We start from the raw sequence: 72,089 nt of genomic DNA on the forward strand, positions 1-72,089 counted from the left end.
AGTTTTTCCCCATTGAGAATGATATTCCCTTGGGTTTTTCATAGATGGCTTTTATGATATTGAGGTATGTACCCTCTATCCCTATACTCTGAAGAGTTTTGATCAAGAAAGGATGCTGTACTTTGTCAAATGCTTTTTCTGCATCTATTGAGAGGATCATATGATTCTTGTTCTTTCTTTTATTAAAGTATTGTATCACATTGATTGATTTGCAGAGGCTGATCCAACCTTGCAGCCGAGGGATAAAGCCCACTTGATCGTGGTGAATAATCCTATTAATGCACTGTTGGATCCTATTGGCTAATATTTTGTGAGAATTTTAGCATTCATGTTCATCAAAGATATTGGTCTGTAAATCTCCTTTTTGATGGGGTCTTTGGTTTGGGGATCAAGGTAATTGTGGCCTCAAAAAATGAGTTTGGAAGTTTTCCTTCCATTTCTCCTTTTTGGAACAGTTTCAGAAGAATAGGTATTAATTCTTCTTTAAATGTTTGGTAGAATTCCCCGGGGAAGCCATCTGGCCCTGAGCTCTTGTTTGTTGGGAATTTTTTTTTTTTTTAGGTTCACTAAATTTATTTTAAAAATCCTAAAATGTTTCTTACAAAAGAGCATTACATTCTGCACACTGCTCTGAATAGATGCCAGGGACAAATGGACTATTGTTGGGAGATTTTTGATGACTGTTTCAATTTCCTTAGTGGTTATAGGTCTGTTCAGGTTTTCTATTCCTCCAGCTTCAGTTTTCATAGTTGATACATCTCTGGGAATGCATCCATTTCTTCCAGATTATCTAATTTGCTGGCATATAGTTGCTCATAATATGCTCTTATAATTGTTTGTATTTCTTTGGTGTTAGTTGTGATCTCTCCTCTTTCATTCATGATTTTATTTATTTGGGTCATTTCTCTTTTCTTTTTGATAAGTCTGGCCACGGGTTTATCAATCTTGTTAATTCTTTCAAAGAACCAGCTCCTAGTTTTGTTGATCTGTTCTACTGTTCTTTTGGTTTCTATTTCACTGATTTCTGCTCTGATCTTTATTATTTCTCTTCTCTTGCTGGGTTTACGCTTTATTTGCTGTTCTTTCCCAAGCTCCTTTAGGTGTAGGGTTAAGCTGTGTATTGGAGACCTTTCTTGTTTCTTGAGAAAGGCTTGTATTGCTATATACTTTCATCTTAGGACTGCCTTTGCTGCATCCCAAAGATTTTGAATGTTTGTGTTTTCATTTTCATTTTTTTCCATGAATTTCTTTAATTCTTCTTTAATTTTCTGGTTGACCCATTCACTCTTTAGTAGGATGCTTTTAGCTTCCATGTATTTGAGTTTTTTCTGACTTTCTTCTTGTGATTGAGTTCTAGTTTCAAAGCATTGTGATCTGAAAATATGCAGGGAATGATCCCAATCTTTTGGTACCAGTTGAGACCTGATTTGTGACCTAGGATGTGATCTATTCTGGAGAATGTTCCATGGGCACTAGAGAAGAATGTGTATTCCGTTGCTTTGGGATGGAATGTTCCGAATATATCTGTGAAGTCCATTTGGTCCAGTGTGTCTTTTAAAGTCTTTATTCCCTTGTTGATCTTTTGCTTAGATGATCTGTCCATTTCAGTGAGAGGGATGCTAAAATCCCCCATTTTTGTATTGTTGTCGATGTGTTTCTTGCCTTTTGTTATTAATTGGCTTGTATAAATGGCTGCTCCCATGTTAGGGGCATAGATATTTACAACTGTTAGATCTTCTTGTTGGATAGACCCTTTAAGTAAGATATAGTGTCCTTCCTCATTTCTTATTATAGTCTTTGGTTTAAAATCTAATTTGTCTGATATAAAGATTGCCACCCCAGCCTTCTTTTGGTGTCCATTAGCATGGTAAATTGTTTTCCACCTCCTCTTTCAATTTGGGGGTGTCTTTGGGTCTAAAATGAGTCTCTTGCAGACCGCATATTGATGGGTCTTGTTTTTTTTATCCAATCTGAGAGCCTGTGTCTTTTGATTGGGTCATTTAGCCCATTTATATTTTGGGTTGCTATTGAAAGATAGGAATTTAGTGCCATTGTGTTGCCTGTAAGGTGACTGTTACTGTATATTGTCTGTATTCCTTTCTGATCTATGCTGCTTTTACGCTCTCTCTTTGCTTAGAGGACCCCTTTCAATATTTCTTGTAGGGCTGGTTTCGTGTTTGCAAATTCCTTTAGTTTTTTTTGTCCTGGAAGCTTTATATCTCTCCTTCTATTTTCAGTGACAGCCTAGCTGGATATAGTATTCTTGGCTGCATATTTTTCTCGTTTAGTGCTCTAAATATATCATGCCATTCCTTTCTGGCCTGCCAGGTCTCTGTGGATAGGTCTGTTGCCAATCTAATGTTTCTACCATTGTAGGTTACAGATCTCTTCTCCAATGCTGCTTTCAGGATTTTCTCTTTGTCACTGAGACTCGGAAGTTTTACCATTAGATGTCGGGGGGTTGACCTATTTTTATTGATTTTGAGGGGGGTTCTCCGTGCCTCCTGGATTTTGATGCCTATTTCCTTCCCCAAATTAGGGAAGTTCTCTGCTACAATTTTCTCCAATATTCCTTCTGCCCCCTCTCTCTTTCTTCTTCTTCTGGGATCCCAATTATTCTAATATTGTTTCATCTTATGGTGTCACTTATCTCTTGAATTCTGGCCTCGTGATCCAGTAGTTGTTTATCTCTCCTTTTCTCAGCTTCTTTATTTTCCATCATTTGGTCTTCTATATCATTAATTCTGTCTTCTGACTCTTTTATCCTAGCAGTTAGAGCCTCCATTTTTTTATTGCACCTCCTTAATAGCCTTTTTGATTTTGACTTGGTTAGATTTTAGTTCTTTTATTTCTCCAGAAAGGGTTTCTCTAATATCTTCTATGCTTTTTTCAAGCCCAGCTAGTATCTTTAAAATCATCATTCTGAACTCTAGTTCCAACATCTTACTAATGTCCATACTGATTAGGTCCCTGGTAGTCGGTACTGCCTTTTGTTCTTTTTTATGAGGTGATGTTTTTCCATCTTCTCATTTTGTCCAGATGAGAATAGCTGAATGAGAGATCAAAATCCTAACAGGGTAACAATGACCCCAGGGAAATACACACTAAACAAATCAGAAGAGACCTGAAACCAGGAGAAAAGAAAGAAAAGGAAAGAAAAAAGAAAAAGAAAAAGATTAAACAAACAAACAAAAAACAAACAATCACGAAAAAAAACAGAATAGGATCAGATATGTTCAGGCTGGTGCATAGATCAGTGCCACACACTAGATTTGGGGCATATTTTGGTCTGTTAGGAGAAAGTGCTTCCCAAAATTTTAAAGAAAGAAAAACTTATATATGAATACAAATAAGGGTAAATACGATGAAGGGATGGAATATGACTGTAAAGATGAAAATTATGAGATTTTATAAAAAGAATTAATAAGAAGTTTGTTGAATAAAGAAAGAAGAGGATTAAAAAAAAGGGAAAGAATGTGATCAGGCAGGAGACTAGAACAAGGCCATACACTAGAGATTTAGGGTATATTTTGGTCTGGTAAAAGAAATTGTATCCCAAAATTTTAAAGAGAGTACAACTTATATATATACACCAAAAATAAGGTTAACTACTATGAAGGAATTGAATATGACTCTAAAAATGAAAAATAAATATTTTTTAAAAAAAGGATTGATAAGATGTTGGTTGAAAAAGGGAAAAAGAAAAATTCAAAAAAAAAGAGAATTAAAAAAATTAACTTTGAAAGACTAAAGAATCATGGGGAAAAAGCCATGAATTCTATGTGCTGTATTCCCCTAGTGCTGGAGTTCTGCTGTTCTCATTGACCTGACCGGTAAACTTGGTCTTGGCTGGCTGTTCTTGCTGATTTTCTGGCGGTGGGGACTGTTGCCATGATTCCCAAATGTCTTTGCCCCAGGCAGAATTGCCCCACCCTTGCTGAGTCTGGGCTAAGTAATCTGCTTGGGTTTGCTCTCCGGAGCTTTTGTTCCCTGCAAACTTTCCATACAGCTTTGGAGGACAAAATTGAAAATGGCAGCCTCCCAATCTCTGCCCTGGAGGAGCTCAGAACTCATGACTCCACTCCTCAATGAGCCCCCAGAGAAAAGCAGTCAATCACTCCTGTCTTCCCGGTCTCCGGCCTCACTCCATGCTCACCTGGCCTGTGACTGAGCATTTCTATCTCTGGCTCACAACCCCGTGTGGAGTCTCCAAACCCAGCAGATCCCTGCAGTGCACTCCTGTGCTGCTCCTCCTGGGGAAGGAAGGGGAGTCTCCCCGGATCTGCCGCTTGTTGGGTCCCTGCTGGAGGAGCAGAGGCCTGACTGTGCCGCAGATCACAGTTTATGGCAACCCCAAGCTGAGAGCCCACGCCTCAGCTCCGTCTCTGCATCCGGTTTCCCTGCTCCAATACCTGGGAGCTCTGAACACTCAGACACCCCTGGTCTTTCTGGGGTCCTGAGACCACACTGTCCCAGCAAGTGTTCCACCCCCTTCTTAGCCACCAGAGTGACATCCCTCGGCAGAGCCGACTTCTAAAAGTTCTGATTTTGTGCTCTGCTGCTCCTATCACTTGCCAGTAGGGGCTGACAGAAGCCCCCTCCCCTGCCATCTGTCCTCCCAAATATTGCCTCGGATTCACTTCTCTGCACATCCTGCCTTCCAGAAAGTGGTCGCTTTTCTGTTCAGAGAGTTGCTGCTGTTCTTTTCTTCGATCTCCTGTTGAGTTCATAGGTGTTCAGAATGGTTTGATCCTTATCTAGCTGAATTCCTGGGACCAGACAAAATTTAGGTCCCTACTCCTCCGCCATCTTGCTCCTCCCCCAAGGATAAGTTAAGAGTTTAAAATTTAGTAGTGAAGAGAGTAGGTTTGTCACTCCCTCAAAAATAAAAAAAAAAAACACCAACATGAACAATCATCACCAAATGTCTTTATTTCCTAACCTTTATTGTTTTCTTAATGAAAACTTTCTAAGCATACAGGTATTAACTTAGACACTAGTATTTCTACACGTAGCAACACACAAGAGAGGCCATGGTTATTATAAACTTTATAAACCTAACAGTTTGCACACAAACCTACCTAGCAACCCAGATATACCATGTAAAATTTCTATCCTTGATTAAAGGATAAAGCTTTTGCTGAGTGCACATGGATAGATGAAACTCACCTCAATACCAAGCTGAACAGATATCTAAGTTTTAACTAAGTCATAGCATCAAATATATCTCACCAGACTACTTTTTCAGTTTTCAACAGGCACTGGAGACTGTTAACTTCCTGGACATTCACCAGGATCTGGTGTATATTCTGCAAGACATGATCAACAAATATTAAATGCTTCAGCCTTCTTAAATCACAGAGTTTATATTACTATTTTTCCTTTTACTTAAAGGTATTTTATTGAGGTCATTCTTGAACTAAGCTTTGGATAGTTGAGGGAGTTGTTTTGAGGAAGGGAAAGAGAAAAAAATGATTTCATTTGGGGGCATAGCACAAATAAAGTTCATGATGAAGTACAGGGCATGCGCCAAAATCATAGAATAAGCCAGACTGGTGCAAAAACAGACCTGCTGAGGAAAACAGGAAATAAGTTTGGATGCCTTCCAAACGGTTACTCTTCCTCCCTCATGCAAAAGTCCTTGTTCAGCTCCTGTGCAAAAGAGCAACTTTTGATTTTCTTCCTCTTTTCTCCTTTATCTCTTATTCTAGAAACTCTTGGTCATTCAACCTAATCATTGTGGAGTTTGGCTACTGGCTCAAAGTTAGAATAATCATATAAGTTATATTCAAATTAGGAAAATTTGAGAGTGAAAGGGATTTGTACTGATAATTATGTCATGACATAAGTATGGAACAGGTTGTTCTAGGTAAGAGTACATATAGATACTCTATTCATCTTGAGTGTCATCAAAATTGTCCCACCAAATTGGCTTCAACCATTTGTCGTCCATATTCAAACATACACGACAACAGATATACCCTGGGTCTTGCCATCATTCAAAACAGTCTCACACCCAAAACTTTAATCTCCAGAATAATGAAAGCTGCATCTCCTACTCATCTGATATCTTACTCCCATGCCATCTGCTGTCTGAACACAAATGTTGTAATCACTATAACTACTTTCCCTTACTGAAATTCCTTCCTCAAAGTCATATTGTTCTTTGTCCAGCAATAGTAGATCACTCAGAACTTCAACACCTTTTTACCTAACCTCCACTTCCCCTTAAGATATCCACTTTTAAAATACAAACCCTCTATTTTGGCTCATCCCTACCCCTTGGCCTCACTGCTGTAACATAGTTCTAAATATGTTGGATACATTTTCTGGTAATGAGCTCTGGATAAATTGACCTCCTTTTCTCTTTATATTATTTTCTTTTTTTTCTTTATATTATTTTCATTTGCATGCACCCTTGCTCACATATTAGATTTCAAATTCCAGAGCAAGGATATGTAAATGGGGTGTGTGTGTGTGCATGCACGCATGTGTTTGTATTTATATGTGCACATATGTGTGTATATATGTATATATAAACTATATATGTATAAAATATTTATGTGTATGTGTATATTTTTATAAAATTCATAGTTAAGTCCAATGCACAATAGATATTTAATAAATAGATTTACAACTCCTTTAAGCTCATATATTCTTTAAAGCAAGCACTGGATATGCCGAGTAGAAATTGGATAAAGCATGCAAAAGCACCAAACACTAACATTTACTCTCTATTGACTCTTTTATCAGTCCCTAAGCACAGATTATCTAGTCAATCAAATATACATTCCCACTTTTAGCCTTCTAAATCCCAATCCAGAACCTCAACTTCTTTAAATAATCCATTCCATCATTTTGAAACACCTTTTTCTTTGCCTGACCCAGTCTTTAGATTTACTGTTACCATAAACTCAGTGAATTGTAAAGATGATCTAGTAGATTTGTGTGTGTGTGTGTGTGTGTGTGTGTGGTATGTGTAAAAAGGAGAAAGAAGATTGTGATTGCTTGATTTCATTGATCAACAAATAATTGTTTTAGGTATTGAGACTATCTCTATGAATAAGAATATCATTATGACACATTATTTTATCTTTAAAACAATTCTCTGAGAGAGGCACTATAATTTCCTCTGAAACAACAGAGTGATTTTTAGGCTTAAATGGGCTATAAAACTTTATATGTGTTAAGTGAAAGTGATTCCTTTGTAAAAATAAAACATAATTTTAGAATAATTTTAGATTTACAGAAAAGTTGCAGAGTTTGTTCTAATACTTCCTACACCCAGTTGTCTCTTTTATCAACATTTTATATTTGTATGGTACGTTTGTCACAGTTGACGAATCAATAGTGAAACATTAACTAAAGTTCACATTTTATTCAAATTTCTTTGGTTTTTACTTAATGCTCTTTTTGTGGTTGTTGTTCCAAGTTCCCATATATGGATGCGACATCTCATTTAGTTGTCACATCTACTTAAGCTCCTCTCGGCTATGACTATGTCTCCAACTTTCTTTAGTTATGATCACCTTGACAATTTTGAAGAGTATTGATCAGATATTTTGTAAAATATTTCACAATTGAGATCTGTCTGATGTTTTATCATAAGTAGACTCAGGTTGTAGGCTTAAAAAAAAAAGGCAAAGTGCCATTTGTATCACATTACCATCACCACATACTATCAATATGGTTTACACTATTGACATCAACATGGAGCACCTGACTGAGGCAGTGAGTATTTGTCCTGTTCCTCCCCTGTGAAGTTCCCGTCATTCCTCCCCTCCCATCCTGTACTCACCGAAAGGAAGTCACCTTCTACTATACTATACTCCTCATTTCAACTATAGGGAATAGGGCTCCATCCCATGGAGAGGAGGCTACATAAATTATTGGAGTACATAAATTATATACCCAGAGTAGCTACATAAATTATCTGAAGTTCTTGTGGATGGAAGATTTGTATATTATTCCCAATTTATGTATATATTCAATTATTTCATATGAATATGGACACATGGCTATTTATTGTATATTTTGGATTATAATCTAATATTACTTTATTTTGTTGCTCAAATTGTTTTGGCTATTGGGGTCTCTTTCAGTTGCCTCTTGTGTTCCTTTGACATATTTTGGATTTTATTTTGTCTGTTTTGTTTTGTTTTTTGTTTGTTCATTTTAACAGATCGTTCCTTTCTGGAATTTCAAGATGGTTGAGGCTCATATTGTATACTTCCTACCACACTCCAACCCTATTATAATCAATTTCTTAAAAAAAAAAATCCCTGGTTCCTTTTACTGGTACTCATTGCTTATTGGTTGATACTGCTTCTAGGCCTCTTCAACAGACAGAGCAGGGAAGTATAGTGTATATCTATATATGTTTTTATGTTATCTTTTTCTATATTAAGCTAAACATGAATTCATATTTGTGTCTCAAGCTCTAATTTAGTACTGCTTGCTTACTGCTTAATTTTATCCTCCCCTGTTTATAACCTCCCACACCAACAGCGATAAGCAGTGCTTCCAACATCTGTCATCCATTTACTTCATTGTTCTATTCCAGTATACAATGGATAGCAGTGTCATAACTGTTATTCCATATATGATAAAAAACAACTTTATTAAGTAGAGTATAGCACTTAATGTGCATTTTCTTTTGCCTTTAGGCTTAAACAATATTTATTCCTTTTTTCAAGTTTGTATTTAAATTCCAACTAGTTAACATACAGTGTAACATCAGTTTCAGGTGTAGAATTTAGTGATTCATCATTTACATACAACACCCATTCTCATCATAACAAGTGCCCTCCTTAATACCCATCACCCATTTAGCCCATCCCACCACCTCCCCTCCAATAACCCTCAGTTTGTTCTCTATAGTTGAGAGTCTGTTTTCTGGTTTACCTCTCTTCCCCCCCTCCGCCAATGTTCATCTGTTTTGTTTCTTAAATTCCACATATGAGTGATATAATACCCATTCATTTCCAAAGTTACTTGGTTTGGCACCTTTTCTCGCTCCCTCTTCAGTAAGCTTATTTTGTACACTTGTACAGTTAGATTCTTTTTTTCAAAATTTTATTCATTTATTTATTTATTTATTTATTTATTTAGAGAGCAAGAGCGCATGAGCAGGGGTGGGGAGGGGCAGAGGGAGAGGAGAAAGAGAATCCTAAGCAGGCTCCATGCTCAGCTCAGCACAGAGCCTGATGTGGGGCTTGATCTCACCACTGTAAGATCATGACCTAAGCCAAAAACAAGAGTGGGGAGATTAACTGAGCGACCCAGGTGCCCCTGCCTCTTTTATTTATTTATTTTTAATCATATACGTTAGAGTTTACTCTTTGTGGTATGAATTTTAGAAAGTACTAGGTGTCATGTATTCATCATTACAGTTTTTTAAGAATAGTTTCTTTGCTCTAAAATATCCTCTGTGTGCTATCTTTCAACCCATCCCACTTCCCTGAAGTCCTGGCAACCATTGGTCTGTCAAGCAGAATTCACAAATCACAACAGAATTTCAACCATAAACAAAGTTATTTCCCAGTGTAAATCTCTTTTATCAAAAAGTACTGGTTATAAGACAAACTGAAATATGTATGTCTCCACTTATGTTACAAAGTAATATTAAGGAAACGCATTTGATGTGTATGTGCATAAGCATTTTTAAACTTTGTTGGCAGGTAATTATTTTCATTGATTTAATCGCCATTTGAAATGAAAGTCTTCATTTAATCCTAACCTTAGGACACAAGTAATTTCATGTTCAAATTAACCCAAATTTCACCCATTATATTGATCATGTTAGTGTTACTAGCAAATTCAATTGTGTACTATAAAAAGAAGTTGTTTTAATTACAAAGGTTAATGTAGTGAGTGTAAGCATCCTAGATGAAAACCTTCAATTGTTCAGTACAATGTGTGATAGTCTATATTGCTTTTGTGTGCACCCATCTATGTAATTCCTATTCCATCTTTACAGAGAAAATCAGGGTTTCTGCACATGATCAGGAAAATAACTCCTTAAGAATATTTTGATTTAACAGATTTGATTTAACAGTACAGTTCCTTCCACTTCAATAGGTATTGATTAAAAATCTACTGTGATCTCAGAATATCATCAGATCCTGTGTCATCTGGTGATATAAAAGAAGTGTAAAATAATCTAAAGGAAAAACAAAAAATCTGGTTAGGAAAAAGTCATGAACATATCTATTGATCCATCTATCTATATACATATAGTTACATATATTCTTTCTCTTTGTCAATCCATTCCCTATACACTTGCAAATGAGTAACGAAACCATCACATCATTCTCATTCTGAAGATTCTACAATGCTTTCATTACCAATAAGTTAAAGTCTATACACAATAAGCCCATTAAATTTAAAAACTTATCTTCAATTACTCTCAAGTACTAAACTTTTATTTTTACTAAACTGGTCTTCTTGTTGACTATCAAACACTGTGGGTTCCCTTTTTTCTTCTTCTAACACTGCACAAAAAAAATCTCATGCTGTTTCTCTCTTAAAAAAAAAAATAAATAAAATAAATCTTAAAAAAATAAAAATAAATAAATAAGTGCATTAGACAATAATTTTGGAGGATTTCACTGAGGGGACATCAACTTGAACCCAGATAGTTACATATGATTTCATGAGCAGTTCAAACAGTGGCTGGAAATAAAGGATGGATAGAAGAATGGTAGGAATTGACATGTTGCAAACCAACATTTTCATAGCAAATTTTACCTCCTTACTCTCCTGTTTTCATATTTTAATGAGAATTTCAAAAACAAAATTTACTGGTTAAAAATGTGTTTCTTTTCAAAGGTTTTGTGAGGTTAAAGGGTACTGGTGAAATCTATAAAATTTGGAGCTTGATTGGTCTAAAGAAAGGAAAACTGAGCTTTCCTTTGTTTCTTAGAATATTCAGATTAATGTTACTCTTTTCCATTAGCAATAACTACTTATCTTTAAACAAATTTTTAAATTTGTAAATTAATTTTGATATTAAAAGAATAAAACTTTTTTTTTTAAAAGACACAGAGTTAATTAGTATTATAAACCTTTCTGACTGGTATAGAACCTAGATTCAGGTGGCTTGTCAGTGTGCTACCATATCGATGAATCCAATCTCTTCATTCTTATTACTTAGAGACGTAAGTGTTATTTCAACTCTGTGAAGATATATGGATGAAACAAATCATACAAAAAAATGTGATGAAAATGCAGATGCCATTATGGAAGTCTTTGAACCCTTATTCCACTCCTACTTCCAATATCTTAGTCTTATTTTAAACACATTGAGTCAGATAGTAGCTCATAAGATAAAAGTAAGCTTTTACTCTGTACTTTTTGTTGTTCCAATGTTAAACATGCTAAAAATGATGCCATAAAGTAGGTAAAGAATACTCCCATTTTTCTTGGGAATTATCTTGAATTTTAAAAATAAAATATTTATACAATAAAGAAATCGGTGCTATACATATTTTAACTAGGAGCTGGATTTTCAACCATTGAGATAGTGGAGCAAGTGCATGGATAAAAAAAAAATAATATCTCTAAGCACATGTGTACTTTATGACTTTAAAGTGTACTTCATTCAACTATTTTATTTCCTTAAATTTAGTTTTACCGTTTAGTTATTCTTGCAATTTAATTTGCTGCTACCAAGTGGAGAAAGTGTGCCAAAGCTAAGCCAGCGGTCCCCAAACTATGGCTCTTAGGCTTGTTTTTTTTTTTTAAGATTTTATTTATTTATTTGACAGAGAGAGACACAGTGAGAGAGGGAACACATGCAAGGGGGAGTGGGAGAGGGAGAAGCAGGCTTCCCACCGAGCAGGGAGCCGGATGCGGGGCTCCATCCCAGGACCCTGGGATCATGACCTGAGCCGAAGGCAGATGCTTAGTGACTGAGCCACCCAGGCGCCCAGTTTTTTTTTTTTTAAGTATTATTATAACACAACCACTCCCATCTCTTTATGTATTATCTATGGCTGCTTTTGCATTACAATGGCAGAATTGAGCAGTTGTTCCAAAGACAGCATGTCTTACAAATCCTAAATATTTATTACCTAATCCTTTAAAAAAATGCCAACTCAAGGTCCAGGTAGTAAATTTTTTGATTTAAGTTGCAAAATAGCTCTGTTTACTTCTACCACATTCAGTCATAAATTATTATTCCTTTATTTTTGGTTTACGTTAAAAGAATTCTAGGATATTAGTAAGGATACTACTATACTGGCCCCTAAAACAACAAAATTTCTGTATTTTAGATGTTTAATGAATATTGCCCATATTAACAGTGTTGCTGTTTGGAAGTAGACTTTTCTTCTAAGTGTTATGCAAGGAGTCTTTGCATCCTACAGTACCAAGCCTACAAGTCTTGAGTCTTCTGCATCTAAATGTAAAAGAAAAAAAAAAAAAGGTTGGAGAAGGCCCTCCTACTTCTACAAAAACAAAAACATTAAACACACAGCATCACCACAGGAGGAATAAAGACATACATTACTGCAGCTCACATTCCACTGGCAAGAAATAATCTGATGGTTCCACCAAAATGCTGGAGTGCTAGGAAATAAAGTTCCTGAATTGGGAGCCACTTCACAGAAATAATTCTACTGTATGAAAAGGACAGCGTGGATCCTTGGTAGGCTGCTAGCAATCTTTGCTACTCCACGTTTCTTGATGCCAGTTTTGTCAAGTTGATGTCAACCTATGGATACTGTAGCTTTAGTGAACATTTCTATATTGCTTCTTTTCTACATTCTGCTTTTGTAATGGTTATTTTTTAAATCTAACTAATCTTTATGTCACTTTTTTAGAGGTAAGGAAATACAGAGAGAAGGAAAACCAGTTGTATTACATGCCAACCATTGTGTCTGACTATAAGTAATTATTGAAATAGTATCCACCCTGATGTAGGAAAGATGGTAGGGTTCGAAGCCTATGGCCAAGAAAGAATTCTTGAGACGTCTTTGGTGCAAAAAAGTTATTTTATTAAAGCATGGGGACAGGACCCTTGGGCAGAAAGAGCTGCACTGGGGTCATGAGGAGTGGCCCATTATATAATTTCAAGTTGGGAGGGGGTTAGGGATAGCGTTAAGTCTCTAAGGAATTTGGAAGCAAGGTTTCCAGGACCTTGAGGGGGCTAGTTATTGTTGGGAAAAGGTCATTTATTACCACCTAATAAAACCTGAGTCATGAGACCCTTCAGATGTATATCGGTGGGTCATATGCTTGGGGGATGATTGCCAACACATATCTTGGGGGTTTAGAGATAAAGGAAGTTTCCAAAGGAATTTTTATCTGTTGAAGTAGACTTACAGGACCCAGGAGGTTGAGCTAAGATTGCCTTTTGCCCTCAATAAAGTATTAACATACGGGCAGTTGAATCCCTAGAGGAATGTCACTCTTCCTATTTCAAGGACTTGTCAATGGGCTGTAGATAGTAAGGAAATTTAATAGTTTTTCTTCTGCCTTTGTTTCCCACATCATACCCCAATATCGGTCTGCTTTTTGATTTATAGACAATTGGAACTCCTCGTTTGTATCCAAAATATGATAATAACTCCCTCACCGCATTCTGTACCTCTTTGTACACTAATTATATATTTGTTTTATTCTACCTTGCATAATTGTGAGTTTACATGTGCATTTCCCACACTGTCTTAAATTCTAGAAAATGTGCTTATCTGAAAAATTTCCATAGAGTCTACATATTGCCACAGACATAATACGATTAATAGGTTTGTTGAAAAAAAGATTATCATAAAATTTAGACCTACTTTTTCTTCCTTTTGTTTTACATTGTTTTTACAAGGAAGACCAAATAATTAGATATTATGTATATATGTATACATAATACATATAATATATACATCTATACATATTGTATACATAATACATATAATATATACATCTATACATATTATGTATATACTATACATATACTATAGATATACTATACATATTATGTATAGATGTATATTTTATATAATATAACTTTGGTTGGAAGACTAAAGAGTTTTTTTTTTTTAGTGGTTGTTAAAAACAATTTAAGTTTTGTACGTAACCATTGTGACAAGGACAGAAAATAAACATAATCTCTAGTGAAATAGGTTCCCAAAGTAATTTAGAGTCTTAATATGAAATTATTCATAATGTAGGAAGATAATTTTCTGTGATGTTTTTCTACCTAACAATAGAAAAGACTATATCACTTTTTTTTTTAAAGATTTTATTTATTTATTTGAGAGAGAGAGAATGAGAGACAGGGCACAAGAGGGAAGAGGGTCAGAGGGAGAAGCAGACTCCCGGCCGAGCAGGGAGCCTGATATGGGACTCGATCCCGGGACTCCAGGATCATGACCTGAGCCGAAGGCGGTCGCTTAATCAACTGAGCCACCCAGGTGCCCCACTATATCACTTTTTAATTTCCTTTGATCCTATTGATTCTAAAAATACCATATTTTCAGGTATCCTACGATGCTAACACAGGCTAATTGAGTTAACAAATGAAGTAGAAAGATGTTTATTATTCTTGCATAACTAATTTGATTATTTGTAATGTTTTACAATATGGAACTTGGACAAAAAATGTTTTAATGAAAAATTAATGTTCATTTTTTTTCTGGGTTAGGAAGTCCTAACATTCACAATTTCAAATGGAAATTGCAAATATTTATACAAATCAATTCTTTTCTCTTAAGATAATATAATAATCTTCCAAAGCAAATCTCAGTTTATATTTCTTCACTGGTTGATATCCAAGGATTGAAGATTAGGAGAGAATGTTGAAGACTTTCCTTGAACACTCCCTCACTGTCTAGTAAATTATTTTCTGGAATCTCTATAAAAGGTTGAATTAATTTCCATTGGTATACACATCAGAAAACTGTGAATTACCACCCTGTTTTCTGTTTCAATGGATTTTGAAGCGCATGCTGTATCTTTTATTAGGTCGAATACAAAGAAATCTATATATTTATCAAAAGAAATCTGAAAGTAATTTCATATTCAAATCTGTTAAAATTTTACCTATAACAAAGCATATTCAAGTTTATTTTAATCTGAAATAAATGAGTCATATTATTGAGGAGAAAATATATTACAAAATATATCTATGTTAATATATTGGCACTGAATTATTTCTACACCAAGATTTTTATATACATAATGATTAGGAATGTTAGAAAATACTTACAGAAAAAAATTTTTTTTGAGAGAGAGACAGAGTGCACATACCAGTGGGGCAGGGGAAGGAGCAGAGGGAGAAGGAGAAAGAGAATCTTAAGTGGACTCCACGCTCAACACAGAGCCCCACTGGGGGCTGGATCTCACCTCCCTGAGATCATGACCTGAGCCAAACTCAAGAATTAGCCTTTTAACCAACTGAGCAACCCAGGTGCCCCAATTATAGCAAAATTTGAGAGGCAGAATTAGAATCCTGGAAAATATGACACCTTTCCACATATGTGGTTGATAACTGGGACATGAGCGACTTTGTACTAATTGGCAAAATAGAGGGACAGTACTTGCTACACATGCTTGATTTTAGGTAAAATATGTACTACTACATAGCACAGGCAGCGAAATTTTGAAGGCTTTTCTAATCTGTTTGTCATTATCTTTCTGTCCATATTATTTCAGATGACAGGACTGATTATACTGTTTGCCTCACACATTACAAATCTTTTCATGTTTGAATGAATTTTCATTTGTATGATGAGCATCAGCAGGTAAGAGAAAACGTTAAAAAGCATAACAAGTCAATTAATATACTCAAAGAAGAGCCAAAATCATTAATAAAAAAAAGCTTTTTAGGTTAAAAATACTATTGTCAAAATAAGAATAAAATTGGAAGATACATTCCAAAATACGGGATTAAAAAGTGGAGAAGGAAAATATGAAAAAATAAGATAGAAGTCATAGAGAGTAATACAGGATGCTCAAATCTAATTATTGGGTACCGAAAAAAATAATTTAGAGGAAGATTACTAACAAAATAGCAACTGTTTTGAGAACATATACAGAAAAACTAATATGGGTATAATAATAATAATAATAATAATAATAAAAACTAACACTGATTTCAAGAGTAGAAAGAAGACCCAAATCTTCACACTGAAACAGTTCTCTAAGGGCTAATGCAATAAACATAAAAATGCACCATATATCTAGAAACATAATTGTAAATTTTCTTAACACCAAGAATGAACACTCTAGAATTCTTCAAGAGAAGGAAATAAAGTCATCTACAAAAACTGGTTACCAGATATTTTTTAAAAAGTCATCTATATACTCAAGCACAAAGAAAAATAAAAGAACAGAGAAATAGCATCCATGAAATACTGGTCTAATTCTCAGGCAGGTAATTATGCAGCAGTAACAGCAAGTGAGCTACCTAAAGTACCCAGGCAGTTCACTGTGTGGGATGTGGCTGGGGCGGGGAGATAGAGCGAATTGAATTGCCCCATGTCAAAATATGAAAAGAGTATAGAAGCCAAAGTAAAACTAAGGAAAACATGATGGTGAGTTTTCATATCCTAATTATGACTTCAAAGCCTATTTTAATGATAGATATGAAGATAAGAAGGGGATTTTTCAGTAAAATCCAATCATCAAAAAAAGAAGAGTTAATAGATAATTCTTAAGCAAATTAATTTAGAAAGAGAGGTAATAGAAAACTTATTTGGAGTCACAGAGATAAACAGAATAAGAAATAATTAGAATAGTTATTAAAGTCCTTACCTCAGGGAATGGTACAGAGTAAAGAATGGGAAAACGGGAAGGAAGTTGCTTATTTTATTTTGTACTGTACCCTTTGAAACTGTGATTTTTTTTTTTTTTACCATGTGCATATACTGCTTTTATAATTTATTTAGAAATATTTATTTAATTCTTATTATTTGAAAAACAGCAATACAAGTGTGGAGTATACAATAGCAAAAGCAAAAAGACAATATTCTTGTGTGTATATGTGTGTACACACTTAAAATATCATGTTAAGAAATGTGCACAGTCAAAAAATCTCAGATTTTTGAGTACAAAATTAGTATTTATTCCATTAAATAAAAACAATAGTGGACCCAGAGCCTCTTGACTTGCACTGGTCTCCACTGACATTATATGTTATGAAACTGGGGGACCTTTTGAGCACGGGAACAAGCGCACATGAAGAAGTAAAAATAATCTTTCATGTAAAAAGTTTCATGAACTGCAGAGTTATGTACAAGGTTGGCTAATGTCATTGCTCCTTCTTTTGAGCCCCAAACCAAAGGGTTACAAGAATCAGAAATCTGCACACCCATATGTTATTCATGTGTTCGTGGGAAGGGAAATATTCATTCTTTTTCTTGGCAGGCTCTTACTCAGATAAGAATGATCTTAACCATAAGAAATGAAATTATATAGAGAGTAATCTCTACTTTATTGAGAAAAAGAGTATAATGGACTACTTCAGTTTCTGTAGGAAACGATTCTATCGACTTTCTTCTCCACCGATATTAGGAGAATTGAACTTCTATATTTAACTTAGTTTTAATAATAACAGTTTATTTTATTTGATAACGTGAGGATCTAGAAACCATGCCTGGTCTGCTACTTTTCAGTCACAGGTTGAGGGGAGTTTGAGAGAGGTTACTCCTTTGAGAAACGCAGTAAGGTGTGCCATCAATCTTAATGTGGTAAACGGGGTAAGTTTTAAGTGAGTTTATAGTATTTTCAGGTTGCTATTAAAGATCAGTGCATGTTTCTTAATTAGAGTTTAACTAAATAGAGTAATGGAAGTTGTGTCATATGCAGTAACTCACATTGCATTGAGTTCTTTTTTTTTTTAAGATTTTATTTATTTATTTGTCAGAGAGAGAGAGAGCACAAGCAGGGGGAGTGGCAGGCAGAGGGAGAGGGGGAAGCAGGCTCCCCGCTGAGCAGGGAGCTGGATGTGGGACTGGATCCCAGGAACCTGGGATGCTTAAAAGACTGAACCACCCAGGCGTCCCTATCACGTTGAATTTTCTTAACTGGTGAAAATTAAAGACCTCCACTTAGGTTTCTTTAAAAGCAGGCCTGAAAATAACCTTTAAAATTAATTTTAAATCTTAAAAGTGTATGTAGAAAAGTTCAAGATATTAGTTTTAGGAAAGGCATTATCTTCACATTAAGTGGACATGGGATAAGCTCTGGATACCCTTGATATCCAGCTGATTTTCCAATGTATTCTCAAGTCACCTAAAAACTCAAGGTTTTCTGAATCACTCTGAGTTAATGTAAAAATGATCTCCTAAGATACCACAGTGAATTCGAATCCAAATGTAATACAGTCCTTCAGTAAATACTGAATCCAAAAACAAGATAAAACAAAAGAAGTTGTCTCACATTTCCCTCAAACTTTAAGTATTCTGAAAAAAAAGTAGAAAATGAAGTCAAAATGAATGTTCATCTCATCTTTTATTTATTTTATTAGAATGTGACTAATATGAAGATAGATAGAGCTTCACATTTTATCTACAAAATTATAAAATTTCTTTTCACTTCATCTGCAGAAAAGAACACTATCTGGAGCATAGTTCTCTTTTTTATGTTTGCCCCATTCCCTTAACATCTGTAACTTTTCTTTCTGGAGTGATGGGAAAAGATGCAATAATTAACATGGCACAGGCAAGGAAAATATGCTCCTGTTATGACTGTTTTATGCAGTTCCTGTAAATTGGAGTAACAAATGACATCCTCCTTTAGTTGAATCTGAGATAATCAGACAGCATCTGCCTTCTGTTCTCTAACTCCATTTGTAGAAAGGAAATGCTAACTTTAAAATCATGCATCTTTTGAAGTGCTGACTCCTATTCCCTCCAAATCTCCTCTGCTTGTTTCAATGTTCAGTTTTGAGGTATCTTCTCTTGACCACTCAATACTATTAAATCAACACCATTCTTTATTTGATGTTTCTGAATGGAAAGCTGCTTTTTAATATTTTTATCTTTTAAAAGCCTGAACTTTTTGCTTGGTATAGAAATATGTTTTCAGCTACAAAACTGATAGTTAATCTTAAACAAAACAAAACAAACACCAACTGACCTTCCCGTACATCTCTAAAATCATTAATTCCTGTTTCAATCCAGACAATACTTTGCTGCCTGGAAAACAGAGTTGCTGTAACTCATTGTAATTTTTTTTCATCATCTGATATTATGAACCCATCTAGGAACCTGTGGCTCTCCCTCCGTCTCTTTGAGTCAATAATTCTCATCACGGTGTAGAAGGAAGTAGCAGAGGTTGCTCAGTATGGTAAAGCAAAAGGCTGGAATCTCTACCTACACTCTGTAACTGACATTATGTAAGTGTGGTTTTGGTCATTTAGGAGGTATTATTGTGTGTCATTTACAAGGCTAATGAGTTGAATAAGGTGATATTTAGATACCCCATAAGGCTCTAATAACCTACAGTTTGAAGTCATTTTGGAAAACCATTATCCAACCTACTCTAATCCTCTATTATGCACTGATTACATAAGACAAGTCCCATAATATTAATCTTTGAATGCAAAGATTTCCATTCTTCACTGAATAGCTCAACTCATCTAGATAAGATTTCAATACAGTTTTTCTAGTGCTTCAGAGAATATGTAGGTTACATCATAAATAGGGTTTGACATATATAATTTTCAAACATTGGGTTTTTTCTATGGTTCAGTTGCTTTATATATATTTTATGTCTCCTATTCAAATAATTATAGAGAATCTTATAGAAGTAAAACAATCATAGATTTCAAGAAGTTTATAATTTTGAAGGTTGAGTTAGACACAGACATAACTGAAGTATATATTAGTTTTGTATTGCTGTCTAACAAGTTACCAAAACTCATTGGTGTAAAACAAAAAATTATTATCTCACAGCTTTGACTGTACAGGAGTCTGGGTAGGGGTTAGCTGGGTCCTCTGCTCAGGGTCTCACCAGGCTAAAAGCAAGGGGCCAGCTAGGGCTGCAGTCTCATTGGAGGGTCAATGTCCTATTCCAAGCTCATAGATTATTGGTAAAATTCAGTTCCTTCTGACTGTAAGACAGAGATTCTTGTTTTCTTGATGATTGGCAACAGGGAGCCATTCCCACCTACTAAATGCTGTCCATCATTTCTTATGTGTCCCTCTCGAAGGCTGCAAGACTAGCAGGAGAATTTCCCATGATTTAACTGTCCTAAGAAAGGTTCCAGTCTCTTTTAAGGGTTCATCTTATTAGTCAGGTCCACTTAGAATAATATCCCTTTTGATTAACTCAAAATTAACTGAATACATCTAGAAAATCCCTTTGCCATATAAGTGGATAATTATAGGAGTGATGTATTCATCATATTCACTGTTCTTGCTTACAGTCAAGAGCAAGGGAATTACCCAGGGCATGCATATTTGGGGAGGGAGAGAGGATATTAGGGCCCATCTTAGAATTCTGACTACCATAAAGCACAAGTTGGAATAAAATAAGTGTCTAAATAAATAGAAGTTATATTTATAGAAATTGAATTTATACATTCTATATATACATTGAGGAAGAAGTGTAGATGAGAAATAGTGAAGCAAGTCACAAAGCATATATACTTTTCCAGGTGGTAGAGATGTGCAAAGGAAGAAAGAAAATATTTCAATAAAGAGCAAGGCATATACTGTAGTGAAATATGAAAATATGGAGACTGTTCCTACAGGCCAATTTGGCCAATAAAGCTAATAGGAAAGATTTAGGCCAGGGCGCCTGGGTGGCTCAGTTGGTTAAGCAACTGCCTTTGGCTCAGGTCATGATCCTGGAGTCCCAGGATCGAGTCCCACATCAGGCTCCCTGCTCGGCAGGGAGTCTGCCTCTCCTTCTGACCCTCTTCCCTCTTGTGCTATCTCTCATTCGCTCTCTCAAATAAATAAATAAATAAAATTCTTTAAAAAAAACGAAAGATTTAGGCCATTTAGTGAATGACTTTAAACACTGCGCTTGTTTTAGTAGGCAATGAAAAGCTATTAAGTGTTTAAGAGGATCAAACTGAACTACTTGCCCTTTCAGATACATTCTCTGCCCTACATCTATTTGGACCACATTCATGAGATCCCTTGCCTTTAGGCTTCCGGTTGGGTTTGTCTGCTTGGAAGCACTGGCAGGATATCTGGAAGGTGGAAGGAGAGTGAGGTAGGTTGTATTCCTAAATTGTCTTCCTGTGAGGCTGGCTTCCTCCTTTATGACAGGTGGCCTCTCCATATAGCCCCTTGTATCTTTGGGTTCCAATAACCCCTTCCTTCTCTCTCTCTTCTTCAGGTACAATGACAGGAAAAACACTGGATGTGAACCTTTAGGTATGGTATTATCCCTTGTGTTCTTTCTTCACTCATCTAGCACCTTTTAAAATTCTATCAAACTTTCTTCAAATTACCAAACTGAATGTGCCATCTGTTTGCTGCTGGGACTTTACTGAAATGGGGACTATATAACTGAAATTCTTGTGGGAAAATCAATGTGACAGTGATGAATAGATGGTGTAGAGAGGAAAGATACTAAATATGTTTGTCCAGCCAAGAGTAATAATAAAAGGCATGAACTAAGTAGTGAGCATTGAGAATACAGGACAGATGTTGCAAGAAATAATATAGAGATAGACTACATAGTACTTAGCATGTGACTAAAAGTAGGGGATGAAGAAAGTGTATTAAAGGTAGTTCAAGGATAAAACTTGGTAATTAATCGAATTGGCATTCCATTAATGGAAACATCAATGTCAGACTGAGAAATCTATTTGAGGGCTATTAGAAATAAGTTTATTTCAGAACTAGTATACATAAACATGGTAGACATTCAAGTAGAGAAAACAAATCAGTGGTTGGAAAGATGGATTTGGCATTTAAGAGAGTAGTTAAAGCTAAAACTATAGGCTCAAGACCTATATAAAATGTTATAACTGACTTCATAAGCATCATTATGTCTTGAGAAAAATCAAAGGGCAAAGAATGCACATCCAAGGACGAAACCTTAAGGCACCTATTCATAGGGAAATTAGGAGGAAAATTTTCAAAGAGGAAAGTGTCTCTTTTCTTTCTCTTCAGAGACAGAGATTAAAAAGTGTCAGTGATGTGAAAAAAAAGTCAAGAGGTTGCAAGAAAAAAAAATATATGTGGGTTTTTTAAGGAGCAGGAAATGATGGTTGGATTAGTGCCAATCTTAGTACCTGCCTGGCAACACCCCAAATCAACACAGCCTCATCCATAGCCATCACTCCAAAGGTATTGTCATTTATTTTACCATGTGATCATGTCATATAACTCAAGCTTTTTGGACCAGGGAAAAACATCTTATCCAAAGGTAATAAATTCAGACTCTGATTGGTAGTCTATGAGTGCACTTGCATGATACATGATACAATAAACTTGGCCAAAGAAAATCTTGCTTTTAATAAAGTATGTTGAGAAACTCAAGCTGACTGAGCTAGTAAGTGGAAGGTGTAGCTAACAGTGTCTGAGGCATAATAATATTCCAATAACAATAATGGGTCATGTACAAGACAAAACTAAGAAGCAGCAGTAGAAAATAGCAATAAAAGGTAGCAAATTAGCATAGGTACACACATAGGCAAAAATAGGAATCATATCAACAATGTTGGCTGTAGATCAGTGACTCACTGCTGAGGCCAAAAGAAATGCATGCACTCAAGAACTATCTTCCACTCTCTTTGAGGCTTAGCCCACTTAAAATTTATTCTCAGATTTCTCTTAGTTCTGAACACATATCCAATATAAAACTGTATTTGTGCTAGCCTGAGGGTCTATCTGTTTACCTGTTCCTAACAACCAAACAGGCTTATAAAAGAGAGAGACAGAGAAAAAGGGAGAGAGAGAATGCTTAAATACTCTATCTCTGATATTTATATCTATCTCCATAATCATATATATATATATATATATATATATATATATATATATAATAAGTAGAAATGGAAATCAAGAAACTAATTATCAGAAGGACACAGGCAGTGATAGGAATTGCTGGGTCACTGCTTAGGTGAACTAAGTCTTTACACCTCTAGGATGGCAAATTAACAGTTCGCAACTGGTAAAATTTTTAATGAAGCTCTCCTATGCAAAGCAGGGATACTGATAAGTAAGGAACAGAATATACCAAAAATGATCATTACTGTAACAATCTAATAGCCCCTAGAAATAAAACTGAACTGTTTTTAGTCTCTGCTTCCTAAGTGCCATGTTTTGTGCCATCTGAATTCCACCTTACCCTCTAATTAATAAGGTACATATAAATGATCAAGAGCAGCAATTAATTTGCTGATTAGCAACCTATCAATGTCTTCCTGGAAAAAAGATGAACTAGCCAACCAGATGATCACCACCAGGAGATGAAACTAAGAATCAGAGAGTCTGATCCAATCAAAAGGTAGAAATTGATTTTAAAAATATGAGGCACAGGGCACCTGGGTGGCTCAGTTGGTTAAGCGACTGCCTTCGGCTCAGGTCATGATCCTGGAAGCCCAGGATCGAGTCCCACATCGGGCTCCCTGCTCAGCGGGGAGTCTGCTTCTCCCTCTGACCCTCTTCCCTCTCATGCTCTCTGTCTCTCATTCTCTCTCTCAAATAAACAAGATCTTTTTAAAAAAATAAATAAATAAAAATAAAAATATGAGGCATAATTGGAACCAGAGAGATCATGAGTCCTGTTTAATACAAACTGTATGATGAAGCTTGTCATATTAATGTAATGTAATATTAAAATATGCAAAATCCTTCCACTTGTTGAAGTTAAAACTACTATGGAAACAGTATAGTCTTTAAGCTCTAGGTTTAATGAGCCTTAACATCATTGTAATGCCTCTTTTGGGATTTGTTGACAAAAATGTCAGACATCCTAACCACATTCTTCTCTTGTAACTAAATGAGACAAACAAACAAACAATAAAGTAGTTTCTAGTGCAAAATAGTAGAGATAGTTTGAGGAAAATAAGGAGATTGAAAGTGTATGCTGTATTTGAGAAAAAGAAACTCATTAATGACCTTTGAGAGAGCAATTTCCACAGAGAGGTAGGGGAAAAAGAGCAATTTTAAGGGATGAAGACTGAAGGCATAAATGAATAATAAGAGCTGAGAGGAAATGGCTTTAGAAAAATATAAATGAAGATAGCTTTTGAAGAGAAGAGGTTAGGTCAAAGAATCATAGGGCACTGTTGGATCAAGAAAAAGTCCTTCCTGTTACTGTTTTCTGTTATTGCTTTGCCTTGAAGTATTGGGGAAACCAGAGAATATTTTTAAGCAGCAGAGTAAGGTCAGTAATAAGGATTAAGTCATAAAGTCCTAGATAAGTGAGATCTTTTTACTGGTCAAATATTTTCCAGCAGTTATAAAATTAAGTAATGTATTTGCATTATCTGACCTCAAACTCCTTTTCTAAAAATTCTTTTAAAGGTTCTCCAAAAAGGAGAAATATTGAGAAATTATCTGGTTCCTCATTTTGATTAATTCCTCATTTTGATTAATAAAATCATTCAGTGATCCACTGCCCAAATCCAAATGTTTAAATGTATGTGTAATCTTCATTGCCCTCTGAAGTGTGGAGGGTTTCCAAGTTAAATGAAGATAAATAGATGGATAGATAGATATCCAATATAGTGGGTTTATGAAATTCCACCTTAACATTTTACATAAAATTCCTGAGTTCATAATTTTGACAAAAGAAACTGAACAGTCCATCAAAAATTTTGATTTTCTTATTATAAAATCCAGATATTTTAGGGAGGAAAAGGAGATTAAAAACAAATAATCTATAGTCTTTAATTCATCTGTACTGAGTTTGCATGTCAGCCTGACACGTCTCTGTATCTTTGTGTATTTGTATGTGTGATGTATGTTATAATGAAACTGTGAAAGTACTTATTTTCTAAAAATGCTCATAGTATTGAATCTTAGTATCTTAGAGCAAAGCAGAATAATAAAGGAGGTTAGATTGCCTGATTTCTGCATAGTTGCTCCCCTTTCTCTCTTGTTCTACCATTTATGTATTTCCTTCTTTTGCCTACATACAGTGCCCTGCTAACATACAATTTGTTACGTCACAGAGGAAAGCAATCTAAGAAACACATTCATAGTAAGATCATAGGAGTTATTATATAATTTATTACAGGGATATTTGCATTCTAATTAGCAGAGAGTTAGTATTGTCATGCTGGCTAAACATTTTGCTTTTAGATTCAGAAAGAAATGGATTCAAATCCTGGCTCCTTTAGGCACTATGAGCAATTCAGCTAAACCTTTAAAACTCAGTCTCCTGTTAAATGGAAATAATAATGTTCACTACATATAAGTGATATAATGAGAAAATATATGTAAAGTACTTAGCACAGTCTCTGCCAAATAATATATGTTTTATAAATTTGAATTAAGGATATACCTAAAATTGATTGGACACATTCTCAATAAAAAGTATAAAATAAATGATACTAAATAAACCAGTACATTTCTACAGTTTAAGTAACACTTAATACATACCAGGCATTATGTTCAATGAAATAAAGTATTATATGGGCTTATTTTATCTATAAATGTATTTATTTATATATGGGGAACATTCCCATATCCTCTCTGAAAGATAAGGACAAAATGTCACCTTGGGTCAGCACAGCTACTAGGTTTATAGTCACTTGAGTGGCTCCTCTCGGTTGTGCAAGTGAGCAAATATTAGTTTACGAGAACTAAAGCCAGGTAGAAAAGGAGAGAATTTGGGTACCAGTTATACTTATTTTGGAGGTATATGAATGTTGAATGTTTTCATCTCTGTGTTCTTAATAATGCTGTTATTTTTATGGTGACACAGTTGTGCCCGAGTAGAAGTATGGGAAGGACTGATATTGGCAGTGTGCAGGGTAGGTGTAGCATGGAGGCTGAGCTAGGACATGAGAGGGACAGCCCTCAACTCAACAGTGGAAATCTTCCGTGAGGCAGTGGATAGCGTTGTCATCACGGCACCAAGTGGCAGAGGCCAAGGTTTAATAATGTGAATGAATTACACTTGGCATGTGTCTCTGTATGTCTGGTATTTGGAAGCAGGTCTGATATCTTTTGGGCTGAATAAGCCCCAGATATTCTTGGTCAGTGTGGTCAAATGTGAAAAAGGAAGAACTTTGAGGGAAAGGAGCCAGATTTGAAGCTAATATAGACAATTCCAGAAACTGACTATAAGAATTAAGGATGCATAATTGTAGTTATGTTATAAGCTACTAAACCAGATGAGAAATGGAATGCATACAAATGGATACCTGCATGTAATTTAAAAAGAGATACAGTGGAGAAATAGTAATTTTACATAATTTATCAAATACATGCAATAAGTAAATGGCCAATAGGCTCTGTAATCCAGTCACTCTTCTTACAAGCCTGTCATACCAATGCAAACCTCCTGCTTAACAAACTAAATGGTCCTTATCTATGAAACGCCTTGAGCAGTGTGTATATGAAAAATATCACATAGGGGCGCCTGGGTGGCTCAGTCGTTAAGCATCTGCCTTCGGCTCAGGTCATGATCCCAGGGTCCTGGGATCGAGTCCCACATCGGGCTCTCTGCTCCACGGGAAGCCTGCTTCTCCCTCTCCCACTCCCCCTGTTTGTGTTCCCTCTCTCGCTGTCTCTCTCTCTCTCTCAAAATAAATAAATAAAATCTTTAAAAAAAAGAAAAATATCATAGAAACAGTGTAACCATCCAATTATAAAATTGAGATGTTTCATGAGTTAAATGGTTCTTCCTGTGTAAGTGAGGTGACTATATACCTCACTTAGAAACCTCACACATTACCTGAGCCAGAGCATGTTCAAAGCAGGAATTAAGAATCTGGGGAGAGGTGATCTCAAACTTTCCACTTTGGTGGTCTCAAACTTTCCTCCTGCCTTGCAAATATTTGTATCTTTTCAATTAATAAAATTAAATGGTAGGTATATAGATAGATAACATAACACATAAGTACATTATATACACCAGTTTTATAGCTCTTAAGGATAAGAAGTGACCCTTTTCCTAAACTCAAAGTTAAAAAAAAAATAACACTAATTATCACCATTTACAGAGTCTCAGATATGTGTTCAACATTTTGCATACATTATTTAACCTTCAAAAAAATTAAAATGACATTATTTTCATTTTAATTAAGAAAACAGGCAATTAAAATTTAGAAAGATAAAATAAAATTTTAAAGAAATTAGAAAAAAGCCATTCCCAAAGTCCCAAAACTAATTAAAAAGTCAGGCTAGTATTTGAGCCTATCAGGAGCTGATTCAAAATACTACCTCTACACTAGTGAGAGAGGCAGTCAAGTAAAAACTATAAAGGGAAACAACAAATCTTAGAGGGATGTGGAGGCACAGGCAAAAGAAGTTTGAGCCGAAGAATTGACACAAAGGAGATTATTTGGACTGGCTTTGAAGAGTAATAGGAGTTTACTAGGGTAAATAGGGGTAAAGAATGGCCTACCAGACTGACAGAACTTACAAAAATCTATATATTGATGCATGGGAAATGATTAATAATTATTGTGGGGAAAGGTTTTTATTTTTCTTTTTTCCCCCAAATACTCTTCAAATCAGACTGTGAGCTCCTTCTGCCTATAAGCAGGTCTAGAGCAGAGTTTGAGCCTGTTTTCAGAAATTGAGATATTTCTGTGAGTATGCTGGAGGCTCAGTCTATTGCTTTGGCCCTAGGAGGGAAAGGGGTGATGTAATAAACAATACTGGAATGCAAGTTTTTCTGTGCAGTCTATTGCAACCCTGACTCCAAAGCTTTTTTTTAAGTTTTGAAGTTCTTATGTTGTGAAATATCTTGACACTTAGTGTCTATTTTCTTTTTTCAGTCTTCTGTTTGCCTTTTGATGGCAGTTTGGACTCTGCTCAGGGCACTATTTGTGTGCATGCATATATCTCTGTGAATGTGTATGAGTGTGCCTGTGACTTTTACAGAAAAATATAAATCTTCTTTGGGGCAATCATGATCGCAATCAGGAAACTACAGATTCATTAAAGGCCTTAGTTAAAGAAAATGATTATAAAATATATGACCGAGGACCAGTTTCTGCTTAAAAACTTGAATCTTTAAAACACTTGCTCTGTTCCTCAAGTCTGCTGAATTTCTAGACAATGTTGCAGTTTGTAATGACCTGTCATGCTGATTAAATCTGATCACTTTTTTAAGACTCTTAAAACTAAATATATTTGTTCACCATGCCTAAAACCACAACCAGAAAAAAATACAACGGATAGTTTTCCTTAATTATTAAATATTCCAAAGGACACTATTTTTCATTGGGTTCTCTATATTTAGGTGAATTACACTTTGTAATCAGTGATTAGTAAAGATGCAGGGGAGATTCAGATAACTATGAAATCCATATTCTAGAATGAAGAGGATTTTCCCGAGGGTAGCCTGTCCAAACATGTGGGGCAAGTGCCACTATTGGTTTAGAGATGATTTTATGTATTAAAGAGACAGCTTTAAATTACATTGGATCACATTAATGAGAAAATGATTCTCTTTCCAGCTTAGTTTCAATCCTGATTGTATTATGAGGAATGTCCCACTTTGGCACAAAGATATATTTAACAACCCTGACTCTTGCTAATCTCTCTTTTTATAAAAGATAGGTAGGCCCTAGTCTCAGAACCTCCTGCAAGCATATATTTGGTGGGAAGTTAACAGTATTGTGGTGGTTCCATTGTATTTTAAAACCGCTTCTTACTGGCAGATGGTTCTTGTTTTCTATTTACTGTAGTGATAAAAGGTTTAAGTTCACTTAATATCTTTTCAATAAATTTATTTACTAAAAATTTAAGGGAAACCAGAAACTTGTAACTACTCTTTGATATTAAAATCTTGCACACACAGGGTAGGTCTCTTGAGGGGAAAAAAAAGGTTTCAAAATTAAAATGATTTAGGAGGCTCTTTGCTAGGTCACTTCTGATAAACAGGTTAAAGAATGATCATGGTTCATGCAGGATGCTCAACAATAGTGGGTAAAGAAGGTGAAGAATCCCTATGTTCCTTATGAGTTAGCCCAACAATGAACACAGTGATGACCAGGAGGCAAAAAAAAAAAAAAAAAAAAAAAAGATAACAATGTCATGTGGCTTTTTATTTAAATAGAAAACTAGCCAATCATTCTTCCTGGGTTTTCTTTGGAACTTGCCTTTTATTAAGCTGGTAAAAATTCTCCCTGAAGGGTTTTGGAATTGTACCCAATGATAAGATGTTGTAGCTGTTTCTATAAAGTGCCATTTGGCCCTGTCTTACTCTGACAACTGAACTGCCAGTCGAACAAGCAGTGCTATCTGTAGTATACCTTAATAAAATGCTAAGATAAGCAAACCCTTGCTTTGCCCCTCTCATCAGTGTCATCTTTGTAAATGAGAGTGAGGAAGTGTCCAAAGTCATTCCAAAGGACACTAAAGGTCTCTAGAGATAATATGCTTATGGGGGCACCTGGTTGGCTCAGTCGTTGGGCATCTGCCTTCGGCTGGGGTCATGATCCCGGGGTCCTGGGATCAGGCCCCGCGTTGGACTCCCTGCTCGGTGGGGAGTCTGCTTCTCCCTCTCCCACTCCCCCTGCTTGTGTTCCCTCTATTGCTGTCTCTGTCTGTCAAATAAATAAAATTAAATATATATATATATGCTTATAGGATTACCAAATTAAAAAAGTAAAAGGATTTATTTGAAAGGATTATAGGGAGGGAGCATAAAGAAAATAAAGTCAACAAAAACAAAGATATTTAAACTTAAAGTTTTGAAAAATATGGATATAGATTATGCTTTTTCCTGTAAAAATACACTAAAGAATTATACACATTTTCCTAGTGTTTGGCTGAGAGAGCAATTTGCAGAACAGCACTGATGACGGAGTGGAACAACGTGGAATCTGAAATGGATGTGAAATGAGAAAAATAATGTTGAAGAATGACTTGTTTTTCAAGGGCAAATGAATGTATAATATTGAATTAGGGAGAGGGATTAATGAAAAGACGAAAATGAGAAAGTATTGGTTTATACATAGTCCTGGTTTGAGAATAATCTCAGAGGTCCATGCTCACTGCTTTGAGGAAATTGGGCACTTTTACCACTTTTAACTTCTTAAGGGAGTAATTATCTTACATAGCACTAAAAAAAATAAATAAATAAACCTGAAGAAAAATAAGAACATCAGGTAACAGATATATTCAATATTTGTAATAATTTATACACATATTTGTAATGATTTATACACATATTCTTTTTTTATTAGAGGGGTAAAATGTTAAAATCTATATGCTTCCAATGTGACAGATACTTGCATATATTATTTCAAATGGATAACAACTTTAAAACTGGTTTTATAATCTCTACAGATGAAAGAAATAGCACTCATAAGGACTACATAAATGTCTATAATCATATCTACTTCCTTCCCTACTAACAGGTCACAAACAGCTTTATTGTTATATAAGTTCAGACCTATGAGAAGACAAAATATTCACTCAGTGGTTTCAAGTATACTCAAAGGTGTGGCTGGATTTTTACTTGTGGCTATGAAAGAGTAACTGATACCAGACTTACTCTTCCAACAAAAACAATTATTAATAGGTGGCCACCATGTTCCTGGAGAGAGACTGAGGTGCCTGAGCTCCAGCCCAAGGCACCAGGGCAGTGAGAACGTCCACTTCATTAGTCTAGGCCACTTTCTGGGCCACGAGCAAGAAGAAGCTGTAGCCCACTTGAGCTGCCCTCACCCTTACACCTGCAGCAGTAAACAAGATAAAACAACTTCTTAAAGATAAGCCTGAGAGTGTAGGTCTGAAAGTTGGTGTCTCAACCAGGGCCTCTAATGACTTTTCTTATACTCTAGAGTACAGACTATAAGAAAGGGAGATTCTGATGAAGAAGTTGTTCAAGGTGGAGTCAGAAAAGAATGTTCATCAAAAAGAAAACACAGCTAACACTTTGAGGAATAGAAATGGACTGTGCTAAAGAAAAATTATCTAGTGAGTCTGTTTACAATAACCCAAACATCAAAGGAATGTATAGCTGTAGAAAAAGCTTTCATACTTTACCACTCTAGTTATAAGCTTCAGGAAAACTCGTGGAAGTCCTAAGCTTACTGAAGAAATTATGTCACGGTCACATACTTAAGGTTTATAATGTATGAGAAAAAGTGATGCATTTTAAAGATGATAAAAGCCCTACAATAATTTATAAAATTAGACACAATATATTAGGCAACAGTTTCAGGCATTGACCAACAGACAGTCCATGACTGTGCTCCTTGAAAGAAGGAAAACTCATGTGGAGAGTGCCATGATCCTCTTAGGTTTCTGCCTTGGGACACTTTTCTGCCAATGTTCATGAAATGAAGCCTAACAAGGCTGTAGTCTCGCTAAGCAATGAAAATAGATATTGGAGTCACAGTTGCTAATATAGCAGAAATTTGCAAAATAGGGTTTGAAAAGAAAGAATTATATGGGAGAAGTGGAGCCTGTGTGGGGATTCACCACAGGTACTTGACCAAGGTTTGGGCAACTCATACTCAGAGTTCAACTATAAGAGGTATTATAAAGATCACCTGTGACAGAGTTGAAAGATGAATGGGGATAGCAAAGATTATGCAGTGTGGTGAACACTGAATTTATGACCCAGCAAGATTAGAGAAACTTCAGTGAGTCTCTTGGCAAGACCAAATAAAGGACAAACTTTGGGAGTAAATATGACACCATAGAGCAATTGCCACAAGCTAACACTAATATATAAACCAAGTAGGCCAGCCTGCACTAATAGAATAAAATGAAGTTTGACAGAAACAGAAAGATGCACCAGTAATTTCTTATTGGTATACATAAAATGTTCACCAAGTTAGCCTATAAATTAAGTTGCCAATAACTTTGAAATTATTGATCTTGCTGAATATTCTGCAATTCTCTGACTAAAATTAAATTATATAGCAATCAGTAGCGAATCAATAGAGAAAGAGAGGATGGAAATTCTTAAACTATTTGGAAATTAAATAACACACAATCAACCCATTACTCAGGAAATCACAAGGGAAATTAGAAAATATTTCAAACTAAATTATAATAAAAATATGAATGCAAATCTTTGGAGTCCAATAACACAGCAATGTGAGAGAAATTTAGAGCTTTCTAATGTTTATGGTAGGAAAGAATACAAGTTGAAAATAAAGAGATTTCCGGGTGCCTGGGTGGCTCAGTTGGTTAGGCGACTGCCTTCGGCTTGGGTCATGATCCTGGAGTCCCGGGATCGAGTCCCACATCGGGCTCCCTGCTCAGTGGGGAGTCTGCTTCTCCCTCTGACCCTCTTCCCTCTCGTGCTCTCTATCTCTCATCTCTCTTTCTCTGAAATAAATAAATAAAATCTTTAAAAAAGAAAAAAGAAAATAAAGGGATTTCCTTCCTTCATAATAGAAAAAAAAAACAAAAATTAGGGCAAATTAGAAACAAAAAAAGTAAATAGGAGAAATAAGAAAGAGCTGAATTCAGTGATATAAAAACCTAACCTAAGTCAGTTCTTTGAAAACAGTAACAAAATAGCTAAAAAATTAGTGATTTAGCAAAAGTTAGCTCAAAATTTTTAAACAGACTGATCAAGAAAGAAAGAAAAAATCTTTTCACAATCACAAGAATGAATGGATATCACTGCAGATCCCAGACATATTAAAAGACAAAATTACGGACTATTTAAGCAACTTTATGCCAATATATTCAACTCAGATGACACAAAAAGAAATAAAAATCTAAGTTACATCTTATCTATATTTTACATAGGGACTTCACAAAAAATGTACATCAATGACCAAAGGGAAAAGGCAAATTATTATTATTATTTTTAAAGATTTTATTTATTTATTTGTCAGAGAGCAAGAAACAGAGAGAGAGCACAAATAGGAAGAGTGGCAAGCAGAGGGAGAACAGGCTGCCTGCTGAGCAAGGAGCCAGATGTGGGGATCGATCCCAGGACCAAATGACCTGAGCCAAAGGCAAATGCTTAACCGACTGAGCCACCCAGGTGTCCCAAGGGAAAATGCAAATTAAAATAATGAATCACTTAACTTTCTCTCGAATGAGATGGTCAATGTTAAATATTAGTGAGTATGTGGAAAACTGTAATGCATTTTGGGTGGTTTTGTAATCTGGCACATCCAGTTTGGGAAAGAGGTTAGTAGTGTCTTAGTAAGTTAACTACCAATGGTCCAGCAATTCAACTCCTAGTTATTTATTCAAGGTAATGGGAACACACGTTCATGAAATACTTATGTAAGACTGTTTATAACAACTCTAGTCATAGTAGCCCCAAACTAGAAACACTGAAATATCCATCAGTAGGAGATTAGGTAAACAAATTGTGTTGTAATTTTAAAATAATATACCCCTTAGCAATAATATAAGACCACTAATTTCACAAACAACATGGATGAATCCCTAAAACATTATGTTCAGTAAAGGAAGCCAGACACCAAATATTTCACTCAATGAAATGTAAGAAAAGACAAGACTAATCTATGCTGATAGGAATCAAAATACTGGTTGTTTATTGGGAATGGGTATTGACTGGAACGGATAAAGGGAATTTACTGGGAAAATGGAAATGATCTGTTTTGACTGAAGTTAGGAATGAACATCTCTGTCAAATCTTCTCAAATTGTATACTTAATATTTCTGTATTTCACTCTGTAAAATTCACATCATTTAAAAATACATACATAGACCAATGATTAGGAAAAAAGATAGTCACAGAGACAACTCCAGCAGTTTTCAGTTATTCAATCCTCAAATGCTCAAAATGACCACCTAGGAGGTAAAATTTCTAGCCCATATTTTAGTCATTATTAGGAAAAATATACATATATCTATGTTTATATATATATGTATACTGTAAATGTGTATGTTTTATATAAACATGTATGCACATATAATACTGAAGGTCATTCACAAAAAACATCAGTTTGTTAATATCCACATTACTTATAATTTAAGATCCCTTTGTGTAACTAAAAGTCAACCTTAAATTTACAAATATATACCTGATAATTTTTTTTTAAGATTTATTTATTTATTTTAGGGAGGGCAGGGGCAGAGGGAGATGGAGAAAGAAACCCAAGCAGACTGCGCTAAGTGGACAGCCCAAATGCAAGGCTCCATGTGAGGACCCTGAGATCATGATTTGAGCTGAAACCAGGAGTTGGTCACTTAAACAACTGTACCACCCATGCACCACTAGCTGAAAAAAGTTTTAAACTAACTGACGTTTTCTTGTAAATTTGTAGGTACTCTTATTTTTCCTTTATTTTAACCTTTCTAAAACTTGTATACAACTTGTTCCTGATGTACATGCAACAAATAAATTAAATGTTTAAACAAACATAAAAAGAAAAAATTATTTTTGTTTTGTTAATATTTGCATAGTAAATATACAGCATAGTTTTAAGTATTTTATTTTATTTTTTTAAAGATTTTATTTATTGGGCGCCTGGGTGGCTCAGTTGGTTAAGCGACTGCCTTCGGCTCAGGTCATGATCCTGGAGTCCCGGGATCGAGTCCCGCATCGGGCTTCCTGCTCAGCAGGGGGTCTGCTTCTCCCTCTGACCCTCTGACCCTCTGACCCTCTTCCCTCTCGTGCTTTCTATCTCTCATTCTCTCTCTCTCAAATAAATAAATAAAATCTTAGATTTATTTATTTATTTGAGAGAGAGAGAGACACAGCGAGAAAGGGAACACAAGCAGGCGGAGTGGGAGAGGGAGAAGCAGCCTTCCCACTGAGCAGGAAGCCCGATTCAGGGCTTGATCCCGGGACCCTGGGATCATGACCTGAACTGAAGGCAGACGCTTAACGACTGAGCCACCCAGGCGCCCCTAGTTTTAAGTATTTTAGTCACATACTTTCCAACAGTGATATATAAAATGAGACATATATACACAAATATAAGCACATATACCATATATATGTAATATTATATACACATATATTTTGATACTTTTACTGTAGTTAAGACAAAAGTAACTAAGATTTAAATGACCTATCTTCTGGGCGCCTGGGTGGCTCAGATGGTTAAGCGTCTGCCTTCGGCTCAGGTCATGATCCCAGGGTCCTGGCATCAAGTCCCGCGTCGGGCTCCCTGCTCCTTGGGAGACTGCTTCTCCCTCTGCCTCTCTCTCTCTGTCTTTCATGAATAAATAAATAAATAAAATCTTTAAAAAAATAAATAAATAAAATAAATTACCTATCTTGTATATGTGTTTTTTATATATTAGAAAGAATATTTTAATAAAAAAATACATGAAGAAAACTTGAGATCACCTTAAAATTAATAAAGTATATTTACAGATAAAATTAATAAAGTTAGTTTCTGCCAAATACTATAAACATGAAAAAGTGCCATAGGAAGATTACACATTTAAATAATTGAGGCATAAAAATCACAGGAATAGGAATGATGGTAAAACTAGAGTAGAGAAGAAAAATGAATAATTTATATGATGTATATATACGTAAAGTTTACATGTATAATTTGTAATATACATACAACATAGATTTTATAATATATAAATAGACATATATAAACCATTTATGTAAGATTTAAATATATAACCAAAATGTTAGGACTACTTATATCTGGGTTACGGATATTTGAGTTATTTTTATTTTGTGTGATTTTTTAATGATGAACATGAATCATTCTCCTTAAGAGTGTTAGGGAACTCTAATTAAAAATGAAATCTTGGGGCTCCTGGGTGGCTCAGTTGGTTAAGCATCCAACTCTGGGTCTCGGCTTAGGTCATGATCTCAGGGTCGTGAGACTGACCCCTTTGTGGGGCTCCGAGCTCAGCGAAGAGTCTGCTTAAGACTCTCTCTCTCTTCTTCTCCCTCTGCCTCTCCCCCTACTTGCACCTTCTCTCTAAAATAAATAAATAAATAAAATCTTTAAACAAAAAATATTAAAAAAAAAACCCAAAACCAAATATGAAATATTAGGACTCCAATCTTGATGTGCTCCACTCCCATCCCCCAAAATCTTCTCTCAACCCAGAAAATCTCTTCAAAAAGGTCACAAAGAAAGCTATTGAGTAAGCAATAACCAGAATATAGCCTAGTGATCAAGCCAGAAACCCAAAAACGTTTCTCTGTATCTTTTCTTCCCTGTCTCTCTGCAGCCAATTCCTAAACTAATTCTGTGCGAGCTTAAACAGCTGTCTCCTCTTTTTTATCCCTACTGCCACCTCCTAAATTCAATAAATCATCATCTTTGCATTAGTAAAGCAGTCTCAAAAACTAAACTATCTCCCTATTCATCAGGGAGATGAGCTATTTAACATATATACATTTTCCTAAAATTATGCTTCTAAAATAAAAATTAATTTTTCTTTTTTTCTACCATAGCTAACATTTATTTCAGTGAAAAACACACAGAAATGGATTTCTAAGCCCCCTTTTTTTTTATTATGCTATGTTAATCACCATACATTACATCATTAGTTTTTGTTGTAGTGTTGTTCCATGATTCATTGTTTGCGTATAACACCCACTGCTCCATTCAATATGTGCCCTCTTTAATACCCATCACCAGGCTAACCCATCCCCCCACCCCCCTCCCCTCTAGAACCCTCAGTTTGTTTCTCAGAGTCCATAGTCTCTCATGGCTCATCTCCCCTTCTGATTTCCCCCCCTTCATTTTTCCCTTCCTACTATCTTCTTTTTTTTTTTAACATATAATGTATTATTTGTTTCAGAGGTATAGGTCTGTGATTCAACAGTCTTACACAATTCACAGTGCTCACCATAGTACATACCCTCCCCAATGTCTATTGCCCAGCCACCCCATCCCTCCCACCTCCTACCACTCCAGCAACCCTCAGTTTGTTTCCTGAGATTAAGAATTCCTCATATCAGTGAGATCATATGATACATGTCTTTCTCTGATTGACTTATTTTGCTTAGCATAATACCCTCTAGTTCCATCCACATCGTTGCAAATAACAAGATTTCAGGGGTTTTTTGATGGCTGCTTAATATTCCATTGTATATATATATATACCACATCTTCTTTATCTATTCATCTGTTGATAGACATCTTGGCTCTTTCCATAGTTTGGCTATTGTGGACATTGCTTCTATAAACATTGGGGTGCACATACCCTTTCGGATCCCTACATTTGTATCTTTGGGGTAAATACCCAGTAGTGCAATTGCTGGGTCATATGGTAGCTCTATTTTCAACTTTTTGAGGAACCTCCATACTGTTTTCCAGAGTGGCTGCACCAGCTTGCATTCCCAGCAACAGTGTAGGAGGGTTCCCCTTTCTCTGCATCCTCGCCAACATCTGTCATTCCCTGACTTTTCATTTTAGCCATTCTGACTGGTGTGAGGAAATAAAGACTTTAAATGACACACTGGACAAAATGGACTTCACAGACATATTGAGAACATTCCATCCCAAAGCAACAGAATACACATTCTTCTCTAGTGCCCATGGAACATTCTCCAGAATAGATCACATCCTAGGTCACAAATCAGGTCTCAACTGGTACCAAAAGATTGGGATCATTCCCTGCATATTTTCAGACCACAGTGCTTTGAAACTGGAACTCAATCACAAGAGGAAAGTCGGAAAGAACTCAAATACATGGAGGCTAAAGAGCATCCTACTAAAGAGTGAATGGGTCAACCAGGAAATTAAAGAAGAATTAAAAAAATTCATGGAAACCAATGAAAATGAAAACACAAATGTTCCAAATCTTTGGGATGAAGCAAAGGTGGTACTAAGAGGAAAGTATATAGCAATACAAGCCTTTCTCAAGAAACAAGAAAGGTCTCAAATACACAACCTAACCCTATACCTAGAGGAGCTGGAGAAAGAACAGCAAATAAAGCCTAAACACAGCAAGAGAAAAGAAATAATAAAGATCAGAGCAGAAATCAGTGAAATAGAAACAAAAGAACAGTAGAACAGATCAAAGAACCTAGGAGCTGGTTCTTTGAAAGAATTAACAAGATTGATAAACCCCTGACCAGACTTATCAAAAAGAAAAGAGAAATGACTCAAATAAATAAAACCATGAATGAAAGAGGAGAGATCACAACCAACACCAAAGAAATACAAACAATTAAAAGAACATATTATGAGCAACTATATGCCAACAAATTAGATAATCTGGAAAAAATGGATGCATTCCTAGAGATGTATCAACTACCAAAACTGAAGCTGGAAGAATAGAAAACCTGAACAGACCTATAACCACTAAGGAAATTGACACAGTAATCAAAAATCTACCAACAAACAAAAGCCCAGAACCAGATGGCTTCCCAGGGAATTCTACCAAACATTTAAAGAAGAATTAATACCTATTCTTCTGAAACTGTTCCAAAAAATAGAAATGGAAGGAAAACTTCCAAACTCATTTTATGAGGCCAGCATTACCTTGATCCCAATATCAAACAAAGACTCCATCAAAAAGGTGAATTACAGACCAATATCCCTGATGAACATGGATGCAAAAATTCTCACCAAAATACTAGCCAATAGGATCCAACAGTACATTAAAAGGATTATTCACCACGACCAAGTGGGATTTATCCCTGGGCTGCAAGGTTGGATCAACCTCTGCAAATCAATCAATGTGATACAATACTTTAATAAAAGAAAGAACAAGAACCATATGATCCTCTCAATAGATGCAGAGAAAGCATTTGACAAAGTACAGCATCCTTTCTTGATCAAAACTCTTCAGAGTATAGGGATAGAGGGTACATACCTCAATATCATAAAAGCCATCTATGAAAAACCCACAGCGAATATCATTCTCAATGGGGAAAAACTGAGAGCTTTCCCCCTGAGGTCAGGAACATGGCAGGGATGTCCACTATCACCACCGCTATTCAACATAGTACTAGAAGTCCTAGCCACAGCAATCAGACGACAAAAAGAAATAAAAGGCATCCGAACTGGGAAAGAAGAAGTCAAACTCCCACTCTGCAGATGATATGATACTTTATGTGGAAAACCCAAAGGACTCCACCCCAAAACTGCCAGAACTCATACAGGAATTCAGTAAAGTGGCAGGATATAAAATCGATGCACAGAAATCAGTGGCATTCCTATACACCAACAATAAGACAGAAGAAAGAGAAATTAAATGACACACTGAGAAAGGGATGCTTTCTCATAAGCATGGAATACTTTGTATGGACATGGAACATCAGACAGGGGCATTGCTATCCCAGACCCGAGCAACAGGGCTTTGCCTCAGCTCTTCTCCACTACTTGGGGCCAGCTACCATAAGTGTCCCAGGAAGAGAGACTGAGATCCACGTGAGCCCTGGAGCTTTTGTTTTCAGCTTAGGATATGCTCCAACCCTCTGCCCTGGGTGGGGTTGCCTTGATGGATGCCCTGAAAATGTGTGGGACTTGCTGTATATGCTCCTCCCTGGTCATTGGCTCCCAAATCCCCAAGGGTGAGCTGGCAAGCAAAACGGCTGTGGGATCCATGAGGCATTTCTTTTCTAGGATCACTTGAGAATGGGTTGCCAGGTGGCATTAATATGATAGTTCTGATGACTCTCCAAAGGGAGAAGGAGTTCTGGACACATAAGGAGCTCTGGGAGGTGTAGACACAGGAGTAGTTAACTTTTACCAGAATGCCTACACACATTTGCCTCTGGCCTGGGTTTTGCTCAGCCGAATTCCTGCAGGGAGCCACTCACAGCCGACAGCTTCCCCAGAGGTAGGCAGGTGTTCGTTATCTCCTGTATCTCTCCAAGCCACCTCCTTTTCCACCAGCTCCACCTGTAGGATGTCCAACTTATTGGCTCTGCGGCCTTTTGAGGTTCTTGCTCTGGAAGGTTAACAGGTTCTTCCAGTTCAGGTACTCTCCAGCCTTTAGTTGATATGGTGATACTTTACTCTCCTGGGTTGGTTTGAGGCTGTGTCTGAAAAGAAACAGATACTCTGTGCTTGAAGAGGCCATGCTGCCTCCTCCATTGACCGGTCGTTGCCTATCCTCATTCAGGTTGCTGTCAGAATTCATTTCCTTGCTGCCTGTTGGTCAAGGCTACTCTCAGCTCCTAGAGGCTACCCACACTTCTTGTCATTAACTCCATCTTCAAGGCCAGAAAAGAAGAATCTCTTTTGCATTGAGTTACCCATTATATTCTGATTACCTCTCAGAAATAGCCCAGCCTCTTTAAGGCCTTATCCAGTTAGCTCAGTTCCATTGAGAACACTCTATCTTAAAGTCAACTGGGTTGGGACCCCAACACTTTAATTATATATGCAAAATCCCTTCACAGCTGCATGTTAGTATTTGAGTAACTGGAAGAAGGTGTGTATATACTGAGGATGGGGAATCTTGGGGGTTATCTTAGGATCCTGCCTACCATACTTACTTTGTTTTACACTTCCCCCACTTTGTGCTTACTTATCTGCTTTTTTTTACATGTTTTGCTCTATAGTCTATGGAATTTTGCCTAGTATTTTTGAGTTTGTCTTTTTGCCTCCTTTCATCAATAGGAATGCTGTATTTCCTTCTTAACAAGAACAATGATGGCTGTAAAATGTTTACTCAATCTAGCTCCACTGAGGCTAATTTTTGCCTAAATTTTGTCATGTTTGGGGCGCCTGGGTGGCTCAGTTGGTTAAGCGACTGCCTTCGGCTCAGGTCATGATCCTGGAGTCCCGGGATCGAGTCCCACATCGGGCTTCCTGCTCAGCAGGGAGTCTGCTTCTCCCTCTGACCCTCTTCCCTCTCGTGCTTTCTATCTCTCGTTCTCTCTCTCTCTCAAATAAATAAATAAAATCTTTAAAAAAATAAATAAATAAATTTTGTCATGTTTGTGTACATAGGTTGTAAACAAGAGGTTTACATGTTTTTACCTTTTATTCTGTCTCTAAGAATATTTTAGAATAAAATATAAATAGTTTATTAGTTCTTTAAAATATAATTTTAGATGATAGTTCAAATATAAAATAGCCTTTTATCTAATAATATTTTTATGAAGCTGTACACTAATGTTGGTAATTAAACACTCTAAAAGATAGATAAGTGAATTTTACAATTTTAGGAATTGGGTTTTTTATTATTAAGCTGATATCATTATTAACTGAGAACATTTTGAATGCCTGATAAAGCATTATTTTTACTAAGCAATTAAGACTTGTATATCATTGTAGACATTCTCATCTCTGACTCTCTAATGCTACAGTTAACTGCTCTCAGTCTTAAAGTGCTGAGGTATTAGAGGAACATCACAAACCAAATAAATGGAAAGACATTTTAATAGCCCTTGTCCCTGGCAAGGCCTATAGTCTTGATGTAAGATTGGCCTTATTCTGCTGTGAGAGACATAGAAGATCTTTCTTTAGGTTCAATGGTGGTTCAGTGGCCTGCTGTGATTTCCTCCAAGTCAATAGCTGTCATCCAGTCTGTTGACTATCATTTGAGATAATAAATCTTGATCTTCACCATAGTCGAAGTCAATATCCACTTAAGAAAATCACAGTGTTTTCTTTTATCGTAAAACAGGAATTGCCTAGACCTGGCTTGACCTAATCAACTAATCTATTTCCTGTGGTGAAACCCATTCTAACATGTCTTGTTTGGGTGAAAAGTAGAATATAGACTATAGACAGTCACTAAAATGTCAAGACACTGCGATTTACCTTTCAAAATACTGTTTGCAGTTTAGATGTGGAGATTCTTGCAATGAAAGTTACAAACTAAGATTTACTGGCTTTACTATTGTCTATCCCTTGTGTGAAGAAAAGTATTTACTTGCTAGTATTTTAATTTACCTTTAAAAACAAACTGAGGGTTCTAGAGGGGAGGCAGGTGGGGGTATGGGTTAGCCTGGTGATGGGTATTAAAGAGGGCACGTATTGAATGGAGCACTGGGTGTTATATGCGAACAATGAATCATGGAACACTACATCAAAAACTAATGATGTAATGTATGGTGATTAACATAACATAATGAAATAAAAAAATAAAATAAATATTATTTCACTTAGATTTAATTTTGAATAATTGCTTCACCTTTTATTGACTATTTAGCCATGAGCATAATATTTAAAACCTATCTCTGAGAAACAATTTCTTCATCTGCAAATTAGTACTAATAATTATACTGTTACTGTGGAAGTTAAATATTTTATTTCTAAATCATTTTTTTAAATGTTGTTTTTTATTTATTTATTCATGAGAGTCAGAGAGAGAGAGAAAGAGAGAGGCAGAGGCAGAAGGAGAAGCAGGCTCCCTGCCTAGCAGGGAGCCCGATGCGGGGCTTGATCCCAGGACCCCGGGATCATGACCTGAGCCGAAGGTAGACGCTTAACCATCTGAGCCACCCAGGTGCCCCTATTTCTAAATCATTTTTGACATAGAACTCTATAAGAGCCATATCATAAAAATAGATATTTGTTTGTTTTAATCTGGTTTAAAGTCCTCATTGACTTACTGTGCACAAAGAGTTGAGACAGGTAGTATCCCTTACCTGACATTCCAGATAGACTAATAATGACAATCTGATATCAAAGTATTTTCTGGATATCCATCATCTCATTAATCACTAAATTCAAACTAGCCAAGGAGTGACTGATCATTTTTTTCTTTTGTTTAAATTATCTCATTTTAGACATCATATATTCTGACTGGAGTTATTTTTATTTCTCTAACTGTTTTAATATATTTAAACTTTTACTCTGCTCTAGGGCTTCCCTCCCCCCACCTTCCATTTCACACATTCAACCAGAGGAATATTTCAAAAACACAAAAATCTAGGTTTTCATAGAATAATGGTGGCTGCAGAAATCCATTATCTCTCCATGCACAAAAGACACACATATAAGCAAAGATGATAAATTAAACTACTTATAGCTTATACTTATATTGTAGCAAAATAGTCCAGAGGCCATTCCAGGCATAGATTAGGCAGAAATTGCTTAAAAAATAGAAGGATTTGTTAAGCAAGATATTATGAATGTTGGGATCCATATTAAATTGTCTGTGGAACAAGAGTCCCACATTATATAGGTAAATATTTGGAATAGTTATAATATCTACAGATTCAGATATTGACAACTAAGGAATCAAAAGGAAGGGACTTAGTTTGAAATGTAGGAAAGGCACTACTTTTAGGGAATTGGGTTTACTTGAATATGGAAAGCATCCTTTGGAGGTTTGATGGTAAAAGAAAAGAAGGAAGAAAAAGGTGAAAATGAAGAATCTGGCAGAAACAAAACAAAAAATAGGATCACAAAAATCAGAAGATATACAAATTCAATTCTTCAAAATGGCACAGTTGATTAAAGAAACTGTACTTCACTTTGCCAGCAAAAGAGAGAACACTTAAATTAAGAACTATAATTAACAATCCTACTAATAATCCTATTACTGTTAGTTCAGAGAATACTGCCTCCACCATTTTTTAGTCACATCTTTACTACTTTGATGGACCAAGATGTTCCAGGCTAATCTTGTATTTTTCCTGCCCAAGTCCAGGAGTTAGCCACTTCTCCAAGGTTAAAAATCATCCCTAAAGAGCAACGAAGAGCAGAGAAAAACTGAAACAATATTACTGCAACCTAAATTACATATCTTTAAACAGCCATTTATATATAGGCAAAAATACCTCAAACTGGAAATTCAAAAACTCAGAAAAAATATGTACAAAAGGAAAAAAAAAAAGCTTAATGTAGAATGAGTTAAATAAATTTGAAAAAATAATTAAAAAGAATAAAAATAATATCAGAAATAAACACTAAATTACAAGATTCTTAAGAGATAATAGATCAGACTAAAATTATAAAAGAAAAATATCTAAAAAATTAAAATGAGATTAAGAAGTGAAAGACGTCCTATAGAAAATCATAGATAATTCAGGCTAAAATATCTAAATATGTATAATTGGAGTATCTGATAAAAATATTTTTAAAAAGTGACTGCTTATCCCCAAATTGGCCCAGATGGTCAACTCTCAGACCTATACTAACTGAACTATTAGATGTTAAAGATAAAGATTAAATCCTTTGGTCTTGGGCTCCAGGTAAAGTAGATTGTCTAATGAGGAAAAGAATATCAGTTTATCCTCAGTTTTCTCTTCAGCAAGGCAAGTGTGCATAAATATTTTTATGAAACTCAATAAAAGGAAATAAAAGTAAAAATAAACTATTGGGACCTAATCAAGCTAAAAAGCTTCTGCACAGCAAAGAAAATAATCAATAAAACTAAAAGGTAGCCTACACAATAGGAGAAAATATTTGCAAATGACATATCTGATAAAGGGTTAGTATCTAAAATCTGTAAAGAACTTATCAAACTCGACACTGAAAAAACAAATAATCCAGTCAAGAAATGGGCAGAAGACATGAACAGACCTTTCCAAAGAAGACATCCAGATCCATATGGCCAATAGACACATGAAACAATGTTCAATACCAGTCATCATCAAGGAAATACAAATAAAAACCACAATGAGATACCACCTCACACCTGTCAGAATGGCTAAAATTAACATCACAGAAAACAACAGATGTTGGCAAGGATGCAGAGAAAGGGGAGCCCTCTCACACTGTTGGGAATGCAAGCTTGTGCAGCCATTCTGGAAAACAGTATGAAGGCTCCTCAAAAAGTTAAAAATAGAATGACATGGAAACAAAGTTTTAAAAATATTGTGTAAATTTAGATGCTATAATATATTAGAATGTAAAATTCCACTAAAAATTAAGAAAATGAGAGAGAAAAAAAGGAAAAATAGAGAAGAGTTAGACTGATGTAGAAGTACTAAAGGAAATTCAGAATATATCATTTAAAACTGACAAAACATTTGAGGTTTAAGAAAAGTAAAAGAGGGCTACAACTTTATAACAGGTATTATAAATATAACTAGTAGATAATATAAAACCTTCCTAAATACCAAAACAAAATTTAAAATAATATTAACAAAAGACATATAGAAAGAGAAAGAGTAAATATAAACACAACAAATGAAGCATAAGCCATGTAAATATATAACAGAATAGGAACCAATCGTTCCAGTGTTATGAATACATATAAATGGATTTGATTCTCCTATTAAGTAAAAACAATTAGATTACATAGCAAAACCCAATTGTTTTCTGTATGAAAGATTTAAAAAAGGGATTCATGAAAGATTAAGAAAAATGGTAAGCAATGTAAACAATAAAAAAGCAGGAACCGCGATTCTGGTATTAGATTAGTTTGAATTCAGACTAAAAAGAAGCTAACTGTACAAAGATGGGAGCTTCATCATACTAATGGTTTTATTTGATAATAAATATATAACAATGAAGAAATCTATGTAGCAAATAAATTAACAATAACATCCATAAATCAGAAAAATTTTAAAAATGTAAGGAGAAATGGACAAAATTACAAACAATTGAAAATTTCAACTCATATCTCTCAGTACAAGTTATATTAAGTAGATGAAGAAAAGTAAATCTACAAAAGACCTAAACATAAATAATACATTTTATAGATAATGAAGTTTGTAGCTTCTTTTAAAGCATATGTGGAATAGCTAAAATATTTCGTCATATAAGCCACATGTAAAATCTCAATTTATTTAGCAAAATAATATGGACAACCTCCTTTAATCATCACCATGCAATAAAACTAAAAATTAATTGCTATATTGAAAAAAATGATTTTCCATTGGAAAACTAATATATAATATATATTTATACATATGTATTTATTTATATATAAATTATTTATACATATGCCTTTTAAAATTCTTCTTGAATGATAGGGATATATACTGATAAATTGCAGAATTTCTAAAAATAAAGATAATGAAAATACTATATAGCAATATCTTTGGGACATAGTTAAGACAATGATCAGACAAAAATACATAGCTGTTTCTCAGATTGAATCATGGGCAACAATTATTATTATTCACCCCTCCTGTGTTCATGCCCTTTGCCATGTAACTTTATGTTGCCTTCCCACTTTGGGAGAATCAATTTATTCTACCTCTGAAGTCTGGGCTTGACTTTATGATTTGTTTTTGATATTAAGATCATGGCATATATAATGCAGTAAGTGGCTTGAAAAGCACTTGTAAATGTGGGCTTGCTCTCCCTTTTTCTCTTTTATCATTGTCATGGATCATTCTTAGTCTAGCTTGAGTGAGGAAGAGAAATATGTGGAAAAAGAGTCAACCAAATTGGACCAATTACCCTAAGGCTCCTTGAAGAAATGGCTGACTCCAGAGCTTGGAAAGATACAAGATAAGCCTGGAACATCTTGTTTACCAGAAAGCAAAGAAACTCTAAAAAATGATGGAGACATGCATTATATTAAACTTGGCTTATACTGGCTTGTGAGAGCTGATTATACATATCTTCCCAATTTTATCTACAGGAGGCTTATAATGGCAGACTGTAAATCTATCTTTCCAAGCTCATGTTTAGTGATATCATGTTGGTAGATTAAAATCATCCATGGTAGGAGTATTTATGCCATTAAAATCAGCAAATACTTTAAATCGAGCCCCTTCTACCCTTTTTTTAGAGCCAATGTATAAGTGTAGCATTAAAGAGTTCTCAAATCAAAATGGCACAGGCCCCATTTCGATAAATCTCCTACTGAATAAACTGAAACATGTTGATTATCAAAACTAAGAAACAATAATAACATATTAAAACTAGTTTAGTAAAATATGAAGTCATGAGTCCATAAATACATAGGTTAGTAAATAAATAAATAGGGGATAAAGGAAACCTCATCTTTCGAGTAGGATGTCAAAGAAAAGTACATTGAAAGTCATAGTAAATCACTACTTGGGATTCTTCATTAAAAAAATTGATTTAGCAAGGACCATCAATGGATGCTGTAACAAGTTGATGGAAGTTTGATGGAAAACAACATAATTTATGTAGTCACAAAGTAGTCCTACAAGTGACTTATAAATGATAAAGGGAAAAGCAGTAGCATTATAGTGGAGAAGCTTATAATCAGAGCGAGTATCACCAGTAATTGGAAAAGCCAGCATCACATGACTGAAAAGAATACAGTATTGCATCTGTGGAACTCCGACATCAGACCACCCTGAACTGAAGTTGAATCTACAATTACTGTCTTGCATTTTTTTTTTCTTAAAGATTTTATTTATTTCAGACAGAGAGAGAGAGAGAGAGGAGAGAGGATGCAGGATTGTGAGCAGGGGGAGGGGTAGAAGGAACGGGAGAGGCAGAAAATCCCAAGCCGACTCCATTTAGAGTGCAGAGCCTGATGATGAGCTCAACCTTATCTTCCTGAAATCATGACCCCAGCTGAAATTAGGAGTTCAATGCCCAACTGACTGAACCACCCAGGTGCCCCACTGTCTTTCCATTCTTTAAAAAAAATGTCAGTGTCAAAGTTATATTGGTAAGTCCCTGTAAGCAAGCTCATGAAAGACAAACTGTTCCACATTAAACTACAGAGATATCTCAACTAAATGTAACATATAATACATGATCCTGAAGTGAAAAATTCATAGTTTTTTTTTTTTTTTTAAAGGCCAGTATTGGGACATATGGTGAAATTTGATTAAGCTCTGTAAATTAGATACTAGTAAAACATCAGATCAGGAATTTTTATCATTATGCCACAGTTAATAAGAGAATCTGTTCTCATGAAATACACTGAAGTTTCAGGGGTAAAGGGCCATCAATTTTATAACTTGTTCTCAAATGGTTCAGAAAAAAATAATATGAGTTATATGGAGAGAGCATTGCAAAGCATGCTAGCAAAATGTTACCAATTGGGGAATTTTAGTGAAGGTTATAAGGGGATTCTTTGTATACTGCCCTCCTTAGTCTTAGGAGACACATATTAAAGTATTTAGAGATTCAGTTCATACAGGTTAAATGGTACAAAGTTTGAATATACTTTAAAATAATTCTGCAAAAGAGGAAGATGTGTAAATATATATGTAAGTATATGTTACAAATACATATATGTTTATATCCATACACAAACACATATGTACTTGAAACAAATAAATAAATGAGAAAATAAGTGTGGCCAAACATGAACAAGTAGTGAATCTAGATCAGAAATATAGAAATATACAGTGTTTATTGTACTAAACTTAAAAAAATTTCTGTATGTTTGAAATTTTTCAAAATTAAACATTAAACGAAATTATCAACTTTAGGATTTGTCCAAAGCCCTTTCAAAGTTTCTTATGGCCTTCAGAGTATGCACCACCAGTTACCCATCATTCCAACTTTAGGTTAGAAGTCACCTCCTCTAGAAACTCTGTCCTGACCTTAAACTTGATTAACTGTCTTTCTACTGTGGTTCCATACATTCATTTTTTTTCTTTTTTTTTTTTTTACATTTCAATAGCTCAATAGATAGATGAGCAGTTGATAAATCAATAAATGGATAGAGAAACAAATGAATAATTGATAGGTGGCAGGGAATGAGAGAGGGAAAAAAGAGGGAGAGAGAAAGAAGTATTGCCTATATGTCTCTCCTACTAGGTATTAATCTATGTTTGGAACAATGTAATAATTTTCTCTACACCCAAGATCTAGCAAACTGCTTAAGATCAAGAAGTGTTGGGGCACCTGGGTGGCTCAGTTGGTTAAGCAACTGCCTTCGGCTCAGGTCATGATCCTGGGGTCCCGGGATCAAGTCCCACATCGGGCTCCCTGCTCAGCAGGGAGCCTGCTTCTCCCTCTGACCCTCTTCCCTCTCATGTGCTCTCTATCTCTCATTCTCTCTCTCTAAAATAAATAAATAAAATCTTTAAAAAAAAGTGTTTAGCAAATAATTTTATAAATGAATAAACCTATTTATGCACATATGTGTATATAACATAGAAAGAAATATAAAATTGTTGAATGTCATCTGAAATATTTTTGATATTACATAATTTTATGTAAGTAAATCTTAGGGTTCTTGCAGACGTGTCAAGGGACCACTTCATAAGGTGAACTAGATGTAGGGGAAATTTTAGGAAGTTAAGTATACAGATTTCCATATCCCAGGCCATATTTTATTGAAAAAATTGTTTTAGGTTTTATATATTAATACTTCTAACAAGACTTCATTTGAAAAAAAATAATTTTCTTCGATAGCTAAATCAAACAGAAATTTCTTTGTGTTTCAATGTCTATCTTCTCTATAATGGTGAAGTAAAATACGTAACATTCATTGAGCCTTAATACACAGCCATATTCATATACTTCATGTGAAAATATTCCTTCAATCCTCATTTTCATCCTAAGAATTAAGCCTTTATGTTTTTTTCTTCCAGATGAAAGAATTAAGACTCAGATTTGGTAAGTGATTTGCCTAATTATTTGAAGTGAAAGATACTGGATTTGAACCCAGATTCCTGCCTGCCTCAAATTCATAGCAATTGAAACAGCAGTATCTAAGATCAAAGTGTGACGGAAAGAGTCCCCAAACCTCCAGGAAATGCAGAACTCCCTTTCTAAAAAAACAGATCTCTGACTCATTCTCCTAAACATCTTGACCAGAAAGAGCTAACCCGGTATATAATAGCTGCTAGTCACTTAGAATAAGAAAATAAATTAGCGGTGCAGGATTGAGGAGAAGGATTGTAATTAGCTTTCAACAGAAATTAATGGGGGAAGGAATTTCCTGGAAAAGGAAAGGAAGAAATGGGACAGATTTTATATATAAGCCTAAATAGCTAAATGATAATACAAAACTTTATAACAAGTGAATGAAAGTTTTTCACTGAGTTGAAAAAGGAGAATGAAAACAAGTCACTAAAAAGAATGATGAAGGGGCATTCTTATGTGAATGACAAGACAATGAGATGAATATGAGGGAGCAAAGACAAGGACAATTTTTGCTTCTGAATATTCAGTCTAAAAAGCATATACAAGCATATTTGCATACTTTATTCCTTAAGGTTTTAAATGGCATTTATATATGTTCTCTTATTTGATCTCTATAACAGTGATATGGGGGGATGATGCAGATAAAAACATCAGCTGGGGCACCTGGGTGACTCAGTTGGTTAAGTGTCTGCCTTTGACTCAGGTCATGACCCCAGGGTCCTGGGATTGTGCCCCACATCAGGCTCTCTGCTCAGCGGGGGGCCTGTTTCTCCCTCTCCCTCTGCCTGCCTCTCTGCCTACATGTCTCCCTTTCTCTCTGTCAAATAAATAAATAAAATCTTTAAAAAAATTAAAAATTAAAAAAGACACAATCCTTATTTTTCATAGAAGGAAACAAGACTCTATATCCCACATTTAAAAATATTTCTTAGTAGAGAAACAATAAGGCATCTTATACACCACCATTACTCAGAAAGCCAGTGAATGGTTAGGCCAGGGCCAAAATTACTGTCCAAATCCCTAAAACACAAGGGCACAAAGACTGTATAGGACTCATGCAGTGGAAGATTTCATATAGAATAGATTAGAAAGCTGAGATTAGAGACAGAAAAGAAAAAAAAAAATCCAGTTAGGAATAAATGAGAGACTGAAAGGAAAGAAAGGGAGATGTCAGAATAACTCTAGAGATGACATTTTAGAATTTTCCTGAGTGAATGAACAGACATTGAGAAAAGAAACAATATGAAGACTTGATTGTGTGGGAAAGAAAGTTTATTAGATCCGTATTTGATATGGTGAATTTGAGCTTTTCTTCTGAATTAGATTTCATGTTTTTGAGGAAAAGGAGTGGAGTCTTGGACATTTGTATATACCTTTGCAGTGAAAGTAAAATTTAAAATTGGAATTCTAGAGCCACACTGCTTGGCTCAACTACCAACACCATGACTTCTATATTTTGTGCAAGTCTCAATTTCTCAATGCATGTTTCCTTATACGTATAATGGGCTAATAAAAGTACCTTTTGAAGAATAGTATCTGATACATAGTAAGTGTTAAATATTAATAGATTTTATTTACTTATTTTATAGGTATTATTTTGTGGGTTTTTTTGTCTGAAATACAAGGTTTTATAAATGACAAGTGAAACTTTGAAAAATAAGAATTAATAAGCAAAGTTTAAAAAAATTAAGGTAACAATGGAAAAGAAATATTAAATTCAGACCATTCCCTGTAGTCTTTTGAAAAAGAAAGATGAATAATAATAACTCATCTTTAAATTGTTATAAATAACACTGTAGATAACTATATTCCCTGAAAGAAAAGAAGTTGACATAAAAATGAACCACATGTGTTGAATACCACCTTGTTTACAATTGGAGAGGGTTCTGTAGGGCAGAAGGAAAATGGCTGAAGGTAAAGAAATGTGAAAAAAGGAAGGTGTGACCTATGTGATCATTAAAGTAGGGGAAACTAGAGGAGAGTAAGAGAGATACAGTAATGAAATCAGTAATCATTTGTGAACCGTGCCTAGCACTTTAACACTCCTCTGTCCCCTACAGGTAAAAGAGTCTGGAGGAACCATTGTGTGAAACGGTAACAATGGAGGACAGCAGGATCACATGGTTTCCTGGAGGAGATACTAATACACTCAGAAGAGGGGCAAATACTCCACAATAAGCAGTTGTTCATTTTTCTTTCAGATAAACACAGTCAATATGTTTGAAAACAATGCTTTAAATTAATTAAAAGATTGGGACACCTGGGTGACTCAGTCGCTTAAGCATCTGACTCTTGATTTCAGCTCAGGTCATGATCTCAGGGTCATGAGATTGAGCCCTGCATCAGCCTCCGCACCAGGCGTGGAGTTTGCTTGAGATTCTCCTTCTGCTCCTCCTGCTCTCTCTCTCTTCTTCTCTAAAAAAATATATATATATAAATAAATAACAATAATAATTAAAAACTCTTTCCCAGCTGATACATTTCTTTTTTAATTTTTTATTTATTTTTTTATCATGTTATGTTAATCACCATACATTACATCATGAGTTTTTGATGTAGTGTTCCATGATTCATTGTTTGCGTATAACACCCAGTGCTCCATGCAGTACGTGCCCTCTTGAATACCCATCACCAGGCTAACCCTTCCCCCCTCTCCCCTCTAGAACCCTCAGTTTGTTTCTCAGAGTCCATAGTGTCTCATGGTTCTTCTCCACCTCCGATTTCCCCTGCTTCATTTTTTCCTTCCTACTATCTTCTTTTCTTTTTTTTTAACATATAATGTATTATTTGTTTCAGAGGTACAGGTCTGTGATTCAACAGTTTTACACAATTCACAGCACTCATCATAAATTTCAACAGAATACAACATAACTCTCTATAGCCTTGCTAGAATAACCTTCATTAATTTAAAACAACAACATCAATGGGAATGAAGAATCCAAATTACTTCTGATATTTGAACCATGAGATTTTTACTTCAGGTTTTTTTTTTTAAGATTTTATTTATTTGAGAGAGAGAGAGAGAGTATGAAGGGGGGTAGTGTCAGAGGGAGAAGCAGACTCCCCGCTGAGCAGGGAGCCCGAAGTGGGACTCGATCCAGGGACTCGGGGATCATGACCTGAGCTGAAGGCAGTCGCTTAACCAACTGAGCCACCCAAGCGCCCATACTTCAAGTTTTTAAAGGATCAGTAATAATTGCCAAAGACATTTCGGAAATTGTATGACCCTATTTTATGACCTTTGTATTGCATCTGTTAAGACCTCTATTTCCTTTAGGTAATCTTCGTAACTGAACTAACTTGAGTTCCCTCCAGGGTGAATTACAGATAGAGACTACACCAGGTGGAGTTGTCACACAATGGAAATTTTACTTGCAGCAAATGAGGAGATCACAAGGAATAACTTCTAAAGCTGTGACTCCCTGGGCACGGATGAGCAAGTTCTTTTTATTTAGGGTTTAGGATAAGTATTCAAAAAAGGAGCTCTGTCAGTACATGTAAAGGCAGGCATACTTAGAAAACTAGCCTATATGTGCATTCAATGTTATGTTAATGAAGCTGGTGCTCCTCCTTGGGAAACTTTAATACTATAATGAAGCTGAGGTAACTGTTGGACTAGGGGAAGGAGCTATGGGCCAGTCTAAACTGGGTGGGGGCGTGGGCTCTTTATTTCTAATGAGGAACGCAGGGTCTTGCTTTGTTTTGAAACAGTGCTAGGAGGTTGGGTTTTTGTTTGTTTGTTTGTTTTTGTTTTGTTTTAAGATTTTATTTATTTATTTGACAGAGAGAGAGAGCACAAGTAGGCAGAGCAGCAGGCAGAGGGAGAGGGAGAAGCAGGCTTCCCGCTGAGCAGAGCCTGATGTGGGGCTTGATCCCAGGACCCAGGGATTATGACCTGAGCCAAAGGCAGACGCTTACCTACTGGGCCACCCAGACACCCCTGTTTTTGTTTTTTTAAGATTTTATCATTGAGAGGGAGAGAGAGAGAGAGAGGAAGGAGAAGAAGGAAAGGGAGAAAGAGGAGGAGAAGAAGGGGAAGGAGAGGAAGAAGAAGGAAAAGAAGAGAGGGAGAGAGAGAGAGAAACCCAAGCCCACTCTGCACGGAGTGCAGAATCCAACACAGGGCTTGATCTCACTATCCTGAGATCACAACCTGAGCCTAAACCCAAGAGTTCATGGCTCAACTGACTGCACCACCCAGGCACCCCAGCAGTGGAGTTTTACCAATGATTTATTGTCTTTGATATGGTTAGGCGATTTCCTGGCCTGGTAGAGACTGTTAGTTTTTGCATTTCCTTGTTCCCATAAAAACCTTAACTACTGATGTTTTTGCAGTTCTTTGTAATTCTGACACCTCCTAGGAAATTTTACAAGCAATGTGCTTGGGCAAGTAGAGCTGATAGGGCAAAGATCACAAAAAATGGCTGGGGTGAAGGGGCAAAAAATGACCTCACTTGTGTCACAAAAGCTATGTCTTCTCTTTCTTTTTCTGGGGACCCTGAAATCTTTCTGCTTACATCATCTGTACAATAAGGTTCAAGTCTTCACAGTCCCACCTTCCCCTCATCCCAACCTCTGGCAAACAGTAATCTGTTTCTCCATTACCATAGTTTTGTCTTTTAGAAAACATCATAAAAGTCAAATTATAAAGTATGTAACATTTTCAGACCATCTTGTTTCAGTCAGGATAATACCCTTGAGATTCATCTCAATATTTTGTATTCAATAGTTCAGTCATGTTTTTGGCCAAGTAGAATTTTATTGTAAGGCTGTTTCACCATTTGTTTTGCAATTGAAGGATGTTTGCTTTGATTTCTGAATTGGGAGATTATGAATAGTCACTATAAAAAAGGGGTAAATGGGTTTTTGTGAAAATTAAGTTTTCAGTTTTGTGTGGTAAATACTAAAAGTGACATCATAGGGTCATATGGTAAGTTTTTCACTTCATTAGAAAATGCCAAACTGTTTTCCAGAATGGTTGGGCCATTTTGCATTCTCAGTAGTAATACAGGAGAGTTTCAGTTGCTCCACATTCCTGTCAGCATTTGTTACTGATAATATTCCTTCTTTTACCCCTTCTAATAGATAGGTGGTAACAATGCACTATAGTTTTATTTTGCATTCCCTAATGGCTGATAATGTTGATTGTATTTTCATATTATTAATTAATATCATGTTATTGATATTAATATATCCTTTTCTGTGAAGCATCCATTCAAATCTTTTGCCCACTTATAAAATTTAGGTTATTTTTTTTTATTGTTGGGTGTTAAAAGTTCTTTTTTATTCTGGATAAAAATCCTTTGTCATATATATGTGCTTTGCCAAGTGATTTCTACCAGGCCATGGCTTGTCTTTCCATTCTTTTTTTTTTTTTTTTTTTTGATTTATTTATTTTTTTTAGAGAGAGAGCACAAGCAGGAGGAAAGGCAGAGGAGAGAGAAAGAGAGAATCCTCAAGCAGACTCCCCACTGAGCATAGAGCCTGATGCAGGGCTCAGTTCCAGGACTCTGAGATCATGATCTGAGCTGAAATCAATTGTTAGCCGCTTAATGCACTGAGCCACCCAGGCACCACTATCTTTTCACACTTTAAGTGTTTTATGCAGTGGTTTGTTTGCTTTTATGCATATCATTCTATTATGGGTGTAGTTTGGTGTCATATCTAACAACTCTGCCTAAGCCCAGGTCACAAATATTTTTATATGTTTTCTTCTAAAATCTTTATAGTTTCACATTTTACATTTAGACTTATGACCCATTTTTTGAATCATTTTCCATAAAGTATGAAGTTTAGTCAAGATCCATATTTTTGGAAGTGGATATCCATTTAAAATATCCTTTTTTCATTTAATTGCTTTGTACATTTGTCAAAATTCAATTCACCATTTTTGTGTGGGTCTATTTCTGGACTCTCTCTTCTATTCCATCAATCTATGTGTGTCCTCTCTTCACCAATAGGTCACTTAAAATCAGTATCTGATTTTAGAAAATTTATTATTTTTTCAAAAATTTTTTGACCATTCTAATTCCTTTGCCTTTTCATATAACTTAAAATCAGCTTGCCTAGATCTATGAAAATTTATGCTGGAATTTTGGTTGGGAATGTGTTACGTTTGTAGGTCAATTTAGACCTTGTAATCTTTACCATCTGAGTCTTCCAATCCAAGAACACAGTAACTTGATAGTTTTTAAGGCAACTTTTTATTTTACTGAGCATGTACACATGTAATCTATAGAACATGTAAATAGTATTATCTGTTATATATATCATACTAGCAATCTGATAGCAGATTTAAGAGCAGATCAAAAATATATGTATTCATGATAATAACAGAACTATATTCTGTAAGTAATTGGATATATTTAGTAGTGGCTTAGTTTGTATTTTTTAAAAATGTTAATCAGAGCATTTAAGAGTAAAAATTAGTTTAAAAAAATTAAAAGAAGAAAAAAGGGCTGGATCAGCCTTAGCATAGCTAAATATGAACCCCTGTGTATGTGTCAGAAAACTTCAGTGGACAAAGATTCAAAAAAATCTTAATGCAAATTCCCCTTTTTATTTTATTTATTTATTTTTTAAAAAGATTTTATTTATTTATTTGACAGAGAGAGACACAGCAAGAGAGGGAACGCAAGCAGGGGGAGTGGGAGAGGGAGAAGCAGGCTTCCCGGGGAATAGGGAGCCCGATGCGGGGATCAATCCCAGGACCCTGGGATCATGACCTGAGCCGAAGGCAGACGCTTCACGACTGAGCCACCCAGGTGCCCCAAATTCCCCTTTTTAAAGATGGCCTAAAAACCAGATAAATTAAATGACTTGTCTAAAGACAGTAACAATCCATTGTAAGAGCTAGAAAAAATCTTCAATTTTCACTACTGTCAATCTCACTAAACATTATACACATTTCTCTATTGTACAGGTTGTATGAAAACAAAACCACACATCTAAGAAATATTTTAAACCCCACAACAAAGTGGATACTGGAAAGTTCATAAAAATGTAGCATATGTTATGCGGATAAGGGAAATAGGTGAAGGGGATTAAGAGGTACAAACCTCCAGTTGTAAAGTAAGTCATGAAGATAAAAAGTACGGAATAGAGAATATAGTCAATAGTATTGTAATAAATGTATGGTGACAGATGGTACCAACTCTTATTGTGGTGAGCATTGTGTAAATGTATAGCATTATCAAATCAGTAGGCTGTACACTTGTATGTCAACTATATTTCAATAGTTTAAAAAAGATTTTTTTTAAATACATAACGTATTAATTTTAAGGTGGCTTTAAAGATACTTGGTGACCACAAGAGCATAGTTAAATATCTTAATTTGCTGTGCAAAGAATCATCATTCTTCAGACTTCAAGACCAAAGTACTTGGTCTTTATGAAGATAAATGAGACATCTAATTTTTCTAGGCTGCCATGGGGTGAGGCAAATTTAAATTCACCCTAAAAGAACCAATAAGAGGTTTTTCTATTTTAGAAAAAGTGATTTTGTTTTTAATTAGGGTAGTTTTAATCTACACTTTGTTCATTTTCACACATTTTCTTGTTTAAAGTCACCTCTTAATTTTGAGAAGGACGTAGAAACTTAAAAGACAAAAATTAAAGAGCTAGAAAGCAGAAACTATTCCAAGCCTTAGTTTATATTCCTAAATACTTTCCACATTTTGCGAAACATTGGCTAAAATCCATATGCTGTTGAATTATGGCAATTTTGCAATACAAATTACATTCTAAAGAGGCAAAATGAGTTTGAAGTTCTGAATACCAAAGATTATGCACTGACTTTGGCTATATCAAATTGCCCTGCGGGAAATCTTCCATCTCTTCCTCCACCCCCACACCCCTAACCCCACACATACTCTACCTTTCTCCTCCTTGGTCTGTTTTCTGAGAAGTTGGGCTGTGTAGTCCCTTCTTGCCTTGGATCCAACCAACACAGAGTGGAGGGAGTGAAAGTGAAGTCAGGAAGACTCACTTCGTGAGTGGTTGCTGTAAGGCTGGCTATACCTTTCCCTGGAAGTTCTCACCTGTCAGGTAATACTCTGCACACAGACCCATCTTCCTAATGTGGTAACCACTCCCTCTCTTCACACCTTCAGGTCTAGAAACTGTACTAGAGGGATGTCTGGGTGGCTCAGTCAGTTAAGCATGATCCCAGGGTCCAGGGATCGAGTCCCACATCGGGCTTCTTGCTCAGAGAGGAGCCTGCTTCTCCCTCTGCCTGCCACTCCCTCTGCTTGTGCTCACTCTCTCTGACAAATAAATAGATAAATAAATAAATAAAATATTTAAAAAATAACTGTACTTGAATATATTACTTAGGGTTTTCCTGCTGCCCAAACCTTATAGATATCACCCTTATTAAACTGTCCCCAGGGTCGCCTGGGTGGCTCAGTTGGTTAGGCGACTGCCTTCGGCTCAGGTCATGATCCTGGAGTCCTGGGATCGAGTCCCGCATCAGGCTCCTTGCTCAGCAGGGAGTCTGCTTCTCCCTCTGACCCTCTTCCCTCTCGTGTTCTCTATCTCTCATTCTCTCTCTCTCGAATAAATAAATAAAGTCTTAAAAAAAATAAACTGTCCCCAAATTATACTGATTTGTCATCTCTTTCTGCTGGGACCTTGACTTATTTTACATATATATATATGTAATTGGCTGTACACTTGTATGTCAACTAATATAACACTGTATGTCAACTATATTTCAATAGTTTAAAAAGATTTTTTAAATACGTAACGTATTAATTTTTCTTTATCCATCATCAGTTCATGGACATTTGCGCTCTTCATAATTTGGCTATTGTTGATAATGCTGCTATAAACATCGGGGTGAATGTATTCCTTTGAATCTGTATTTTTGCATCTTTTGGGTAAATACCTAATAGTGCAATTGTTGGATCCTAGGGTAGTTCCTTTTTGTTAAAAGATTTTATTAGAGACAGAGAGTGAGAGAGCACAAGCAGGGGGAGCAGCAGAGGCAGAGGGAGAGGCAGGCTCCCCCCTCAGCAGGGAGCCTGATGTGGGACTCGATCCCAGAACCCTGGGATCACGACCTGAGCCGAAGACAGACCCTCCAACCGACTGAGCCACCCAGGTGCCCCTCCTAGGGTAGTTCTATGTTTAACTTTTTGAGGAAGCTCCATACTGTTTTCCAGAGTGGCTGCACCAGTTTGCATTCCCAGCAACACTGTAAGAGGGGTTCCCTTTCTCTGCATCCTCTCCAATATCTGTTGTTTCCTGTCAGGCTATTCTTATCTAATAATATAGGTTTTTAAAAATTTTTATACACATTATTATAATAATTTCTGTAAAGTAGTAGTTGTAGTAATATCAGTATCTAACACTTATTGATCTTTCTGTCCATCAAACACTTATATGCTCTAGTCCATTTACTAATTTAATCCTCACAAAAGCCCTCTGGAGTATGTTATTATTATACTGATGAGGAACCCGAGGTGCAGAGTAGATAAATATCTCTATCCATGTTAAACATCTAATGAGTGCCAGGCTGATTTAAAAATAAGACTGTTTAGGCACACAGCACATTTTAAATTACCATGCTGCACAATAGATATTGTGTGTTTAGGTTTGCCTTCATATTTAGTAATTATTCTTATTATTTGTTTACATTTATTATTGCAATTAATAATTTGTCTTCTCTCCGAAGACATTTTTTTAGAATTTATTCTCGGTAGGGCCGTTGCTGTTAAATTCTCTTGGGTTTTGTTTACCAAAATATGTTATTCTTTTATCTCATTTATTTTACAGGTTATTTTATCTCAGTGTTTTAAAGATATTATTCCACTTTCTTCTGACTCCTATTTTTGCTGCTGGAAATAATGCTGTCAGTGTAATTGCCGTTTCCTTTTCTCCAGCCACTTCTAAGATCTTCTTTCTTGTCTCTGAGGGATTGGAGATCATTGATGTTTCATTACAATGTGCCTCAGGGTGGATATATTATTATTATTGCTTGGAATTTGTTGGTCTTAACTGCATTTGAAGTCTATATTTTTCAAATATTTTGTAAAGTCCCCATCCATTATTTCTTCAAATAATTACTCTCTTCTATTTTTTCTATTCTCTCCTTCTGGGACTCTGCTTTGATTTATGTGACACTATCTCATTCTATCTCCTTTAATTGTTAATCTCCTTTATTTTTTTCCATCTTCTTATGCCTTTGAGCTCCATCATCAGGAATTCTTTTCAGGTATATCTTCCAATTTAATGTTGCTATTTTGGCTAGCTTAAACTGTTACTGAAGGTGGTTTTGTTAGTTTTTTTATTTAAATAATGACCTTTTAAAAATGTTTAGTTCTATGACAGGTCTCTGTGGTTACATTTTGTTTTTTTTTTCTTACTCACTTTGTATTTCCAATTCTGAATTTTTTAACCATTTCAAAAGCCATGCTTTTATGTACTGTTTTTTTTTTTTAGAATTTATTCTAGTTTTCTATTTATTTATTCTATTTATTCTATTCTAACTATCATGTATATTTTATTTATTAATTCTATCCATCATGTATATTATAATACATGAAATCTTTGGAGATAAGAGTCTGTTGTTTATTTAAATATTCATTTCATTGTAACTTTTATCATTTTCTGTTTAGTTATCTTGGATTCAAATCTTCTATTTAGTAGATTTTGAACTATTGAAATCCTAAATTGAGGGCACTTGGATGGCTCAGTCGTTAAGAGTCTGCCTTCGGCTCAGGTCATGATCCCAGGGTCTTGGGATCAAGCCCCACACAGGGCTTCCTGCTCAGCGGGAAGCCTGCTTCTCCCTCTCTCACTCCCCCTGCTTGTGTTCCCTCTCTTGCTGTCTCTCTGTCAAATAAATAAATAAAAATTAAAAAAGAAAAAAAGAAAGAAATCCTAAATTGAGTACCTAATTTGTTTTTTTTTAAATTCTGCTTCTACGGTCAACTAAACCATCATCAAGATACTGGTATAGTCAGGGTCAGCTCCAACTGTTCAGCCTCTCAAAGCTTACTGTCCAGGTAGCAATGTTGTAAATATTTGACCTCAGGACAATTCCACTATATTTTCAGTTTTATATATTTGTATTCTTAGAGATGTACTTTATTCCCTATGAATCAGGCTATATAAAAATTAGAAGGTTACACAAAGTATGGTTGTATTCTAGCATGTAGTTGCTTTGGATTATTTAGGTTGCATGTTGCCCAACACACACCATTTTGAAAATACACCTGTATGAATATTTTAACTTTTAATAAAATTACTAGTCTTATTACTTGAAACACAGATCCTTCTCTGACTCTTATGATCATTTATCTAATGTTGGATGAGACATTTGGATGTGGAATGAACAATAAAAATGTAAATAAAACAAATGCTCTACTGCAATAAAGACTTTTTCCTTTGTGCTAAGTTTCACCTCTTATTCAGCGGGAGATTGCAATTCCAGGAAATATAGGTAAGTAGAAATACAACAGAAGATATTGCCACTTAATAGGTACAGTGGGAGTGACTAAGTGATTTTAGGTAATCTAATGGAGAAAAATTCCTAGTAGTTGGTAGTTGGGGGGAATATTTTTCATAATATTCTTCTAGAGCTTGTTATGATATTGACCCAAAGGAAGATCAACAAAAAGGTTTATTGCTAAATACCCCAAATTTTAACTTCTTAACATCATAAAATGGAAAAGAACCTCATTTCTAAAGTTAAATATAAAAGAAAACATGAATGATTTATTTTTTCAGCTACCATAATATAACCCACTTATTTTTCAAATGCATCTATAGACAGCCCCATTTTGGTAGTATTCTATACAGAGGTAGGCATTTTTCTGGTCATAATGGCTATTGAATGTTTGTAAGGGAAGGAATCTTTTATGTTGCAATTGTTCAAGGAATTGGGTTAGAAGTGAATTGAAAGCAATGGCATACATTTGTTTTTAAGTTTATTTCAGTGTCTGAGAAACTACATTAGCTAAATTATTACTTATGTGTATTGCTTATGTGACAAGAATTGGGATTTTACACTTCAGGGCTACAGTGTAAAATGTTTTATATCTCAATTTGTTCAGCAAAATAACAGGAAAAGGAAAATAATATAACTTATACAGAACCAATTTGGTTTACAAAAAAATATAATGAAGTTTAATTAAACATACATATAATTGGTAACTATACAGCATATAGCAACATAATTAATTATTATCTAATTGATATTGTACATAATAATGAGGTTAACCGTACTGGTAGTGAGGTCACATAGCTGTCTGTCTTATGATCTGAGAACTAATGACAATTCCTCTCTCCTTCCAAGTATATTACTCACTGACGGTTTTGATCCATGCTAGCTCAATGATATAGATTCAGTCCTACAGGAAATACAATTCCTCCAAAAGTTTGTTGCTACTTCCCTGTATTTGAAGTAGGAACTATTTCTGTGTGATCCGAAGCTCTCTGCATGACCTGTACTGCGGCATTTATCATATGATTCTGTGGCATAACACATTAATTGTTTATAGCCCCATTAGACTATAAATGCTATAAGAAGCTCATTTACTTAATAATTTATTTAGTCAATATTTATTAAATACCTAAACAAAGCCAAGCACTGTTCTAGACACTGAGCATACTTCAGTAATTTAGAAAGATAAAGTTTTTACCTTCAAAAGACAACCTAGTGAATGGGAGAAGATATTTGCAAATGATATATCCTACAAGGGGTTAATATCCAAAATATATAAAAGACTTATACAGTAAAGAACCAAAAAAGCCAATTTGTTTAAAAATGGTCAGAGAACTTGAAGAGACATTATTCCAAAGAAGACATACAGATAGCAAACAGACACATAAAAAGATGTTCAACATCACTAAATTTGTATCATCAAGGAGATGCAAATGGAAACCACAATGAGATATCACCTCAAACCTGTCAGAATGGCTAAAGTAAAAAACACAAGAGACAACAAGTATTGGTGAGGATGTGGAAAAAAAGAACCCCCGTTCACTGTTGGTGGGAACTGGTGCAGCCAACTGTGTAAAACACTATGGAGTTTCCTTAAAAAATTTGACACAGAAATACCATATGATCCAGTAATTCCAGTACTAGATATTTACCCAATGAAAACCAAAACACTAATTCAAAAAGATATATATGCACTCCTCTGCTTATTGTAGCATTATGTACAATGTTGGATGTGGAAGCAGCCCAAATGTGGTATATACATCGAATGGAATATGACTCAGCTGTAAAAAGAATGAGATCTTGCTATTTGTGACAATATGACCGGACCTAGAGAGTACTGTGCAAGTGAGAGAAACAAATACCATACGATTTCATTTATATGTGGGATCTAAAAAGACAAACGAACAAAAGCAGAAACACACCTGTAAATAGAGACAATATACTGATGGTTTACCAGAAGAGATGGGCAAAGTAGGTGAAGGGGAGTGGGGGGTACAGACTTCCAGTTATGGAATGAACAAGTCAATGGATAAAAGGTACAGCATAAGGAATACAGTCAGTGGTTCTGCAATAGTGTTGTATGGTGACAGAAGGTAGCTACATTTTTGATGAGCATAGCATAAAATATAGACTTGTCAGATCACTATGTTTTATAACTGAAGCTAGTAACATTATGTGTCAACTATACTTCAATGATAAAAAATTAAAAATAAGTAAATAAATAAATTATGTGAAATTCAATTTTAACTGGTGGTTATGTATTTTTATTTTCTAAATATGGCAACTTTATGACTGGAGCATGCCATTTTATCTTTGTGTTGAAATAGTATACATCAAACACTTCATCAATGTTAGTAAACCACATACTGTGTCTGAAAGAAAATTATAACATAGTCAAGGAGATACTCAGGGGCTTAGAGGGTACTGGAAGGGTAATAGGAGGTCAGGGGGTTGAAAAGTAGAAAAGAAGGCCAGGGGATTGGAGGACATTAAAATTCATATCTGCATATTTTAAAGGCTGTGGAATATTGATCTTGAGTATCAATGGTCAATAAGTACTGAGCTAGAAAGCATTTTATCTGGATATTTTTCTTAGGTTATTCATATTTATGTATCATCTCAATATTATTCCAAAATATTTAATATAAATCATATTGAGGAAAGGAATGTATAGTTTTGGATGTTTACCCTTATTTTTCTGCATACTATAGACATTTCTATATATAAGACAAAGCATAGATCTGCACAATATGCTGGCTCAAAATAATTTATGTCTGGATTAGACATAAAATTCAGGCATGCATAGATTAAAAATCCATTTATTTTCATGCTTTTTTGCCAAGTTATACATACTAAAATGACCATCTTTCTGGTAAATTATCTTTAGTGTGTAGTAAAGCTCACATTTGAAAAGAGAACCAAAGAAATGTGTATGGCAATTCACTTAATATATCACAAAACAGATGTTTTCAATGTGTGCTGATGCACTTGATAAAATGAAAATTGGAAATTGTCACTATTGATTGATGGTCGTACTATCAAGCCCCTGGCAGGCTACATCAATGTTAAATATTTTGAAGTTTTCATAGATCTCTGGAGGTGAACTGCAAAAACAAAACGAAATAACAACAACAACAAAAACCTGGTGCTTTAAATAAGCGCCTTAGGACAAAAAAAAAAAAAAAACCTCCTGCAAAGTTTAAACCTGGTAGCTCACAGTCTCGACATGATGAGAGTTATAGCAAAATTTAAGCCCTTTTATATATCTTTAGAACAAAGCCTCTCATGCTGTGGACAGCAGACCGTTCCATTTTAACAGGGCCTCATAGAAGGGTGAGCCTATGGTCTGTTGGAACATAGCTTCCAATCCCATTGCCTTCCCCAAAGCATTAAAATTTAGAAAAACTCTGTTCTGAAATTAATGAGTTTTATAACTACTGATTTAGTTTGTGGTTTTTAACACACACAATTCTAAGACTGATATGTATGTCCAGATATTTTTTCATGTGAAAGGTATCATATCATTTTCCTTAAAATCATTACTTAGAGTTTAAGCTGAGAAATGTAAAACCTGCTCTTAAGAGTAAAAAGGAGCCCTAAGGAGGGCCTCATGCCCTCAAAACATCTTTTCAACCTTTTTCTCAATGTAAATGAGTCAACACATTTATTTTAATGATGTTGGGTCAAAATAAAAAAATTATGATTGCTCTGATATGAAATAGTACTGATATTAAGCTTCATCAGTAAATCATAATTTATTGGAAACTACTTTTTCACATTATTTCTTGAGAACTATTTTTAAGTAGAAATGGATGTCAGAACCATTGCAACAAGATGACAAAAGTTAAGAATGGAGGACAGAGGATAAGGAGTGAGAGATAGGAGACTACAGACAAACAATTTGACCAAATTAACATTTTGATATAAAATTGCATATATATTTTACTTACATCTGTGCCATTCCTTCTTATTTGTGAACATCAAGACTTTTTGTTTCTGCAGTCCATATAAAGGGTGATAGAATTCAACCCCTACAGTTCTCATCTAGTTCATGATGCCAGTAACCCAAAAAACAGGCCTCAGCTCCAATTCAAATTCCCCAGGAAAAGATTACCATGCTTGGTTAAATGTCTACATTGGGAACAATTAGATAATGTTAAAGAGGACCCTACTGTCATTAATTTGAAGGTAGTGGGACAGTTCATAGTGAACAAGGAACCCGGACAAACTTCTAGTTCTTTCTACTAGGTAAGCAGGTGTGCACACCCCCCCTTCCTTCCATTCAATTCCAAACAAAGTCCAATTACTCATCTAATAGCAAGAAATGTACCCATCTCTTTCCCAAAGGGAAACATCCTACGGTGTTACGTGCTCTTCTAAACTGGTATCAGTAGTATGATGTCCTGGGGCAATTTTTCTAAGTTCTCTAAATAAAGGTAAAATTTTGTGTGTACTTTAGAGAACCGTTTGGCAGTATCTACTAAATCTAGACACACATATCCAAACCAAAACATTTTACTTCGAAGTATATATCCAATAGAAATGAAACCAAAAGATATGTACAAGATGTTTAGAACAGTATTATTCATAAATGATAGAATATTAGAAACCACCAACTATTAATCAACAATAGAATGAATAAATATATTAAACAATATTAATGTAATTAAATAATATTTCACAATGCAAATTTATAAACTTCTACCACACACAACAATGATAAATTTCATAAGCATAATATTGGCAAAAGAAATAAGACAAAGAATGATATGGTATTTATTAATCTGTACGTAGTTTGAAAGAGTAAAACTAATGTAAGAATCAGAATAGTGGGGAGGAAGAAAAGATAATAGCCACAAGAAATGCTTCTGTGCCTAGTTTTGGTCTATTATATGCAAGAAAGGGAAACGCAGCCCTTGACTTCCAGGCTAGCATTAGTACTATCAGCTTTCAACTCTTTAGATCAAATAAAAGACCTTGATACCCACTCAGTAAAGTTATGACAAAATCATCACTTTTGAAGGGATATGTAATGTTTAAATAATAAAATAAACCAGTGATGTGTTTGTTCAGGTAATATGCCTTAAAATATATCAAGAAACTTTCCAAAACTACACCATTCATAATAATCCTTTTAATCTAATATTACATTGTTCTGTAATCCTCATCTTATCAATGTGATTTTATAGGCAAAACCTTTAGCGAGATAAGTTTGCCATCGCTACCACCATTTACAAAATGTAAACATACAGGGTAGTAGGTGGTTTAGAAATAGATATTTTAAATGTATATAAAAGCATCACACCTTATTTTTTTCCAGAGCTACAGACTTAGGTCATAACAAACAAACTAACATTTTTTTTTGTTTGGGAAATAATGTCAAAATTTTAAGAAGGAGCATGTGATGTAACAATAAAAGTCTTCTAAAACGCATGAGACCTGACTGCACTGCCAGAAGAAAGATTTTCAGCAAAACTATAAAGAGGTCTCTATACCCAGAAAGACCATGAGTAGAAATTCTCCAAATTATTTACAGTGGTAGAGATGAAACAAAATGAAGCCCCTTGAAAATAAAATGAATGAAAAATCTATTGGCTCATCATACCCCCTGAGGGAGGTAATGCATCCTGGAAAATTAGGACATAAATGGAGGCAGGGCATTTAGGGCCTCCGTAAGCCCTGGGAAATAATACAGTATCATGTCAAAGACATAACTGATTTCTTTCAAATGCATTCACCAGAAAATTTCAGAATAAACATGAAAAGTGCCAGTCAGAGCCTCTCTCTCTCTCTCTCTCTCTCTCTCTATTTGAGTGGATTGCAGGAGAGGAAGAAAGTAGGAAGTAGTGCTTTAGCTGATTCTCGCCCTTGACTAACTAGAACATATGTAATATTCAAATATTAAGCTTAAATCAACTATGTGAATGTTTAGGTACTAAGCAAAACAAAGTATGAAGACAAAGATTTCTTGACGTAACATACTGGATTGAAATCCATAAAACCCAGCTGATTTACAATGGGCCTATCAAGTGCACTGCATCCCCCAGCAGAGTGTACATTTAAAGGAAGATGATATTTCAGAATCTATAAATTGGAGTTCAAAGAGTAGAAGAAACAACAATTAAAATAGAACATTTGTTAAAAGAGTATAATGTTTTTTTCTTTTCCTAATTTCCTAATTGTGCACAGTCTTTTGTCAATAAAACAGAACTAACACTATTTAGTCAAGGTACAGATTGTCCAAACATAGGAATTAGAAATGTGCCAGAAGTTGGAGCAAAGTTCAGAGAAGCTCTCATAGGTCTCAGCTTAAAGCACAGAATCAACTAATGCTCAAGAAGTCCACCTAATTAACCTCACATCTGCCATCTTTCTGTGCATGTGACTCTCTGCAGCCAATCAAAGAATAATCATCTTTCACAAGCAGGCTCTCACCAGGTCCTCCATGGAAAAAAAGGAGTCTGGGAAGTAAAACTCCTGGTCCTGTTTTCTCCTCTGTGATGTAGAAGAAACCTGAGAATGAGTGTCAACGATGCCAAGTTGACTAAAGGCAACACAATATAAATAATACTGGATAATAAATATTGTTCTATAATTCCAAGTGGTTTAAGGCAATAGAAGGGAAGAGAGTTTAGATTATGGAAATCATCAGCCTTGGACTCCTAGTTGTCAGACTGCTAGCATTGTAAAAAAATGGTTTTAATACCCTGCTAACACTATAGGCAATTTGTAACTGACCACTAATTTATTAAATATAATTTTTATTTCTTTCCCTATTTATTTTGGTAAAATATCATATTTCATCATCATAGCTAACCACCATTGATTGTTAAGACACACCATTAGTTTATGTAAACACTGAGAGAAATTGTCAATGAAATAATGATGCACCATCATTCATGATTAGATACATCCTGAGTTCAGAGCATTAAAAGGTGACAAAGATATTCACTTTAGGATCAATGGAATTCAGTACAATTATTCTAAATTAAAAAATAACAATAGAGTAAAATATATATCACTGTTACCTTGATGGTTTAGTAATGTGATGAAATATTTTGTATATTACTTCTATGCAAATAACTAGGACCAAGCCAGTATGCTAGTTTCTTTCCTGAATGGTATAGTCAAACTCAATTCTTGATGCTCCTTCATTACTGACTTGTCAGTCCTTGTCTAGTATGTAATGTCAAACATCATTCTAATTCCATAATTAATTCAAAGCATAATACTTTTTGGCTTTTTAGATTTCTGTTGTAAATTTATTTTTATTTATTTTGGGGGGAAGGGGCAGAGGGAGAATGAGAGTGAGAGAGAGAAAAAGAGGGAGAGAGAGAATCTTAAGCAGGTTCCATGTCCAGGGTGGAGCCCGACATGGGGCTTGGTCTCACAACTCTGAGATCATGACCTGAGTCAAATCAAGAGTTGGACGCTTAACTGAGTGAGCCACCTAGGCAGGAGCCTGATGTGAAGGCACCTGTTAGAAATTTAGTGTTTAGGGCGCCCGGGTGGCTCACTTGGTTAAGCCACTGCCTTTGGCTCAGGTCATGATCCTGGAGTCCCAGAATTCAGTCCCATATCAGGCTCCCTGCTCAGCCAGGAGTCTGCTTCTCCCTCTGACCCTCTCGCCTCTCATGCTCTCCCTCACACACTCTCACTCTCTAAAATAAATAAATAAAATCTTTTAAAAAATAAAAATTTAGTGTTTAAGTGCTAATACACAACATATATAAAAATTCTAATTTGTAAATTTCTGAATATTTATCAGTCATTTATATGCATAAACTATTTGCTAAGTGTTATAAGAAATACAAAAATGAATAAGACATGGCCTCTCCTTTCAGGTAACTTATATTATAATAAGTTTGAATAGTAGTAGGTCTTAATTAACTCTCAGACCAAGCATGATTTCTGCACCAAGGGAATTACAAAGTGTTGGAGGACTACATTGGACACAAATAAATCTGTATTAGGAAACATTTCCAATTGCTATTTTTTTCATTTTCTTGAGGTTAATGACATTAAAATATTCAGAAATAAATTGTTGTATTAAAATAAAATTGGGCAATATAGAATGGTATGGGGAAAATTTTTTTTCAAATAATAACTGCAATTTTTGCCAAGAAATTTCATCTTTATGCGCCTGAGAACTTTCATTGTCATACTAGGGAAAGTAGCCAAGCAAATAAATTCACAGAATATATCTAAGTTGCCATTAAAAAGCTTTAAAGCTATATTATCACTGTTTGTAAATGCAAAACAGCATGTGTTATCATTCCTTTTGTGTTTTACAACTTTTATGTCTGTTTCTATCCTTTGAGCTTCCCTGACCTGTTCTTGTTTTTCCCTCAATGTCAATCAGTAGATATCTGGTGCCAAAGAATGAAACTCTAGATAGTTTAGGCCTACTAAACTTCTGGTAAAAATAAATCCAAACAAGACAAGAAAAAAGTTTCTTCTATTCTGAAGATGCAGAAAATAAGATTTTGTTCAGTAAAATTTAAAAAAAAGATTTTCTTTTTTGCTGTAATTACTATAGCTTTATATTAAGTCAATATTTTGAAGATGAGTCCTTTCTTTCTTATTCTTCTCCAAACTGATTTGGCTTTACTCGCTTTCATGGCAATCATATGAAATTTTAACATTAGCTTGCTGAGTTTGGGGAAAATTCTCATTGCAATTTTGACTATAATTGAATTTCACTCAGATTATTTGAGGAGAATAGTCATATTTATGGTATTGAGTATCATTTTTACTCACTAAGTTGTAACTCTATATTTTTTATATATTCTGCATGAGTTGGAAGGGAAATCCATGAGGGAAGTTTAAATTGTTTAGCAATTTTAACCATCTATAGGAAAGCCAGATGTATTTGTGGCCCCTACTACAGTAAAAATTTGACAAAGATTAAGGAGTGCAAAAAAAAATTTTAGGAAAAAAATTTAATTGAATATCTTTATAGCATTGAGAAAAAACTATGTTAAAATTAGTAAAAAAATCAAAAAATAAGCAAAAACATATTGATAAGCTTCTTTTTACAAGAATAAAGCATCAACAATCAACAAAGGAAAGATAAATCACAGAGAGAAAAAGAAAAAACAAAAATTAAAAAAAAACACAATATTTAGTGAAAATTATTTAGATGTGAATAAGCTATAACTGTATTTGTAAGGAACCCCAGTGAAGAGAAATGAGATAATAGTGTGATCAGAATCACATTGAGGATTTTAAGAAGTATCCTGATATAATGCAGTTTAATAAGATTAAGAAGAGTCTTCAGAATATTTATATTCTTTTGACCACAAGAATGTGAAAAGCAATGAAAATGTTTGTGTCATTTAAGTAAAGAGAACAGGTACAACTGGTTCGTCCTTAAGCAAGTTTTTCATGGCAGCTAGGGTGGGAATGCATAATGATATCACAGGGGAATTTGGGGACTTCACATAAAAGACAATTTTGTAAACTTTTTAGGCTGTTAAAAACTTATTTTGAAATAATTTATAGTTTGTCATTTTTATTTCAGCTGGAGAGTATTCATCTCTGCATAATTGTATTTGATATCTATCTTACTGCTGATTTTCATCACATTTGAGAATTTTTCTCTGTAGATCGTTCTTAATAGGAGCTTGTTTGCTTGTGTCTTTGCTTTCCTTCCTTTTCTCCATTTCATTCCTTTCATTTGTTCACTCTGAGACCTAGTATTACAGTGATTATTTGAAGTGTGCCTTCTGAAGTGATAGTAAAGACATTTTACATATAATTTCTAACTTCTTTTCAGTATCCATCTATTGACAAGGGACCTTTTATTTTATTCCTCTTATGTGCAGTGAGAATGACTCTGATGTTCCACCTACAGCTTAGAACTTCAAGTCAATACATCACCATAATATTCATTTCTGTCAACTTCTTTTGAACTGAATCACATCAAATTTGTCGCTTCACTTCAATTTCTCCACTTTGTTTCTATAGAACATTTGGATCATGAATTTTTTGGCATCGTTTTAGTTTTCAGATATGCCTTTTCAGCTGTTATTGTTGATGTCGTTTGTATCATTTCAATGTGTTTGGAGCAGACGGTGTAAGTACATGTGGGAATCATCCTCACCAAAGTCTGATCGAATATATTTCTAAAGAGCCGTGTGTATAGCTTTAAAAAAATAATTATCTATTTTTATGTATTTGTTTTTTTTTTTTAAATTAACATATACTGGGCGCCTGGGTGGCTCAGTTGGTTAAGCGACTGCCTTTGGCTCAGGTCATGATCCTGGAGTCCCGGGATCGAGTCCCACATCAGACTCCCTGCTTGGCAGGGAGTCTGCTTCTCCCTCTGACCCTCCCCCCTCTCATGTGCTCGCTCGCTCTCTCTCTCTCTCTCTCTCATTCTCAGTTTCTCAAAATAAATAAATAAATCTTTAAAAAAAAACATATAATGTATTATTTGTTTCAGAGGTACAGGTCTGTGATTCATCAGTCTTACACAATTCACAGCACTCACCACAGCACACACCTTCCCCAATGTCCATCCTCCAGCCACCGCATCCCTCCCACCCCCCACCACTCCAGCAACCCTCAGTTTGTTTATTGAGATTAAGAGTCTCTTATGGTTTGTCTCCCTCTCTGGTTTTGTCTTATTTCATTCTTCCCTCCCTTCCCCTATGATCCTCTGTCTTGTTTCTCAAATTTCTCATATCAGTGAGATCATATGATAATTGTCTTTCTCTGATTGACTTATTTCTCTTAGCATAATACCCTCTAGTTCCATCCACATTGCAAATGGCAAGATTTCATTTTTCGATGGCTGCATAATACTCCATGGTATATATAAACCACATCTTCTTAATCCATTCATTTGTCAATGGACATCTGGGTTATTTCATTAGTTTGGCTATTGTGGACATTGCTGCTATAAACATTGGGGTGCAGATGCCCCTTCGGATCACTACATTTTTATCTTTGGGGTAAATGCTCCGTAGTGCAATTGCTGGGTCATAGGGTAGCTCTATTTTCCAATTTTGAGGAATCTCCATACTGTTTTCCAGAGTGGCTGTACCAGCTTGCATTCCCACCAACAGTGTAGGAGGGTTCCCCTTTCTACACATCCTCGCCAACATCTGTCATTTCCTGATTTGTTCATTTTAGCCATTCTGACTGGTGTGAGGTGGTATCTCACTGTGGTTTTGATTTGTATTTCCCTGATGCCGGGTGATGTTGAGCACTTTTTCATGTGTTTGTTGGCCATTTGGATGGCTTCTTTGGAGAAATGTCTGTTCATGTC

The 72,089-nt window shown here is 35.3% G+C and overlaps 1 pseudogene; it reads left to right on the plus strand.

The window, feature by feature from the left end:
* The first annotated feature begins 25,918 nt into the window (after positions 1–25,918).
* LOC114209021 (iron-sulfur cluster assembly 1 homolog, mitochondrial pseudogene) lies at positions 25,919–31,093 on the plus strand (annotated as a pseudogene).
* Positions 31,094–72,089: the final 40,996 nt, after the last annotated feature.

The sequence above is a fragment of the Eumetopias jubatus genome, unplaced genomic scaffold (genome assembly GCF_037043125.1).
Source record: "Eumetopias jubatus isolate StellerSeaLion01/CBP00866 unplaced genomic scaffold, mEumJub1_p1.0 scaffold_1, whole genome shotgun sequence".
In the NCBI taxonomy this organism is placed as follows: domain Eukaryota; kingdom Metazoa; phylum Chordata; class Mammalia; order Carnivora; family Otariidae; genus Eumetopias; species Eumetopias jubatus.